The following is a 72089-nucleotide window of genomic DNA, read 5'->3' on the forward strand; positions in this document are numbered from 1 at the left end:
TCGTTTGCAAGTGCCCTCGAATGTTCTGACAAACACTCGGGCGAGATCTTCCCAAGTATAAATACTGCTAGGTGCCAACTAATTCAGCCATGCTCTAGCCGAGCCCTCCAACATCAGAGGAAGGTGTTTCATGGCTACTTCATCATTGCCGCCACCAATCTGGACAGCCACTCGGTAGTCTTCAAGCCAAGTGTCAGGCTTGGACTCACCAGTGAACTTACTGACTCCAGTCGCCAACCTGAAGTTGGGGGGAATCAATGCAGCCCTGATGGCTCTGCTGAAGCACTCTGGACCTGAGACATGCACCTTGCTGCTGGTTTGCGGATCCCTGTCATGGCTGTGACGCCCGGATAATTAAGCTACAATAAACCTCTGCTAATGATGCCATGTAACCTCGGTTACTGTTGATAAACTCATGTTAGTTCAAAATGATTCAAATCCAAATTTTAATTAAAGGCAAACAACAAAAGTTTTCGAACAGTAAAACTAAAATGGTCACCCTATTCTAAAGATTCCATTAATTATTGTTATGTTGAAAACCAACAATATTTGACTCACCTAGTAATACCTAGAGATTTATTAAGTGGTCCAGCATGCAAACTACTTAGCCTTTCAATTTTAAGAATATTTGAACAAGTCCCATTTGGGTCCAAACATTTTGTGTGGCTGTAGGATAGAACCTGTGAATTATGTGCCAAGTTTCAACTACAACTAAAATCTTTTGCTACTAAAAGAAAATACCAACCTGTAAATAAAATAAAAAGTAAAAAAATAAAAGAAAATAAAACGCAATGGGCATCTGGGCCTCAAGTATTCAGGGGGAGGCCCAGCCCACTAGTGGCGCCATCCCCTTCCTCCTGTTCACGGGAGGGGGATCGTGGCAGCAATCCGGCCACCATGGCCACTGGTGCCGACGTGCCGGGCATCCCACGGCGCCCTAGGTGGTTAAGACGGACGCCCCCGAACCCCGTTGCCAACCCTAGCTCCTCCTTTCCCTTGTTTGCCTCTCCCCCTCCCAGATTCACTCGTGCCCGAGCACTGCCGTCACCGCGTCATCGTCATCGCCGCGCACCAGAGCCTCCCTGAGCTTCACGGCAGTGTCCAGGAGCCCCGGCGGGTCCTACTTCGTCAACTACACCACCGGAGCGAGGATGGCGAGCCTCGACGCCGTCGCCCACATCGTCTTCATCTTCGGAACGCCGCCGTCGGTTGCTTTCGATCCACAACCACCGCTGCCTCCTCGCCTCCGTCGAGCTTGGCCACCGCATCGATGTGAGGCCCCTTTCCATTTTCCCCTCTCCCTCTTCTATTCCCCTGCCTTAGGACGCCCCCGAACCCCGTTGCCAACCCTAGCTCCTCCTTTCCCTTGTTTGCCTCTCCCCCTCCCAGATTCACTCGTGCCCGAGCACTGCCGTCACCGCGTCATCGTCATCGCCGCGCACTAGAGCCTCCCTGAGCTTCACGGCAGTGTCCAGGAGCCCCGGCGGGTCCTACTTCGTCAACTACACCACCGGAGCGAGGCTGGCGAGCCTCGACGCCGTCGCCCACATCGTCTTCATCTTCGGAACGCCGCCGTCGGTTGCTTTCGATCCACAACCACCGCTGCCTCCTCGCCTCCGTCGAGCTCGGCCACCGCATCGATGTGAGGCCCCTTTCCATTTTCCCCTCTCCCTCTTCTATTCCCCTGCCTTAGGACGCCGCCCCACCGCACCCGAACTCCCGCCGAGCTTGTGGTCGCACAGCCGTGAGCCCCTCCCGTGCATGCCCACCCACCCCCGCTGCCGCCCTGACTTGGCTCCGCCCCGCACCCCAGGTCGCAAGCCCCTGCCCACTGATACGTCTCCAACGTATCTATAATTATTGATTGCTCCATGCTATATTATCTACTATTTTGGGCATTATTGGGCTTTATTATCCACTTTTATATTACTTTTGGGACTAACCTATTAACCGGAGGCCCAGCCCAGATTTGCTGTTCTATGCCTATTTCAGTGTTTCAAAGAAAAGGAATATCAGACGGAGTCGAAACAGAACGAAATCAACTGGAGAAGTTATTTTTGGAAGGAAACACACCTGGTGCACTTGGACCCCACGTCAGGGGAGGCACGAGGTGCTCACGAGGGTGGGGGGCGCCCCCCCCTAGGGCGCGCCCCCCTGTCTTGTGGGGCCCCTGTGGCTCCTCCGACGTCCTCCCTGCACCCATATATATCCACGTACCCTAAAACTTCCAGAAAAGAACATAGATCGGGAGTTCCGCCGACAGAAGCCTCCGTAGCCACCAAAAACCAATCGGGACCCTGTTCCGTCACCCTGCCGGAGGGGGGAACCCTCACCGGTGGCCATCTTCATCATCCCGGCGCTCTCCATGACGAGGAGGGAGTAGTTCTCCCTCGGGGGTGAGGGTATGTACCAGTAGCTATGTGTTTGATCTCTCTCTCTCGTGTTCTTGAGATGATATGATCTTGATGTATTACAAGCTTTGCTATTATATTTGGATCCTATGATGTTTCTTCCCCCCTCTACTCTCTTGTAACGAATCAAGTTTCCCCATTGAAGTAATCTTATCGGATTGAGTCTTTAAAGACTTGAGAACACTTCATGTATGTCTTGTCGTGGATATCTGTGGTGACAATGGGATACCACGTGCCACTTGATGTATGTTAAGGTGACCAACTTGCGGGTTTCGTGACATTGGGAACCTATGCATTGGGGTTGGCACACGTTTTCGTCGTGATTCTCCGATAGAACTTTGGGGCACTCTTTGAGGTCCTTTGTGTTGGTTGAATAGATGAATTGAGATTGTGTGATGCATATCGTATAATCATACCCACGGATACTTGAGGTGACATTGGAGTATCTAGGTGACATTAGGGTTTTGGTTGATTAGTGTCTTAAGGTGTTATTCTAGTACGAACTCTAGGGCTGTTTGTGACACTTATAGGAATAGCCCAACGGATTGATTGGAAAGAATAACTTTGAGGTGGTTCCGTACCCTACCATAATCTCTTTGTCAGGGGTTGGGTGCGACATGTGCCAAAGGATGGCTTATCATGGTGGGAGCGAGTAGAACGTCGCCAGTGCCTGGAAACGGGATAAGTCGAAGGCATGCACGCCGGCGAATCTTACCCAGCTTCGGGGCTCTCCGTGGAGATAACACCCCTACTGCTACTCTGCAGGGTCTCCGCATGATCACTATGGCAAAGTGTGTACACGGTTGCTCCTTGAGCTATTTCCTGGAGGTAGGAGAAGGCAAGGCTAGCTCTCTCCTTCCTATATGATCTGGGCTAGTGCTAATGGATTCCAACCCTTTGCATGGGTGCCCTGGCGGGTTTATATAGGCCTACCCCTAGGGGTACAATGGTAATCCGGCTGGATGCGGGCCCAGCCGTCAATCTCTCTGGCCGCCTCTTATCCGCTGACTCCTGGGGCCCGCCGACTGGCTTGGTACGGAGCCAACAGGCCGCATCCGCTGCGGGCGGGTCTTGCCGGCTGCAGATTACTGTAGCCGTGCTTCTAATGACGCGGGCTTGGTCATGGGGTCGTGGCAACAGACCCGCCGTCTGGCGGGCGATCACTATTGCCACTCCATGTTGCATCTAGTTAATGGCGCATGGGGCCCGTGGGAGGGGCCGGCCGACTCCTCGGGGCCGACTCCCAACTGGGCCGACTGGTGGCGCACTCGCCGTCTTCCGTACGCCCGCCAACTGGTGGGACCCGTCGTCCCTGGGTTGTACCAGCAGGCCGTCGTGGGCACACGACTCCGCCCACTAGGGCTGATGTCAGGGTCGGCATGGCAACAATGTCGCGCCGGGCGGAGATCTCCGCGGGTACGGCGTACTGTGGCCACGCCTGCCCTTGATAAAGGGTGTGAGTGGACCTTACTGTGGCCACTCCCCGTCCCGTCCCTCTTTATGAGGGCATGGGGGTTGTTGGCGTCGCGGGTCGACTCCCCATGGCCGGCTTCTCTGGAAGTCGCCAGTCAGGAGTCGGCTCATCCTGAAGTCATCCTCGGGACTCGGCCATGAGTGGGCAGTCGGCTGCCTCGCAGCCGACTCTCAGAAGGCGGCTCTTCGTCCTGGGGTCTTGAGGGGTGCAGCCTGCCCCAATGTCTTGAAAGGTTCTGGGCCTGGGTTAGCCTACCCGTGGCCCATTACTCCGACAGTAGTCCCCGAAGCTGGTGAGGCACCGAGGGCGATATGTCGAGGAGCCTCAACAGTTTCTTCTTTCCGGTGGTTGGATCTGGGCCTCGCTAGCCGTCTTCTGTCAAGCCGACTAGTTGGAGCCGGACTTGCTTAAGGCCGACTTGCCCCTGAAAAAGTTTGAACGTCGCGGCGGAGTTCAGGCGGCGTGCTTGATAAGCCTCTAGGTTGCCGCCCATTGGGAACCGTCGCGAGGCGCCACGTGGTTGTGCCAGTCTGGCCACCCACGCGCGCGACGGGACAGGCCTACAGGTGGGGCCCGCCACTACCGCGCCTCGGCATGTGAACAGATCTGTTGTGGCCGTGCGGACGGTTGGGGTTTCCGCGCGGTTACCGCACGCAGTAACTTCGTGCGGTAAATCATGGGGGCCGTGGGGCCCTGGGCGCAGTTAATCCCACAACTACCCCATCGACTTCTCAGCCCACGAGCCTATTAGTAGGCGGGGGGAGGGGGGCGGCGAAGCACGCGCACCCATCCTCCCTTCTCCCTTTCGCTCCTTCTTGCTTCTTCTTCCTCTCGCCGTTGCAGCTCCGAACCACGCCACGCCCGCAGCGATGAGCTCTTCCTCCGCCGCCGCACCTCCTGCGGCTGTGCGCTCCGGAGTGTGGGACGGCTCCGAGGTCGATGACGACGACGTCGACATCCTCCGCAAGACACGGCGTCTGCCCGGCAGGGGCTTAGTGCGGGTCTGCCTCGCGCCGGAGGGGAAAATTCCGCCGGCGCCAGAGGAGGGCGAGCGGGTCATATTCCGCTCGCACCTTATGCACGGCCTGGGGCTGCCGGCAAGCGGCTTCTTCCGCTCCTTCTTAGAGTTCCATGGGCTCCAGCCGCACCACCTTACTCCGAACACGGTGGTGCTGATGGCTGCCTTCGCCACCCTGTGCGAAGGCTACCTCGGCGTTCTCCCCACCATCGAGATTTGGGGTGAGTTCTTCCAGTCCAAGCTTGGCACACACGTCGCCGGTGTGCCGGCCCAGTGCGGTGCGTTTATCGCGATGCAGAGATTAGTGGCCGACAATCCGTTTCCCACCATCGTGCTGATTAAGTCGGTGAAGATGTGGCAGCGGTCCTACTTTTATGTGAAGAACGTCGCCCCAGAAGACGACTGGGTCAACCTGTCGGCTTATGAAGCCGGCGCGCCGGCTGGAAGGCTCCCCAGCTGGTCACACCGAGCCAGGTCGTTGTCTCCTTCTGGTGCCGCCGCCGTTGCGCGACTCCGAGTGCTGACGCAGTCGGAGGGCTTGACCGGGGCCAACTTGCTGGCCGCCTTTGTGGCGCGCCGAGTCCTCCCACTCCAAGGCCGACCTCACCTGATCTGCCAGATGAGCGGTCATCGGGACCCGAGTCAGATGTGCTCCAAGGACATGCCTCACGCGGAGGTGGCGGACACGGTGAACTACATCGCGAACTGCAATCTCACGGTGGATTGGCGGTTCGGCAAGGAGCCGTACTCACGCGCCAACCCCCCGCCTATTGTAAGTCGTCTTCCTTCTTCTCCTGTTTCTTTCGTTGCCGAGTCCAACTTGTCCAGTCTAACCGTCTTTTTTGTTTTTGAATTAGAACCCTCTCGTCCATCCTTCGGTCGGCACCACGGGGCCGGCTCGTCAGTTTGTCCCCGATCGGGCGGAGAGCGACGTCGATGATCCTGACTTGGGGGCGGCGGCCATGGAGGCCGACGCCGAGGGAGGAGGAGGAGAAGCAGGCGGCTTTGGGCCAACGGCCACTTTCGCCGACTGGCTTGATGACGATGTTGAGGGGGAAGTCACCCCGCGTCACCAGCCAAAGGCCGGCCAGCCAAGCGCGAGTTCCTCCGCCATCTTGGACGCTCAAGGCGGCATGAAGAAGCGTCAGGCCGGGCCGAGTACACTTGGTGGCCGGTCGAAGAAGTTTAAGGGAGCGTCCACCGCGACCAAGTGGGAAGAGGCGGCCGCGAAAGCCAACCGCTTCCACAAGGAAGTGAAGAAGCCGCCGCTGGTCTCTGCATAAGCACCTCCGTCCCTTATCTTTATTTTCGCTTTGTTGATCTTGTCTGAGTCTTTCATATGCTTCCCTCGCTTCAGGGCTCCCCTCACTCTTGAGAGGGTTGTCGCCGCCTCCGTTATGGGGTCGGCGGAGACGTCTGCCACTACTCGGCGGATTGACCCTGCCGCCGACCTCCGGGAGGCGACAGAGCGGAACGCGCAGGAGAAGCGCGAGGAGGAAGAGGCCGCCCGCCTGAAGAAAGCGGAGGCCGAGAAGGCAGAGGCCTCTGCCCTGAAAAAGCTGGAGGAGGCCAAGGCCGCCGTCGCGGCAAGGCGGTAGGCTAAGGAAGTCGTGCACCGGCGGTCGGCGGTGTTCGTCACCCCTCTGAACTCTACGCCGCCGCCCTGGAGTTCACGGGGCAGTCAGGGGAAGCCAGCGGCGAGTTCCCGATCATGGAGAGGGGCGGCGGCGACGCCTCCATGCCGGACGCAGTCGTGCCGCCACCGCCGCCCCCATTGCTGTCTAGGAGCGCGCAAGGCAAACAGCCGGCAGACCCGCCCTTGCCGCCGACTGAAGACGAGGCCGTGGCGAAGCTACTCCTTCAAGTTGGCTCGCCAACGCGCCGCCGTCTTGAGAATGCAACTTCGGCGCCACGCCCCTTGGAGGCCGGCACCGCCAGCTCGACGATCCCAGATGCCGAAGCGACGAGCGCCTCGCCCATTGGGTGGGTGCGAGGAGGCGGCACGGGCCCACTGAACCAGGCACTTCTGGATGTCCAGACAAAGCTGCGAGCTGAGAGCGATGCTATCCAAAACTGCACCAAGGCGCACCTGGCGTCGCGGGCAGCCATCCGGGTATGCTTTCTCCTTTGTCTTTCTTTTCTTGTTCCTCTCTATGGGGGCGCGCCAGTGCACCCACTGGGTGTAGTCCCCGAGTTTCGGGCCGGCTGCTGAGTAGGCGACCCGGAACTCCAATTGGCGAGTTCCAGGGACTAACTTTTGTCTGAAATACTTGTCACAGGACTATCACAACCTCCGTGTCACCGCCTTCAACCGCAACGTTGAAGAGTTGGGCAAGCGGACCGCCGACTTGTCAGAGAGCCGGAGTGAGTCCTTTTTCTTCTTTGCAGGGGCGCGCTGGCGCACCCGCGGGCTGTAGTCCCCGAGATTCGGGACGACTGCTAAGCAGTCGGGCCGGATCTCCCCGGCGATCTTCTTTGTTGATGACTTAACGCCTTCTTTCTTCTTTCTCTTCAAAGGCAAACGCCACTCTTCAACAGCAGCTGAGCGAAGCCAACACCACGTTCCGCGCCAAGGGGGAGGAGTGCAGCAAGCTCGTCGCAGAGCGCGATCTGCTGGCCGCACAATTGGCAGAGCAGAAGGAGCTGCTTAAGAAGATGCAGAAGGAGGCGGAAGAAGAGGAGGCCGCCCTCCTGGCCGAGTTCGTGAGCGAGCGCTCCTCCTGGACTGACAAGGAGGCAATGCTGGCCTCCGGCTTCCACGAGATCGAGGACCTCGTCGACGGTGAGCTTCTTTGCTTTTCTTCTTCGAGCCGCCGACTATAGGTCGAGCCGACTCCTGGTTTTTTGACTTGTTCTTCATTCTTTTCGTCTTGGCAGACTTCTACCCCGGCCACTCACAGGCCGCCAATCAAGATATCAAGGCTGATCGCGAGGAGCGGAGGGCGGATGGCGCGGAGATCGCCGCCGATGCCCCCCGGACCCTTGACGAGCATATTCTGAGCATTGGGGCTCATCTGCGGCCGGCCCACCGAATGTTGCGCCGGCTTCAACGTGTCGGTGCCCAAACGATCGCTCCCTGTGGCCAGACATGCTGGCTCCGCGCACCCCCAGTCGGACTGCCGACTGGCTGGAGGTCGCGGTTGGCCGTCTTGAGGCCTGGAAGGGTTCCTCGGCCCGGGCTGGAGCGCGCCGAGCCTTGGAATTTGTCAAGGCGTGGTATCCGGGGATGGACCTAGACCGGCTAGCCACACTCCGGTCAGAGGCCCAGCCAGAGCTGGCAGCCGCGGAAGACGCCCTTGTCAAGCGCGTGGCGGCGATCGCCGAGTACACCGACACCAGCATCTTTGTCCCCGAGAGGGATGAAGACGGCGGGGAGGTACTGCCGGAGTGGTTTGGGATGAACCCAGACTATGGCAAGGACTCCGCGGAGTTGATCGGCTCCAGCATCGAGGAGGAAGACGAGGCGGAGGACGGAAGCGAGACGGAGGCGCCGGAAGACGGAGCGGACGACCAGCCTCAGCTCGACCGCGCCTCCAGCAACGAGTCGTGCCCGCCCGAGCCGACTGCCGCCGGAGGTGATCAAGCCGAGACCGCCCAGCCGGTCGCCCCAACATCGAACACAGCCGTCTCCTCCGATCCTCCGAACCCGTCTGCTGCCTCCTAGGCTGCCACCTTATCCTTGTTTTATCTATTTTAATAGTCTTTGAAGAACTTGTTAATTCGCACAATTCCACCCGCGGGGTGTATTTTGAACTTCTACTCGAAGATTCGGCCAAGGGCCTTTGTTATGTAAATATTCATCCGACTTCTATCTTTTCTTGCTCATTGCTCCTTTGGCTTTTTCCTTTGCCGCCTTCCCTCAGTTGTCGTCTTTGTCAGTCGGACAGCCGCTCTGCGGACTGCTGCTGGATCAAATTCTTGGTCACTTTGGGAAGGCAGGTACTTAGCCGTTTTAGAGTTGTTTATCAAGTCGGATAGAAGGCGGCAAGCCGACTGCTCAAGAGTCGGTTTGCGAAAAAAGGCTGGAAGCCGGCTTTAAGCTATGTTTATGCTTTGAGTCCTTAGCCATTTTTCACGTGGACGCCCATTCTTCCTTACTCCTGCCCACCAGACAGTCGTTCTGCGAGCTGCGACTTCTGACAGGAGATGGCTTAGGCGCTGCACACTACTTGTCCGACTGCAGGAAGCATTTCATAGCGCAAGGCGGCAAGTCCCCGGACCGACTAGTCGAACCCGGTGCCAAGCGGCGTAACAAAGAGTAACATACTCGAAGGCATAATTCTTATCATATAGATAAAGGAAGGCAGTCCCCGAGCTCTTCTCAAGGGGGCCTGAAGTCTTGGTACTTTCAATACAAAAGGTAGTGTGGTACATACTGCGTTTAACTATAAACTTTTCGGAGGAGATTTGCATTCCATGGCCGCTCTGTTTCTTTGCCGGAGTCGTCCCTCTTGCGTGCTCGGGGCTTCTGAGCGTCGATCAGGTAGTAGGAGTCGTTTCCCAGCACTTTGCTGATGATGAAGGGGCCTTCCCAAGGCGCCGATAGCTTGTGTTGGTCGGCTGTTTGCTGGATCAGTCGGAGCACAAGGTCGCCCTCTTGGAAAGATCTTGGCCTGACCTTCCTGTTGTAGTATCTGCGCAGGCTTTGCTGGTAGATGCTGGACCGGCTGAGTGCCAACAGCCGGCCCTCTTCCAGCAGATCGACGCCATCTTGACGTGCTTCTTCTGCTTCTTCCTCGGTATACATGGTAACTCGTGGGGAGTCGAACTCTGTGTGCGTTGGGATGACGGCTTTAGCACCGTAGACAAGGAAGAAAGGCGTGAAGCCGGTTGACTTGTTTGGAGTTGTGTGCAGACTCCAGAGGACGGCTGGCAACTCATCGAGCCAGCAGCCAGCCGAGCGCTCCAGAGGCTCGACCAGTCAGGGCTTGATGCCGGACAGGATGAGGCCGTTTGCTTGCTCCACCTGGCCGTTTGACTGTGGATGGGCGACGAACGCTAGGTCCAGTCAGATGCACTGTGTCGCGCAGAAACGGGCCAAGGCGCCTTTGGCAAACTTCGTGTCGTTGTTGGTGATGATGTTGTGTGGTACGCCGTCCCGAATTGTGATGTCGGAGATGAAAGTCACGGCAGTCAGACCATTCAGCTTCTTGATTGGCTTCGCTTCTATCCACTTGGTGAACTTGTCCACCGTGACAAATAAGTGAGTTAGGCCACCTCGTGTCGTCTTGAATGGTCCCATCATGTCTAGGCCCCAAACTGCGAAGGGCCAGGCAATGGGGATGGTCTTGAGTGCAGAAGCCGGCTGATGCGGCTTGGAGCGGAACTTCTGGCACCCTTTACATTTTTGGACCAATTCCTTGGCCTCTTCCAAGGCTGTTGGCCAGAAGAAACCGTGTCGGAAGGCTTTGGCGGCGAGTGCTCTTGAAGCCGCATGGTGGCCGCACTCGCCTTGATGGATGTCTTTGAGAATTGCTTGGCCTTGCTCTGGCTCTATGCAGCACTGGTAGACACCAATGACGCTGCGCCTGACCAGCTCTCTGTTGTCTATGGTGTAGGCTACTGCTCGGCGTTGTACTTGCCGAGCTAAGGTCTCATCAGTCGGCAGCTCCTTGCTCACCAGGAATTTGAGGATGGGCTGGGCCCATGAGGGTGCTGCTATTTCTTCGACTATCAAAACTGCGACCTAGACGAGGGCGGCTGGCTGGGAGGCGGCGGGTTGGAGTTAGCAACCGCTTGCTGGATTAATGAAGTCCCCGGGCCGACTGGTGCAGCCCTCGGGCCGAGTTCTGGAGTCTTCGGGCTGGCCGCCGCAGTCCCCGGGCCGGGTTCTGCAGTCCCTGGGCCGGCTTCGACTGTGGCGGCTTTGGAGCCATCTGCCAAAATCCTCGTACCATCTGCTGGAGCTCTGGAGTCGGATCCGACTTCTTCGGGGGGAGCCGACACAAAGATGGAGTCCGATTCTGGTGAAGGCTTGACAGACGGCTTGAGGAGGCGCTGAAGGGCGACGCCGGATGGTATTGCTTGGCGGTAGAGCCGATTCATGCCAGGGCGTCTGCTTGGTCGTTGTCGTATCTTGGCACATGGAGGAACTCGCACCCCTTGAAATATCCACTGAGTTGCTGCACGAGGAAACGGTAGCTCGCCATGTTTGCATCTTTGGCGTCCCAGTCGCCAGACGACTGCTGGACTACTAAGTCCGAGTCGCCATAATGCAGGATCCGGCGAATGCCAAGTTCTTTGGCAAGCCGGAGCCCGTGAATGAGCGCCTCGTATTCGGCGACGTTGTTGGAGGCGGCAAAGTGGATTTGCAGTGCGTATTTGAGCTTGTCGCCTTTAGGAGAAGTGAGGACAACGCCGGCTCCCAAGCCGGTGCGCATCTTGGAGCCGTCGAAATGCATCCGCCAATGGGTGGAGTCGGGCGCCGGTGGTAGGTACTGGGTCTTGGCCCAGTCGACGAGGAAGTCGGCCAGTGCTTGTGACTTGATGGCGGTGCGGGACTGGTAGTAGATGGTGTAGGGAGCCAGCTCTATGGCCCATTTGGCCACTCGGCCAGAAGCATCTCGGCTTCCGATGATCTCGGCAAGTGGGGCCGTGCAGACCACAGTGATTGGATGCTCTTGAAAGTAAGGCTTCAACTTCTTGGCGGCAAAGTGCATGCCATAGCACATCTTCTGGTAGTGGGGGTAGTTCTGCTTGGAGGTCGACAGTACTTCGCTCAGGTAATATACCGGTCTCTGGACAGGTAGTGCCTTTCCTTCCTCCTTGCGTTCCACTACAATGACTGTGCTGACTACCCGGCTGGTGGCGGCGATGTACAGGAGCATGGGCTCCTTAGGAGTCGGAGCCGCCAGAACGGGTGGAGTAGTCAACATCTTCTTCAACTGGAGAAAGGCTTCGTCCGCCTTGTGGTTCCACTCGAAAAAAGTGGTCTTCTTCATGAGCTGGTATAAGGGGAGAGCTTTCTCGCCCAGCCGACTGATGAATCGGTTAATGGACGCCAAGCAGACAGTGAACTTTTGCACGTCCAGCAGTCAACTGGGTACCTCCATCCACTTAATGGCCTTGATCTTTTCAGGGTTGCACTCTATGCCGCGTTCAGAGACCAGGAAGCCAAGGAGTTGGCCGGTTGGTACTCCGAAGACGCACTTCTTAGGGTTGAGCTTGATCTGGAATCAGCGCAGGTTCTCAAAGGTCTCCTTGAGGTCTTCCAGCAGCGTTCCATGCTTCTCCGTCTTCACCACCACATCGTCCACGTAAACGTGGGAGTTTCTACTGAGTTGCTTGAGGAGGCACTTCTGCATGCAACGATGAAAGGTGGCGCCGCCATTCCTCAAGCCGAACGTCATGGTCAGGTAGCAGAAGGCTCCAAACGGTGTGATGAAGGCGGTCTTCAGTCTGTAGCCGGATTCAGCTTGATTGGTGATATCCTGAATATGCATCTAAGAAGCTCAACAGCTCGCATCCGGCTGTGGAGTCTATCACCTGATCAATTCTTGGCAAAGCAAACGGGTCCTTGGGGCAAGCCTTGTTGAGGCTTCTGTAGTCAATACACATTCGCCACTGCTTGTTCTTCTTCAGTACCAGGACCAGGTTGGCCAGCCACTCTGGAAAGAATACTTCCATAATGAAGTCGGCTGCTAGGAGTCGGGCTATCTCTTCTCCGACAACTCTTCTCTTTTCTTCTGATAGGCGGCGCAAGGGCTGCCTGACTGGCTTCACATCAGATCAGACATGTAACTTGTGCTCGGCAAATTCCATCGGTACACCTGGCATGTCTTTGGGGGACCATGCGAAGATGTCCCGATTCTCACGGAGGAAATCGACGAGATCGCCTTCCTATTTGCTGTCGAGGTTTGCGCCTACGACATCGTACCTCTCTGGGTGCTCCGGATCCAAGGGTATCTTCTTTGTCTCTTTGGCCGGCTTGAACGAACCCTCAGCCTCCGACTCCTTGGGGTTAGGCGACACCTCTAGCTGCTTGCCGGCCATCGCCACAACCCGGTCAAGGAGCCGCTTCTCGGCCGCGATCACCAGGGACTCGGCCAACCGACTACTTTCAGCCGCATAGGTAGACGACTTCCGGTAGTCACCATCTACGGTCAGAATCCCCTTGGAACTAGGCATCTTCATCTTGAGGTAGGCGTAGTGGGGGACCGTCATAAACTTGGCCAGGGCGGGTCGGCCAAGTAATGCATGGTATGGGCTCTCGAGATCCACCACCTCAAACCAAACTGACTCTCGGCGAAAGTGATCTTTGTCTCCAAAGAGGATGTCCATCGGGATCTTGCTGATTGGTGAGCAGGAAAGGCCAGGAACAATGCCATGGAATACAGCCCGGCTGTTCTGAAGCTATCTTTGCTTGATTCCTAACTTCTCCATGGTGTCCTTGTACAGGATGTTGATGTTGCTGCCTCTGTCTATCAGAACTCGTGCGAAACGAGCAGCTCGTCTATCTGTGGCAAAGGTGGCATCCAAGACCAAGGCATAGGAGCCTGGACTCGGCATCACCTCTGGGTGATCAGCTCTGCTCCAACTAATAGGCTTCTCGGACCAGTGCATGAATTCTGGTGTCTCTGATGCTACTGCATTCACCTCTTGCTGCTACAGCCGCCTACTACGTCGATCCTCAGCCACGCTGGTAAATACCACGTAGGCTCCATGCTCTTCGGGGTACCATCTTGTACTGTGCCGACTGGCCTGACAGCCGGCTGCTGGGGCGGAGGCGGCTGCCCAGCAGGTGGGGGAGGCAGGAGGCCGTCTCCTTTGGCGATCCTGGTGAGCCAGTGGCACTTCCGGGTGGTGTGGTTCGACGGCTTCACGCCGCTATGGAACTTGCAAGGACCATCCAGAGTCTGCTCGTATGAGGAAGTCGGCAACCAGTTGGGCTTGCCGCCTTTCTGTCGCTTGGGTGGAGACTGCCCTTCCGGCTGCTGGTCTTCGACTGTCGCCACCTGCCGGCTGCTGGAAGCCGGCTGTGGGGCCTTGCGCTTGTGGTCGCTTTGCTGTTGTCGCTGACTGGCGTCTCCAGCCGGAGTTCTAGGAGCCTGAGGGGCCACTTTGCCAGTCGCACTAACTTGAATCTCCGCCTTCATGGAGGAGTCGGCCGTGGCATACTTGTCTGCTATGATCAGCAGCTCGTCGAGGGTTTCTGGCTCATCGCAGAGGAGCTTGTGCTTGAGGAGGGTGCCTTCTCTGCACCCGGCGGTGAAGTGCTCGATAGCCTGCACCTCGTGCACGCCCTCGCAGGAGTTCCGAAGCTCGGCCAACGTGTGAGGTAGTCGCAAGTCGACTCGTTGGGGCCTTGCACGCACAAGGAAAGCTGGCGAGGCTTGGGAGGACGCTTGTACGTGCTTGTGAAGTTGCGGACGAATACATCGGTGAAGTCGACCCAGCTATTGATGATGCGGGGCTTCAGGCTGTTCAGCCATGTCCGTGTCGTGCCCTGGAGCATGAGCGGAACGTATTTTACGGCAACACGCTTGTTGCCGTTCGCTATGTTGACGGCCGTGGAGTAGTCAACCAGCCAGTCCTCCGGCTTCACGAAGCCGGTGTACTTGGGCATGTCTCTTGGGAGCGTGAACCCTTTGGGAAAGGGCTCATCTCGAATGCGGGGCCCGAAACAAGGCGGACCCAACTCGTCTTCTTCTTCCAGCGCCAGGGATCGGTGAAGTCGGTCGATCCGGTGGCGGGCGTCGTTTTCTATGACTCCCTCTCGGCGGCCAAGGCGGTCGCCGAGAGTCGTATGGTCAACAGGTGGCGGGGAGACTCGCCTTTCCTTGCGAGGAGGAGGAGGCGGACAGTCGTCCCGTCGTTCCACTGCTCTTGGGCGGCCGTCTTGGTCGCGCTCTATGGTAACGCGAGTCCGACTGCGGCTGATAGCTGGATCCTTGTCTTTCCTTCCGCGGGCGCCGCCAGTCGGTATTCGAGACGTCGCGCCTTGGTCTCGGTGTGGAGGCGGGTCATCGTCTTGTCGTTGCGGCGCCTCTGTGCAGTAGCCGGCCTCGTTTTGCCCGGCAGCCGCGTCGAGGAGCCGCTGGACTCGCTCCATCATCAGGCGGCGCTCTTCACCCTCGAAGTTGTCTAGCTCGTCCGCCGCTGCCTGGGCGGCTCGAATGTTCTCTGCAGGCGTGGCGTATATAGGGCGATTTGCCCCGAATAGGTTGGCGATGGCCACGCCGCGCTACTGGACCGCGCCTAGGCGGCTGGGCCTAGTTGGGGCTGGCGAGCCACCTACAGCGCGATCCATCTCACGCTGGTAGGCTTCTGACAAGCATCTCATGCTAGCCAGCTTCTTCGCACCTTCGATGAGCTGAAGGCGGCGCGCCTCCAGTGTCTCCGTGTCAGCGTCTTCCGGAATGGGCGCGGTCAGGTCTTGCAGTGCCGCGCCAAGTGGGTCATGCGCTCCTCCGCCGAGATGCTCGTCATGACTGATGATGAGCACCTCTGTGATGGTGCTTCCATCGCTCTCCGCGCGAGGGAGTGGCTCGTCGTAGACCACCACGTCGGTGGGGAACGCGTCGAGCGATGCGGTGTCAGAGTCGACCAGCATCGGGTCGGTGGAGCCTACAGACTCCAAGTCCACGGCAGTCTCGTCGGCGACATGGAGTTGGTCAAGGAGGCCTGTGAGGAGGCTCTCGGGGACGCCCGTGCCTGCGTCGGATGCAGGCTCGTTGGAGAGGCAAACCTCGCCGACAAGATCGGCGAGGCAGCAGGCCGCGCAGGCGATCTTAGCACCGTGCAGCGCGTCGGCGCAAACTCCGTCTGGCGTGTCGGGCTGGCTGCGCATGCCAAGGAGGAAAAGCGTTCCCGTCCAGAACAGGTCTCCGGACGACGGTGCACCAGGCCCCACGGTGGGCGCCAAATGTCGGGGGTTGGGTGCGACATATGCCAAAGGATGCCTTATCATGGTGGGAGCGAGTAGAACGTCGCCGGTGCCTGGAAACGGAATAAGGCGAAGGCATGCACGCCGGCGAATCTTACCCAGCTTCGGGGCTCTCCGTGGAGATAACACCCCTACTGCTGCTCTGCGGGGTCTCGCATGATCACTATGGCAAAGTCTGTACACGGTTGCTCCTTGAGCTGTTTCCTGGAGGTAGGAGAAGGCAAGGCTAGCTCTCTCCTTCCTATATGATCTGGGCTAGTGCTAATGGATTCCAACCCTTTGCATGGGTGCCCTGGGGGGTTTATATAGGCCTACCCCCCAGGGGTACAATGGTAATATGGCTGGACGTGGGCCCAGCCGTCAGTCTCTCCGGCCGCAGTCTTATTCGCCGACTCCTGGGGCCCGCCGACTGGTGGGGCCCGCCGACTGGCTTGGTATGGAGCCGACAGGCCGCATCCGCCGCGGGCGGGTCTTGCCAGCTGCAGATTACTGTAGCCGTGCTTCTAATGACACGGGCTTGGTCATGGGGTCGTGGCAACAGCCCCGCCGTCGGGCGGGCGATCACTGTTGCCACTCCCTGTCGCGTCTGGTTAATGGTGCGTGGGGCCCGTGGGAGGGGCCGGCCGACTCCCAACTGGGCTGACTGGTGGCGCACTCGCCGTCTTCTGTACGCCCTCCGACTGGTAGGACCCGTCGTCCTTGGGTCGTACCGGCAGGCCGTCATGGGCACAGGACTCCGCCCACTGGGGCTGACGTCAGGGCCGGCATGGCAATAGTGTCGCGCCGGGCAGAGATCTCCGCGGGTACGGCGTACTGTGGCCACGCCTGCCCTTGGAAAAGGGTGGGAGTGGACCTTACTGTGGCCACTCCCCGCCCCGTCCCTCTTTGTGAGGGCATGGGGGTTGTTGGCGTCGCGGGCTGACTCCCCATGGCCGGCTTCTCTGGAAGTCGCCAGTCAGGAGTCGGCTCATCCTGAAGTCGTCCTCGGGACTCGGCCGCGAGTGGGCAGTCGACTGCCTCGCAGCCGACTCTCAGAAAGCGGCTCTTCATCCTGGGGTCTTGAGGGGTGCAGCCTGCCCCGATGTCTTGAAAGGTTTTGGGCCTGGGTTAGCCTGCCCGTGGCCCATTACTCTGACACTCTTCGTTCGTTCTCCACTATTAGTGACTTTGGAGTGACTCTTTGTTGCATGTTGAGGGATAGTTATGTGATCCAATTATGTTAGTATTGTTGAGGGAACTTACACTAGCGAAAGTATGAACCCTAGGCCTTGTTTCCACACATTGCAATACCGTTTAAGCTCACTTTTATCACTTGTTACCTTGCTGTTTTTATTATTTCAGATTACAAAAACTATTATCTACTATCCATATACCACTTGTATCACCATCTCTTCGCCGAACTAGTGCACCTATGTAATTTACCATTGTATTGGGTGTGTTGGGGACACAAGAGACTCTTCGTTATTTGGTTGCAGGGTTGCTTGAGAGAGACCATCTTCATCCTACGCCTCCTACGGATTGCTAAACCTTAGGTCATCCACTTGAGGGAAATTTGCTACTATCCTACAAACTTGTGCACTTGCAGGCCCAACAACGTCTACAAGAAGAAGGTTGTGTAGTAGACATCAAGCTCTTTCCTGGCGCCGTTGCCGGGGATGTGAGTGCTTGAAGGTATATCTTTAGATCTTGCAATCGAGTCTTTTAGTTTCTTGTTTGATCACTAGTTTAGTTTATAAAAGAAAATTACAAAAATATGGAATTGAGTTTGTCTCATATGCTTCATCTTTTTAATATCTTTCGTGAGTATGATGGAAAGGAAAATTGTGCTCAAGTGCTAGAAGAAGAAATCTATAAAATGTTTGGCACTAAATATTTGAATGATAAGCATGATTGCAATGTTGTTAGTACAAATTATTTGAATATCCATGATGCTAATGATGACTGCACTAGTTATGATGAAAATGTCTCCTATAAACATGTCAATTTTTGTGGAGTGCATTGGGTTTGTAAGTACACACCAAATAGGGAAGATAGATATTGCAAGAAGCATAAGTACTTAGAAACCAGATTGTTGCAAGAAGAGCTAGATGAATGTGCTGAAAACTTAAATTATCTTGGCCGTACTTGTGGACTTTGCAATGAAAGTGGTCATTTAGCTATCCGATGCAAATTGTTTCACGATCTAATCGTGTCCAAAAATTGTGATGACTTGATTTCCCTTGCACATTATAATGAACTTAGTTTGCTTATGGGTTATGAAGAAATGAAACGTTTAACTAATTATCTTCCAGAATTTGCCCATTACAAACTTGTTGGCTTTGATCTAGAAGAAATTTATATGTATTGTGCGGTGAATTGCATTGAAAATCCTTATATTGCCAATTACATATAAAGAAAAGAAAACAAATAGAAGACGAAGAGAATACTAATGAAAGGGAAGAGACTTCCCAATATCCTCCTATTATTTCTTATGATGAATCAGGTAACGAGGAGGAGCCTTCTACTCAACCAATCTCATTAATAAGGAGTTCCAAAAAGAGGATTGAACCCCCACATGATGTGGTGAAGAGGAAGAAAAGAAAAAGGAAGAGAGGTAAAAAGGTATCTCTCCCAAATAAAGTTGCTCCTATTATTGTTATGCCTCATGAAAATGAAGATGATACACTTGATGATGATCTTGTTATGCCTATTGCTTGTTGTGATGATTATGATTGGGAAGATAATGATACTTCTTATGATCTTGAAAATCTTTTTGGCACTTGCTTGGAAGAATATAATAATTGCTATACTATTGGTGCTATCTATACTATTAATGATGAGAGTGATTATGCTTATGATATGAAAAGGCCCAAGCTTGGGGAAGCTATGTTTGAGGAGGATGACATATTTGAGAATATATTTGCTTCAATTAATGTTTTTCTCAAGCTTGGGGATGCTATGCTTAATAATGATAATATTTTTAGTCTCCCAAGTTTTGATATGCAAGTTTATAATGATGATAGCATGCCTCCTACTTATGATGATTATTATGATGATACTTATGCTATAAAAAGTAGTGATTATTTTTATAAAACTTGTCATTATTATGATTACCCCTTCTCTGAACATTACTCTTTTAATGTGGAAACAATTTATAGTATTCAAGTCTCTTATGATACTCCCACTATTCCGACTGAGAAGAAATTTGCTTATGTGGAGAGTAATAAAATTTCTATGCTTGTAGATCATGAAAAGAATGCTTTAGGTGCTGGTTATATTGTTGAATTCATTCATGATGCTACTGAAAATTATTATGAGGGAGGAACATATGCTTGTAGGAATTGCAATAATACCAAGTTTCCTCTCTATGTGCTTAAAATCTTGAAGTTATGCTTGTTTTACTCTCCTATGCTAGTTGATTATTGTTCCCATAAGTTCTTTGCTCACAAAATCCCTATGCATAGGAAGCATGTTAGACTTAAATGTGCTAGTCATATTCTTCATGATTCTCTCTTTATGTTTCAATTCTTATCTTTTATGTGAGCATCATTGAAATCATCGTGCCTAGCTAGGGGCATTAAACGATAGCGCTTGTTGGGAGGCAACCCAATTTTATTTTTTTCCTTGCTTTTTGCTCCTGTTTAGCAATAAATAATTCATCTATCCTCTGTTTAGATGTGTTTCTATGCTTTTAATTAGTGTTTGTGCCAAGTAGAACCTTTGGGAAGACTTGGGGAAAGTCTTTGCGATCATGCTGTAAAAAAACAGAAACTTTAGCGCTCACGAGAATTGCTGCCATTTTTATTTGGAGAGTGATATTTAGTTAATTATTTTTGCAGATGTTTAATAGATAAATTCCTCAGGTCAAGCAATTTATTTGAGAATTTTATGAGTTCCAGAAGTATACGTTTGATCCAGATTACTACAGACCGTTCTGTTTTTGACAGATTCTGTTTTTCGTGTGTATTTTGATGAATCTATAGCTAGTAAAATAGTTTATAAACCATAGAGAAGTTGGAATACAGTAGGTTTAACACCAATATAAATAAACAATTAGTTCATTACAGTACCTTGAAGTAGTGTTTTGGTTTCTTTCGCTAACGGAGCTTACGAGTTTTCTGTTAAGTTTTGTGTTGTGAAGTTTTCATGTTTTGGGTAAAGATTCGATGGACTGTGGAATAAGGAGTGGCAAGAGCCTAAGCTTGGGGATGCCCAAGGCACCCCAAGGTAATATTCAAGGACAACCAAGATCGCGGGGCATCCCCTCTTTCGTCTTCGTTCATCGGTAACTTTACTTGGAGCTATATTTTTACTCGCCACATGATATGTGTTTTGCTTGGAGCGTCAATTTATTTTGTTAGGATTTGCTTGCTGTTATTTAGAACAATGTTTTGCATCTTTTATTTCAATAAAAGTGGCATTAATAGTCTTTAGTATGCCTATGTTACAAGTATACATGTTGCTGTTTGAAAACAGAAAGTTTACCGCTGTTGCAATAATTCCCTAGAAAAGTCAGAATGTGATACAATGTTGAAACCTTTTGCATATTAAGCTCTGATAAATTTACTACAGTGGGAATTTTCTTTTATAATTTTTGGATCTAGGGAAGTATGGATGTTGCAGCATTCTTTACAGACTATCCTGTTTAGGCAGATTGCTGTTATGTTTGCATTGTTTGCATATGTTTGCTTCTTTAATGATTCTATTTGAGGATAGGACTATTAAATATGCAGAGTCATTTAGTATGCAATGTTGAATAATAATTTTAGTGATTTGCTACAGTAGAGTATGATAAGGTTTTGGCAATGGTTTATACTAACTCATCTCACTAGTCCTTGTTGAGTTTTGTGTGGATGAAGCTTTTGAGATTTAGGGAGACCGTGATATGAGAGAAATTAAGGAGACACAAAAGCTCAAGCTTGGGGATGCCCCGGTTGGCATCCCACCTTTCTTCTTCAACAACTATCGGTTAGTATCGGTTGATCCTAAGTTTTTGCTTCTTCACATGATGTTTGCTATTCTTAGATGTCATTTTATTTTGCTTTGCTTGCTGTTTGAATAGAATACCAAGATCTGAAATTATTAAATGTTAGAGAGTCTTCACATAGTTGCATAATTATTCGACTACTCATTGATCTTCACTTATATCTTTCAGATTAGTTTGTCGTTTGCTCTAGTGCTTCACTTATACCTTTTAGAGCATGGTGGTAGTTTTGTTTTGAAGAAATAGATGAACTCTCATGCTTCACTTAGATTATTTTGAGAGTCTTAAATAGCATGGTAATTTGCTTAAAATCCTAATATGCTAGGTACTCAAGAATAATAAAATTCTCTTATGAGTGTGTTGAATACTAAGAGAAGTTTGATGCTTGACGATTGTTTTGAGATATGGAGATGGTGATATTAGAGTCATGCTAGTTGAGTAGTTGTGAATTTGAGAAATACTTGTGTTGAAGTTTGTGATTCCCGTAGCATGCACGTATGGTGAATCGTTATGTGATGAAGTCGGAGCATGATTTATTTATTGATTGCCTTCCTTCTGAGTGGCGGTCGAGGACGAGCGATGGTCTTTTCCTACCAATCTATCCCCCTAGGAGCATGCGCGTAGTGCCGAGGTTTTTGATGACTTGTAGATTTTTGCAATAAGTATGTGAGTTCTTTATGACTAATGTTGAGTCCATGGATTATACGCACTCTCATCCTTCCATCCTTGCTAGCCTCTTCGGCACCGTGCATTGCCCGTTCTCACATTGAGAGTTGGTGCAAACTTCACCGGTGCATCCAAACCCCGTGATATGATACGCTCTGTCACACATAAACCTCCTTATATCTTCCTCAAAACAGCCACCATACCTACCTATTAGGCATTTCCATAGCCATTCTGAGATATATTGCCATGCAACTTTCCACCGTTCCGTTTATTATGACATGCATCATCATTGTCATATTGCTTTGCATGATCATGTAGTTGACATAGTATTTGTGGCAAAGCCACCGTTCATAATTTTTTCATACATGTCACTCTTGATTCATTGCATATCCCGGTACACCGCCGGAGGCATTCATATAGAGTCATACTTTGTTCTAGTATCGAGTTGTAATCATTGAGTTGTAAATAAATAGAAGTGTGATAATCATCATTCAATAGAGCATTGTCCCAAAAAAAGGGGGGAGGCCAAATAAAAAAAGAAAGGCCAAATAAAAAATAAAAAAGGGACAATGCTACTATCCTTTTTCCACACTTGTGCTTCAAAGTAGCACCATGATCTTTATGATAGAGAGTCTCTTGTTTTGTCACTTTCATATACTAGTGGGAATTTTTCATTATAGAACTTGGCTTGTATATTCCAACAATGGGCCTCCTCAATTGCCCTAGGTCTTCATGAGCAAGCAAGTTGGATGCACACCCACTAGTTTCTTTTGTTGAGCTTTCATACATTTATAGCTCTAGTGCATCCGTTGCATGGCAATCCCTACTCCTTGCATTAACATCAATCGGTGGGCATCTCCATAGCCCATTGATTAGCCTCATTGATGTGAGACTTTATTCCTTTTTGTCTTCTCCACATAACCCCCCTCATTATATGCTATTCCACCCATAGTGTTATATCCATGGATCGCGCTCATGTATTGCGTGAAAGTTTATGAGTTTGAGATTACTAAAGTATGAAACAATTGCTTGGCTTGTCATCGGGGTTGTGCATGATTTAAATATTTTGTGTGGTGAACATGGAGCATAGCCAGACTATATGATTTTGTAGGGATAACTTTCTTTGGCCATGTTATTTTGAGAAGACATGATTGCTTTCTTAGTATGCTTGAAGTATTATTATTTTTATGTCAATATTAAACTTTTGTCTTAAATCTTATGGATCTGAATATTCATGCCACAATTAAGAAGAATTACATTGAAATTATGCCAACTAGCATTCCACATCAAAAATTATCTTTTTATCATTTACCTACTCGAGGACGAGCAGGAATTAAGCTTGGGGATGCTTGATACGTCTCCAACGTATCTATAATTTTTGATTGCTCCATGCTATATTATCTACTTTTTTGGGCATTATTGGGCTTTTTTATCCACTTTTATATTACTTTTGGGACTAACCTATTAACCGGAGGCCCAGCCCAGATTTGTTGTTTTATGCCTATTTCAGTGTTCCGAAGAAAAGGAATATCAGACGGAGTCGAAACGGAACGAAATCAACTGGAGAAGTTATTTTTGGAAGGAAACACACCTGATGGACTTGGACCCCACGTCAGGGGAGGCACGAGGTGCTCGCGAGGGTGGGGGCGCCCCCCCTAGGGCGCGCCCCCTGTCTTGTGGGGCCCCGTGGCTCCTCCGACGTCCTCCCTGCACCCATATATATCCACGTACCCTAAAACTTCCAGAACAGAACATAGATCGGGAGTTCCGCCGCCAGAAGTCTCCGTAGCCACCAAAAACCAATCGGGACCCTGTTCCGTCACCCTGCCGGAGGGGGGAACCCTCACCGGTGGCCATCTTCATCATCCCGGCGCTCTCCATGACGAGGAGGGAGTAGTTCTCCCTCGGGGGTGAGGGTATGTACCAGTAGCTATGTGTTTGATCTCTCTCTCTCTCTCTCGTGTTCTTGAGATGATACGATCTTGATGTATCGCGAGCTTTGCTATTATATTTGGATCCTATGATGTTTCTTCCCCCCTCTACTCTCTTGTAACGAATCGAGTTTCCCCTTTGAAGTAATCTTATCGGATTGAGTCTTTAAAGACTTGAGAACACTTGATGTATGTCTTGCCGTGGATATCTGTGGTGACAATGGGATACCACATGCCACTTGATGTATGTTAAGGTGACCAACTTGCGGGTTTTGTGACATTGGGAACCTATGCAGGGGTTGGCACACGTTTTCATCGTGATTCTCCGGTAGAACTTTGGGGCACTCTTTGAGGTCCTTTGTGTTGGTTGAATAGATGAATTGAGATTGTGTGATGCATATCGTATAATCATACCCATGGATACTTGAGGTGACATTGGAGTATCTAGGTGACATTAGGGTTTTGGTTGATTTGTGTCTTAAGGTGTTATTCTAGTACGAACTCTAGGGCTGTTTGTGACACTTATAGGAATAGCCCAATGGATTGATTGGAAAGAATAACTTTGAGGTGGTTTCATACCCTACCATAATCTCTTCGTTCTTCTCCACTATTAGTGACTTTGGAGTGACTCTTTGTTGCATGTTGAGGGATAGTTATGTGATCCAATTATGATAGTATTGTTGAGGGAACTTACACTAGCGAAAGTATGAACCCTAGGCCTTGTTTCCACACATTGCAATACCGTTTAAGCTCACTTTTATCACTTGTTACCTTGCTGTTTTTATATTTTCAGATTACAAAAACCTTTATCTACCATCCATATACCACTTGTATCACCATCTCTTCGCCGAACTAGTGCACCTATACAATTTACCATTGTATTGGGTGTGTTGGGGACACAAGAGACTCTTTGTTATTTGGTTGCAGGGTTGCTTGAGAGAGACCATCTTCATCCTACGCCTCCTACGGATTGATAAACCTTAGGTCATCCACTTGACGGAAATTTGCTACTGTCCTACAAACATGTGCACTTGCAGGCCCAACAACGTCTACAAGAAGAAGGTTGTGTAGTAGACATCACCCACCATGGATTTTCCTCCGCCTCGCCACGTCCTTCTTCACCCGCAGCCGTCCCCGGCGCGACCGCCGCCCCGCACCGGCCGCAGCCTGCTGTTGCCGCCGTGGCCTCCGCCCCGTTCGCCGTAGCGGCTGTGCCCCGCCGCTGGTCGGGCCCCCCTGCATGCGCCCCATTCCCCACTGCTCCGCCCGCACCGGCCGCGGCAGCCCACACCCACAAACACAGCGCCCGCTCCGCCCATCTCCGCCGCCTGCCGCTCGCTCGTCAGCGGCGACCCGCGCCCCACCTCGCCTCCACGCGGCCTGCCCCCTGCCCGCCGCCGGCCGCCACTCCTCGCGCGGCCTGCTGCCGCCCCCTGCTAGCTGCTTTTGGGCTGCTATTGCTGCTGCATACAGGCCGGGTGCCCCTATTAGATTACGTGCTAATGCCCCCTAATCCTAACACTAAGTAAGCATTGATAGTAGGCCCCACTACTTAATTAGATTAACTAAAACCATTTAAAACTCTGTTTAACAAAATTGTCCCACTGACATGCGGGTCCCACTGCTAAATAAATCTAGTTAGTTAAATAGTTTAACTAGTAGTCTATGACATGTGGCCCCCACATGTCAGTTGGAGCAGTCAAACCAGTCAACAGGTTGACTGTTGACTGCTGACTAGGCGGTCAACAGGACCCACCTGTCAGTCAAATAGTCATATCTCTGGGTACACTTTGGTGTACCTATAGCATTTAGTATTTAATATATTTTCGAATTAAATCAACTCCAGAATTTTAGAAAATCATTTAAAAACTTTAAAATTTAATATAAAATAAATCGTAACTCGGATGAAAAAAACTTTGTACATGAAAGTTGCTCAGAACAACGAGATGAATTCGGATACGCAGCCCGTTCGTCCGCCACACAACCCTAGCATACCGAACATGCAACCATCCCTCTTCGTTTCATCTGTCCGAAAATGGCAAACACCGGGAAGACTTTCCCGATTGTTTCCCCCCTTCGCCGGTAGCACCTAGTACTGCGTTAGGTCATCCCTAGCACCGTGTATTGCTATGTTATGCCTTGTGTTGCTTTGATTGCTTTGTTATTTAGTGTGGTCCCCCTCCGTTACTTCTTTCCGGTAGACCCCGAAACTGCCGGCGACCCCCAGTTTGACTACGGTGTTGACGACCCCTCTCCCTTGCCAGAGCAACCAGTCAAGCCCCCCCTGATCACCAGATATCGCATACTCTCCTCTATACTGCTTGCATTAGAGTAGTGTAGCATGTTACTGCTTTCCGTTAATCCTATTCTGATGCATAGCCTATCATTGTTGCTACAACTGTTGATACCTTACCTGCAATCCTAAATGCTTAGTATAGGATGCTAGATTATCATCAGTGGCCCTACACTCTTGTCCGTCTGCCATGCTATACTACTGGGCCATGATCACTTCGATAGGTGATCACGGGCATATACTATATACTTTACACTGTTACATTATCGGTGATACTGTTTGGAGATGGGGGCTGAAGGGGCGGGTGGCTCCATCCAGGTAGTGGTGGGCCTGAGTTCCCGACGGCCCCTGACTGTTACTTTGAGGCAGAGCGACAGGGCAGGTTGAGACCACCTAGGGGAGAGGTGGGCCTGGCCCTGGTCGGCGTTCGCGGATACTTAAACACGCTTAACGAGATCTTGGTATTTAATCTGAGTCTGGCCACTGGCTTATACGCACTAACCATCTACGCGGGGACAGTTATGGGCACTCGACGTCGTGGTATCAGCCGAAGCCTTCGTGACGTCAGCGACTCAGCGGCACGCGCCGGGTTGGACCGCGTAACGCAACTTCCTTTGTAATGGAGGTTGCTAGGTCTGCTCACTGGCCGCCCTCGCAATGTGCAGGTGTGCAATGGGTGATGAGCCCAGACCCCTGCGCCATAGGATTTAGACCGGCGTGCTGACCTCTCTGTTATGCCTAGGTAGGGCTGCGACGTGTTGATCTTCCGAGGCCGGGCATGACCCAGGAAAGTGTGTCCGGCCAAATGGGATCGAGCGTGTTGGGTTATGTGGTGCACCCCTGCAGGGAAGTTGATCTATTCAAATAGCCGTGTCCCTTGGTAAAAGGACGACCCAGAGTTTTACCTTGACCTTATGACAACTAGAACCGGATACTTAATAAAACACACCCTTCCAAGTGCCAGATACAACCGGTGATCGCTCTCTCACAGGGCGACGAAGGGAGGATCATCGGTTAGGATTATGCTATGCAATGATTCTGGGTGAACTTACCATCTACTCTCTTCTCCTGCTGCAAGATGGAGGTGGCCAGAAGCGTAGTCTTCGACAGGACTAGTTATCCCCCTCTTATCCTGGCATTCTGCAGTTCAGTCCACATATGTTACCCCTTTTCCATTTGATATGAATGCATACATATGTAGTGTAGTTCCTTGCTTGCGAGTACTTTGGATGAGTACTCACGGTTGCTTTTCTCCCCCTTTTCCCCCTTTACTATACCCGATTGCTGCGACCAGACGTTGGAGCCAAGGAGCCAGACGCCACCGTCGACGACAACTACTACTACACTGGAGGTGCCTACTACTATGTGCAGCCCGCTGACGACGACCAAGAGTAGTTTAGGAGGATCCCAGGCAGGAGGCCTGCGCCTCTTTCGATCTGTATCCCAATTTGTGCTAGCCTTCTTAAGGCAAACTTGTTTAACTTATGTCTGTACTCAGATATTGTTGCTTCCGCTGACTCGTCTATGGTTGAGCTCTTGTATTCGAGCCCTCGAGGCCCCTGGCTTGTAATATGATGCTTGTATGACTATTTTATTTGTAGAGTTGTGTTGTGATATCTTCCCGAGAGTCCCTGATCTTGATCGTACACGTTTGCGTGTATGATTAGTGTACGATTGAATCGGGGGCGTCACAAGTTGGTATCAGAGCCGACTGCTTGTAGGAATCCCCCTTCCACACTCCTTGGCCGAAGTCGAGTCTAGACATTACAAAACTTTTTACTAACATGGTTGTGTGTCTTACAGGCCCACGTCGCCATTTGGGTGGTATTAGAATCTTTTACTCCTTGATCTTTACTCTAGGACTCTAATCTCTCCCCTATTCGGGTTAAATGATTTTGCTAAAAAGACTAACTTTTGGTTCTCGAAAGACTTTCTCCCGGAGACCCCCTCACTCCAGATGATCGTCTGCTGCACCAGAAGAATCCGAAGATACTCTCCGATGTTCTCTTGAGACTTTAAGGCGTCGCTTTTGCAATTCCCTTCCATCGATAAACCCCTATGGATAACCACGTATACTCGCCATTCATACAATGTTTCCCAGTTGATCTTGTTATTACAAGATACCCCGAAATTCTCTCTGTTGTTCCGAGAATTCTTTGAGCTTACTGCCTTGTTGTTCTCTGTCACCTGAATACACCTACGGATAATTCTCGCACTTACCGAGTATCCGCTCATCCCCAGTTGATTCAAGTATTTCACAAAAGTGTTCAAAATACCATTCGATCTTTCAAAAATCCTCAGGAGCCTTTTGGCTCTTGAAATTCTTGCTTACTTGCATTATGATTAATTTTAAGTCTGGTAATCTTATTGGCTTCCTTTGTTATTATCATTTTGATTTCCTTGATTCAATATGTTGCGAATGCTCGCGATCATCAGTAGAATACTAGAATTCTTCCTTTTGGCTCAGACGTCATTCCAGGTCTGAGCTGGTTCTCGCCAATCATATTGTCGTCAAATTGTGCCCCTAAGACTATTCAACCTATCCATCCTTGATCAGAGCGTCTACTTCTGATCCTTCGATTTGGATTCATAATTCCTTTGCATTTATGCTTCGAATTATTCAGATGATTCTATAACCTGATGCATTTGCATTCTTTCCTTTTCTGGTTGAGTACCGATACTCACGTCAGATTCTTTGTGGACCGTCAAGTCCTTTGTTGGATTCTGAAAGTGTCGTTCATATTCAAATAACCTTGTGAGCCTTTCCACGGATATATAAAGCCTTTGGTAAATTGTATCCTCTGTTTTCTCAACCATGCTTTGTTTTTGAGCTGGTGGTATTTACTATTTAAGCTTGTGGTATATGTTTCCACGATACCCTGATGGGTTGAACCTATGCCTTCCTTAATATGTGTGAACTCGAAAGTTTTTACGAGTCATACACTTCTGGTATTTTGCCAGATAAAATTTCAACACTACAACTTCCTCGAAGGTGAGAAGTGAATGAAAGGTTGTGCATTGGAGAAGTGGGAGTCGACCTTGAACTTTGTGTTCATGCCCATGGACCCGATGTGAAACTTATCATCGAAGCTTCTTGTAAATGATATTAATCCCCTTGTTATAAGTCCGTCCTGTATCTATGTTTGGTCCTTTGCAATCAGGGTTCCGACCATATTTTCTCATTAATACCATTTATTAGACAAGTTGAGTACTTGTCTTGTGCAGATCATTGCACTTGTCCAACCTCTATTATGATCTACCTTTGAGTATTACCCTTGGTATCTCGAGGATATCATGCCATTGCACTACATCTTATGAACTTTTGATGGAGTACTACCTTACCCTCTCTTTGTCACTTCATGGGTTCTGGGTTGTTTGTCAACCGAGAACACCGATAAGTGAATCGATTCCGCACTCTGACTCAATAACTCTAAGTAATTTTCATTGCTTGCGAGTTTAATAATCCTTCAAGTCATTCCTAGCATGATCGGCTATATCATTATCGTGCCAAATTTTACCTGTGCTACTTGGTTCTTCTTCCCGAAGCACAAATTTCAACGATGAGCTAAGCTTACGTCGATCTTCCTTGTCAAATCACTTCGCCTTGAACAACAAGCTTGATTTCAAGTTTGTGTCGTACCCATGATTCCAATAACCTTTCGCTTCATCATTCCTTTTGCTTGATGTCGTTGCTGCTCGATGGCATCTTCATAGGGCCTCTCGACAAAATTTGTTGTCATCACCATCAATATACTGCCTTGTTCTACGACATCAATCGAATTCTTGAGGAGAAATACCATCCTTGCCCGTCGATGATTCGTGTTGACTTCAACACCATCCTTGACTTCCGGCCAATACAGACTTGGACATGTTTTGGTTATATCTTACATTCCTTGACATTCTTGGAATTGTTCATTTGTACTTCTTGAGACCTTCAGATTCAATCTTGCTTGAAACACCATGTCCATGCTATCCCGAAGCATGATTGTGGTACTCCGAACATCATTAAGAACATTGGAGGTGCAATACTAACTGTTTCTTGATCACTTATTCAAACACCATTGTTTGGGTAACATCATGAAATTCCTCTCCCCTTGCCTAAATGGTTTTCTACTTACTACCCTGTCATGGATATCTTGCTTTGCTTGTCCTTGGTAAGGATAAACCCCTGAAATGTGTGTTTAAACACCTTTTCCTTTCCGTTGCTCTGTTTAATCTGATGATCACATTTTCCTTTCCATTGTTTGGATTAATGTTTCTTGTAATCTGACTTAGCTGAGCGGTGATAATTCACTGCTTAGGGAAGCACCTCGTTGTACCACTCTGTCTGTAAGACCCTGTTACTATTGTTGATGACATTCCGGTAACCCCCGATGGACGAGAACTTTGCCTATTGGTTCGCCTCGTTTCAACAAGCAGGAAAATGGTTCTCTTCGTCCCTCCCCCTTGGTACCAATGTTGTTGCCGACATAACTGATAGGCTACTCTCTGACCTGTCTTGCTATCATGACCGTACAAGATGTCACCGCTCCTCCTACTTTTAACCCACATGGTGGGCCCATAACCCACAGTTCCACAGGATCGAAACCTGACTCTCCTGTACAATCCTGTTTCTAATGGTTATTCCCCACGCTTGGCCTCGTATTTAATTCACGGGCCACCTTCCTAGTGCTCTATTCTAGTACCAAACGCAATACTTACTCTCGCTGCTCTGAACCCCTTTCTCACTCTGGTTTCGAGCAACTATCTATCTGCTTGGAACCTCTTATTGTACCTTCATACCTTACTCTTGATGTATTTTATATGTTCAACTCAAGAGATAATCTTATGCTCATTCATGGGTTAACCCCAGATTGTTTCCCTCATAAGCACTCTGTCGTAGCCGAGCTGCCCCTTACCTATTCGTGAGTACGGTGAAGGTTCGGAAGGAAGGACGACCACTTCATCATGATGACCCGAAGCAGAGAAATGAAGACATCAATGTAATGGATCGACCTCTTCGAGAAGAGCAACTAAGACCGAGAAGAATCATTAGAATTTAGTAACCAGATCTTTCCCCTTACTCCGCCTCTTAAAATCTCGGGACGAGATTTATTGTAGTGGAGGAGAATTGTGACGCCCAGATAATTAAGCTACAATAAACCTCTGCTAATGATGCCATGTCACCTTGGTTACTGTTGATAAACTCGCGTTAGTTCAAAACCATTCAAATCCAAATTTTAATTAAAGGCAAACAACAAAAGTTTTTGAACAGTAAAACTAAAATGTTCACCCTATTCTAAAGATTCCATTAATCACTGTTACGTTGAAAACCAACCATATTTGACTCACCTAGTAATACCTAGAGATTTATTAAGTGGTCCAGCATGCAAACTACTTGGCCTTTCAATTTTAAGAATATTTGAACAAGTCTCATTTGGGTCCAAACTTTTTGTGTGGCTGTAGGATAGAACCTAGGAATTATGTGCCAAGTTTCAACTACAACTAAAATCTTTTGCTACTAAAAGAAAATACCAACCTGTAAATAAAATAGAAAGTAAAAAAATAAAAGAAAATAAAACACAATGGGCACCTGGGCCTCAAGTATTCAGGGGGAGGCCCAGCCCACTAGTGGCGCCATCCCCTTCCTCCTGTTCACGGGAGGGGGGTCGTGGCAGCAATCCGGCCACCATGGCCACTGGTGCCGACGTGCCGGGCATCCCACGGCCCCCCTAGGTGGTTAAGACGGACGCCCCCGAACCCCCCTGCCAACCCTAGCTCCTCCTTTCCCTTGTTTGCCTCTCCCCTTCCCAGATTCGCTCGTGCCCGAGCACTGCCGTCACCGCGCCATCGTTGTCGCCGCGCACCAGAGCCTCCCCGAGCTTCACGGCAGTGTCCAGGAGCCCCGACGGGTCCTACTTCGTCAACTACACCACCGGAGCGAGGCTGGAGAGCCTCTACGCCGTCGCCCACATCGTCTTCGTCTTCGGAACACCGCCGTCGGTCGCTTTCGATCCACAACCACCGCTGCCTCCTCGCCTCCGTCGAGCTCGGCCACCGCATCGATGTGAGGCCCCTTTCCGTTTTCCCCTCTCCCTCTTCTATTCCCCTGCCTTAGGACGCCGCCCCACCGCGCCCGAACTCCCGGCGAGCTCGTGGTCGCCGTGCTCGTGGCCGCACAGCCGCGAGCCCCTCCCATGCGCGCTCACCCACCCCTGCTGCCGCCCTGACCTGGCTCCGCCCTGCGCCCGAGGTCGCAAGCCCCTGCCCACCATGGATTTTCCTCTGCCTCGCCACGTCCTTCTTCACCCGCAGCCGTCCCCGGTGCGACCGCAGCCCCGCACTGGCCGCTGCCTGTTGTTGCCGCCGTGGCCTCCGCCCCGTTCGCCGCAGCGGCTGTGCCCCGCCGCTGCTCGGGCCCCCCTGCGTGCGCCCCATTCCCCACTGCTTCGCCCGCACCCGCCGCGGCAGCCCACACCCGCAACCACAGCGCCCGCTCCGCCCATCTCCGTCGCCTGCCGCTCGCTCGTCGGCGGCAACCCGCGCCCCGCCTCGCCTCCACGCGGCCTGCATCGCGCCCACCGCCAGCCGCCACTCCTCGCGCGGCCTATTGCCGCCCCCTGCTAGCTACTTTTGGGTTGCTACTACTGCTGCATACAGGTCGGGTGCCCCTGTTAGATTATGTGCTAATGCCCCCTAATCCTAACACTAAGTAAGCATTGATAGTAGGCCCACTACTTAATTAGATTAACTAAAACCATTTAAAACTCTATTTAACAAAATTGTCCCACTGACATGCGAGTCCCACTGCTAAATAAATCTAGTTAGTTAAACTAAATAAATCTAGTTAGTTAAATAGTTTAACTAGTAGTCTATGACATGTGGCCCCACATGTCAGTTGGAGCAGTCAAACCAGTCAACAGGTTGACTGTTGACTGCTGACTAGGCGGTCAACAGGACCCACCTGTCAGTCAAATAGTCATATCTCTGGGTACACTTCGGTGCACCTGTAGCATTTAGTATTTAATATATTTTCGAATTAAATCAACTCCAGAATTTTAGAAATCATTTAAAAACTTTAAAATTTAATATAAAATAAACCGTAACTCGGATGAAAAAAACTTTGTACATGAAAGTTGCTCAGAACGACGAGACGAATTCGGATACGCAGCCCGTTCGTCCGACACACCCCCCTAGCATAGAGAACATGCAACCATCCCTCTCCGTTTCATCTGTCCAAAAATGGCAAACACCGGGAATACTCTCCCGGTTGTTTCCCCCCTTCGCCGGTAGCACCTAGTACTGCGTTAGGTCATCCCTAGCACCGCGTATTGCTATGTTATGCCTTGTGTTGCTTTGATTGCTTTGTTATTTATTGTGTTCCCCCTCCGTTACTTCTTTCCGGTAGACCCCGAGACTGCCGGCGACCCCCAGTTCGACTACGGTGTTGACGACCCCTCTCTCTTGCCAGAGCAACCAGGCAACCCCCCCCCCTTGATCACCAGATATCGCCTACTCTCCTCTATACTGCTTGCATTAGAGTAGTGTAGCATGTTACTGCTTTCCGTTAATCCTATTCTGATGCATAGCCTGTCATTTTTGCTACAACTGTTGATACCTTACCTGCAATCCTAAATGCTTAGTATAGGATGCTAGATTATCATCAGTGGCCTACACTCTTGTCTGTCTGCCATGCTATACCACTGGGCCGTGATCACTTCGGGAGGTGATCACAGGCATATACTATATACTTTACACTGTTACATTACTGGTGATACTGTTTGGAGATGGGGGCTGAAGGGACAGGTGGCTCCATCCAGGTAGTGGTGGGCCTGAGTTCCCGACGGCCCCCGACTGTTACTTTGAGGCGGAGCGACAGGGAAGGTTGAGACCACCTAGGAGAGAGGTGGGCCTGGCCCTGGTCGGCGTTCGCGGATACTTAAACACGCTTAACGAGATCTTGGTATTTGATCTGAGTCTGGCCACTGGCTTATACGCACTAACCATCTACGCGAGGACAGTTATGGGCACTCGACGTCGTGGTATCAGCCGAAGCCTTCGTGACGTCAGTGACTGAGCGGCGTGCATCGGGTTGGACCGCGTAACACAACTTCCTTTGTACTGGAGGTTGCTAGGTCTGCTCACCGGCCGCCCTCGCAACATGTAGGTGTGCAATGGGCGATGGGCCCAGACCCCTGCGCCATAGGATTTAGACCGGCGTGCTGACCTCTCTGTTATGCCTAGGTAGGGCTGCGACGTGTTGATCTTCCGAGGCCGGGCATGACCCAGGAAAGTGTGTCCGGCCAAATGGGATCGAGCGTGTTGGGTTATGTGGTGCACCCCTGCAGGGAAGTTGATCTATTCAAATAGTCGTGTCCCTTGGTAAAAGGACGACCCAGAGTTTTACCTTGACCTTATGACAACTAGAACCGGATACTTAATAAAACACACCCTTCCAAGTGCCAGATACAACCGGTGATCGCTTTCTCACAGGGCGACGAAGGGAGGATCATCGGTTAGGATTATGCTATGCAATGATTCTGGGTGAACTTACCATCTACTCTCTTCTCCTGCTGCAAGATGGAGGTGGCCAGAAGCGTAGTCTTCGACAGGACTAGTTATCCCCCTCTTATCCTGGCATTCTGCAGTTCAGTCCACATATGTTACCCCTTTTCCATTTGATACAAATGCATACATATGTAGTGTAGTTCCTTGCTTGCGAGTACTTTGGATGAGTACTCACGGTTGCTTTGCTCCCCCTTTTCCCCCTTTCCTATACCCGATTGCTGCGACCAGACATTGGAGCCCAGGAGCCATACGCCACCGTCGACGACGACGACTACTAGACTGGAGGTGCCTACTACTACGTGCAGCCCGCTGATGACGACCGAGAGTAGTTTAGGAGGATCCCAGGCAGGAGTTCTGCGCCTCTTTCGATCTGTATCCCAGTTTGTGCTAGCCTTCTTAAGACAAACTTGTTTAACTTATGTATGTACTCAGATATTGTTGCTTCCACTGACTCGTCTATGGTCGAGCTCTTGTATTCGAGCCCTCGAGGCCCCTGGCTTGTAATATGATGCTTGTATGACTATTTTATTTGTAGAGTTGTGTTGTGATATCTTCCTCTGAGTCCCTGATCTTGATCGTACACGTTTGCGTGTATGATTAGTGTACGATTGAATCGGGGGCGTCACAATGGCCCTCTCGGTGAGCTCTGTTTCTGTCGACCAAACCCTGAACGAGAATAGATCTCGCATGAAAGCCTGGCTCCCTGGGGTCGATTGGAATCCCTCGCCCAACACTGTGAGGGCGCCTGTCATCATGTTGCCGAGGCACATACGACCCACTCCTTGGGGGAGGCGTGGGCACTCGACGACGATCATCGCGATCGACTCGGTGATCATACTGCTCACGGTTTCTGTACTGATCTTGTCGATCTCCATGTCCCTCACGCCTCGGGGGCGGTCTTGGGCTGTGAGCCGACTGAACTGTGTCTGCAACCACGGATCTGCTATGGATCCTATTCCGCGACTGAGATATGGTTGTATTCTGTTCTCCCGTCGCCCGGAGCAAAGCTCGGATCTGCACCAGACCTCGGCCAGCTTCTTTCTGGGAAGGTTGGATTGACTCCGCTATCCGGGCAGCAGCTGCGAGATTCTGGATCGGAGTCCGGTATACCTGAGTCGGAGGCGGAAAAAGTTGGCGTCGACTGGATTCGGGAGCACGCTGCTCAGCGCGATCTTCGAGTGCGCGCTGGAGGTTCTCCAGTCGAGTGCGCTCAGCCAAGTTTTCCAGGCGCGCCTGCTCCAAGGCATGGGCCTCAGGGGTTTCTCCAACTATAGGAGTATGCAGTGCATCCATGTTCTGGCGGCGAAGTTCCTCCCTCCGCTGCAAAGAGAGGGGTTCGGGGCGGTACTCTTCATGAACGCGCGACTGATCGCCGTCCCCATCGCCTCTGTCTTCACGGGTGAAGCCAGGAGGACTGCGTGGTCCATTGACCATCAAAACATCTGCCGCTGGGTCGCTGCTGTCGCACTCGGATGCAGTCTCTACGGAGCCAGTCGATAGATCGAACAGGTCGTAGAGAGTTTCGTCGGGCTCGATTGCCGCGACTTGAGGGGTGGCCGACTAGCGAGCAACCGCATGCCTCACCCACCGCTGAAGCCTTGACCGACCGGATCGTTTGCTCCGGCGGGTCGCAAGGAGGGGGAAAGCTGCTGGAGCCGACTGATACTGGGTCGACGGCTGCCGCAGGAGGACGCCGCGGACACACACGTGAAAGTGCGTCGCCCCGCGGGCGGGGAGTGCGTCGATGTCGAGTGAAGCCTCCTGAAGCCAAGCGGAGTCGTCGGGGACAAACACAAGCGCGCCGAGATGGATCTCGCGGCCCTCGGCCAAACCTCTGCCTGAAACCATGATGAAGGGGATCGGAAAAATTGCAACTTCTCCAACAAGTCGCTAAGACACCTGCCCCACGGTGGGCGCCAACTACCGTGGTTCTAAGTCTTACAGTAGAATTGGGGGGTAGGTATGTAGAGGCAAGATCCTAGCTATGGAGGAGTTGTACACGCGAGTTTTACGAGTTCAGGCCCTTCTCGAAGGAAGTAACAGCCCTATGTCTCAGAGCCCGGAGGCGGTCGACTGGATATATGCGTGTGAATTACAAAGGGTGCGAACCCCTGTCCCAGAGGAGGGGGTGGCTTATATAGAGTGCGCCAGGACCCCAGCTCCCCTCCATTACAGAGGGTTCAATGTTCATAAAGGAGGAGCATTACTGGTAACGTCCGAAGTAAAGTGCCATAAATGATTATTAAAGCTATGACTTAAACCCTGACCGTTGCAGAGTGAGCGGCTTCTTATCTTCTGGTGGTCGAGTGGTTGTTCGCATGGTCGAGTGTCTTCAAGGCTGTCTAGTGGAACATACCTTCATGGTCGAGTGGATGATGATCTCTCTTCGATTGCTTCTGGTTCTTTTAGAGATGTCCTTGGGGAGGGTATCTTGGACAGATACATGACCCTACCCTAGGTACATAGCTTCGTCACCCACCCCCCTGGGCGCGCCATCCACCCTCGTGGGCCCCTCGTGGCTCCCCTGACGTACTTCTTCCTCCTATATATACCCATATACCCTAAAACGATCGGGGAGCACAATAGATCGGGAGTCCCGCCGCCAGAAGCCTCCGTAGCCATCGAAAGCCAATCTAGACCCGTTCCGACGCCCTGCCGGAGGGGGAATCCCTCTCCGGTGGCCATCTTCATCATCCCGGTGCTCTCCATGATGAGGAGGGAGTAGTTCTCCCTCAGGGCTGAGGGTATGTACCAGTAGCTATGTGTTTGATCTCTCTCTCTCTCGTGTTCTTGAGGTGATACGATCTTGATGTATCGTGAGCTTTGCTATTATAGTTGGATCTTATGATGTTTCTCCCCCTCTACTCTCTTGTAATGGATTGAGTTTTCCCTTTGAAGTTATCTTATCGGATTGAGTCTTCAAAGATTTGAGAACACTTGATGTATGTCTTGTCGTGCGTATCTGTGGTGACAATGGGATATCACGTGATTCACTTGATGTATGTTTTGGTGATCAACTTGCGGGTTCCGCCCATGAACCTATGCATAGGGCTTGGCACACATTTACGTCGTGATTCTCCAGTAGGAACTTTGGGGCACTCTTTGAGGTTCTATGTGTTGGTTGAATAGATGAATCTGAGATTGTGTGATGCATATCGTATAATCATACCCACGGATACTTGAGGTGACATTGGAGTATCTAGGTGACATTAGGGTTTTGGTTGATTTGTGTCTTAAGGTGTTATTCTAGTACGAACTCTAGGGCTGTTTGTGACACTTATAGGAATAGCCCAACGGATTGATTGGAAAGAATAACTTTGAGGTGGTTTCGTACCCTACCATAATCTCTTTGTTTGTTCTCCGCTATTAGTGACTTTGGAGTGACTCTTTGTTGCATGTTGAGGGATAGTTATGTGATCCAATTATGTTATTATTGTTGAGGGAACTTGCACTAGCGAAAGTATGAACCCTAGGCCTTGTTTCAACGCATTGCAATACCATTTGTGCTCACTTTTATCATTAGTTACATTTCTGTTTTTATATTTTCAGATTACAAAAACCTTTATCTACCATACATATACCACTTGTATCACCATCTCTTCGCCGAACTAGTGCACCTATACAATTTACCATTGTATTGGGTGTGTTGGGGACACAAGAGACTCTTTGTTATTTGGTTGCAGGGTTGCTTGAGAGAGACCATCTTCGTCCTACGCCTCCTACGGATTGATAAACCTTAGGTCATCCACTTGAGGGGAATTTGCTACTGTCCTACAAACCTCTGCACTTGGAGGCCGAACAACATCTACAAGAATAAGGTTGTGTAGTAGACATCAAGCTCTTTTCTGGCGCCATTGCCGGGGAGGTTAGCACTTGAAGGTATATCTTTAGATCTTGCAATCGAGTCTTTTAGTTTCTTGTTTTTATCACTAGTTTCGTTTATAAAAGAAAACTATAAAAATGGAATTGAGTTTGTATCATACGCTTCACCTTTTTAATATCTTTCATGAGTATGATGGAAAGGAAAATTGTGCTCAAGTGCTAGAAGAAGAAATCCATAAAATGTTTGGCACTAAATATTTGAATGATGAGCATGATTGCAGTGTTGTTAGTACGAATTCTTTGAATATCCATGATACTAATGATGATTGCACTAGTTATGATGTCTCCTATAAACATGTCAATTTTTGTGGAGAACATTGGGTTTGTAAGTACACACCAAATAGGGAAGATAGATATTGCAAGAGGCATAAGTACTTAGAAACTAAATTGTTGCAAGAAGAGATAGATGAATGTGCTGAAAATTTAAATTATCTTGGCCATACTTGTGAGCTTCGCAATGAACATGATCATTTCAATACCCAATGCAAATTGTTTCATGATCGTATCGTGTCCAAAAATTGTGATGACTTGATTTCCCTTGCACATTATAATGAACTTAGTTTGCTCTTGGGTTATGAAGAAATGAAATGTATAACTAAGGATATTCCAAAATTTTCCCTTGATAGAGTTCTTCATTTTGATCTAGAGGCAATTTATATGTATTATGCGGTGAATTGTATTGAAAATCCTTATATTGCCAATTACATAAAGAAAAGAAAAGAAATAGAAGATGAAGAGAATACTAATGAAAGGGAAGAGACTTCCCAATACCCTCCTATTATTTCTTATGATGAATCAGGTAACGAGGAGGAGCCTCCTATTCAACCAATCTCATTAATAAGGAGCTCCAAAAAGAGGATTGAACCCACACATGATGTGGTGAAGAATAAGAAAAGAAAAAGGAAGAGAGGTAAGAAGATATCTCTCCCAAATAATGCAGCTCCTATTACTATTGTGCCTCATGAAAATATAATTGTGAAAGATAATGATATTTATTATGATCTTGAAAATATTTTTGGCACTTGCTTGGAAGAATATGATAATTGCTATACTATTGGTGCTATCTATACTATTAATGATGAGAGTGATTATGCTTATGATATGAAAAGGCCCAAGCTTGGGGATGCTATGTTTGATGAAGATGATGTTTTTGAGAATATATTTGCTGCAATTAATGTTTGTCCCAAGCTTGGGGATGCTACGCTTAATGAAGATGATATTTTTAATCTCCCAAGTTTTGATATGCAAATTTATAATGATGATAGCATGCCTCCTACTTATGATAATTATTGTGATGATACATATGCTATAAAAAGTAGTGATGATTATACTTATAAAACGTGTCATGATTATGATTATCCTTTTTCTGAACATTACTCTTTTAATGTGGAAACAATTTATAGTATTCAAGTCTCTTATGACACTCCCACTATTCCGAATGAGAAGAATTTTTCTTATGTGGAGAGTAATAAAAATTCTATGCTTGTAGATCATGAAAAGAATGCTTTAGGTGCTGGTTATATTTTTGAATTCATTCATGATGCTACTGAAAATTATTATGAGGGAGGAATATATTCTTGTAGGAATTGCAATAATATCAAGTTTTCTCTCTATGTGCTTAAAGTTTTGAAGTTATGCTTGTTTTGCCCTCCTATCCTAGTTGATTATTGTTCTCATAAGCTGTTTGCTCACAAAATCCCTATGCATAGGAAGAGGGTTAGAATTAAATGTGCTAGTCATATTCTTCATGATGCTCTCTTTATATTACAATTCTTATCCTTTATGTGAGCATCATTGAAATCATCATGCCTAGCTAGGGGCGTTAAACGATAGCGCTTATTGGAAGGCAACCCAATTTTATTTTAGCAACATGTTTTTTGTACCTGTTTAGTAATAAATAATTCATCTAGCATCTGTTTAGATGTGGTTTTATGCTTTTAATTAGTGCTTTTGCCAAGTAGAACATTTGGGAAGACTTGGGGAAAGTCTTGTTGATCATGCTGTAAAAAACAGAAACTTTAGCGCTCACGAGAATTGCAGCCATTTTTATTTGGATAGTGCTATTTAGTTAATTATTTTTGCATATGATTAATAGATAAATTCCTCAGGTCCAGAAATTTATTTGAGAATTTTATGAGTTCCATAAGTATACGTTTGATCCAGATTACTACAGACTGTTCTGTTTTTGATAGATTCTGTTTTTCATGTGTTGTTTACTTATTTTGATGAATCTATGGCTAGTAAAAGAGTTTATAAACCATAGATAAGTTGTAATATAGTAGGTTTAACACCAATATAAATAAATAATGAGTTCATTACAGTACCTTGAAGTGGTGATTTACTTTCTTATACTAACGGAGCTTACGAGTTTTCTGTTAAGTTTTGTGTTGTGAAGTTTTCAAGTTTTGGGTAAGGATTCGATGGACTATGGAATAAGGAGTGGCAAGAGCCTAAACTTGGGGATTCCCAAGTCACCCCAAGGTAATATTTAAGGATAGCCAAGAGCCTAAGATTGGGGATTCCCCGGAAGGCATCCCCTCTTTCGTCTTTGTTCATCGGTAACTTTACTTGGAGCTATATTTTTATTCACCGCATGATATGTGTTTTGCTTGGAGCGTCAATTTATTTTGTTAGGATTTGCTTGCTGCTTGAATAAAATACCAAGATCTGAAATTATTAAATGTTAGAGAGTCTTCACATAGTTGCATAATTATTCGACTACTCATTGATCTTCACTTATATCTTTAGGAGTAGTTTGTCATTTGCTCTAGTGCTTCACTTATATCTTTTAGAGCACGGTGGTGGATTTGTTTTATAGAAACTAATGAACTCTCATGCTTCACTTATTTTATTTTGATAGTCTTAAATAGCATGGTAATTTGCTTAAAATCCTAATATGCTAGGTATACAAGATTAATAACAAAATTCTCTTATGAGTGTTTTGAATACTATGAGAAGTTTGATGCTTGATGATTGTTTTGAGATATGGAGGTAATAATATCAAAGTCATGCTAATTGAGTAGTTGTGAAATTGAGAAATTCTTGTGTTGAAGTTTGCAAGTCCCGTAGCATGCACATATGGTAAACGTTATGTAACAAATTTGAAACGTGAGGTGTTATTTGATTGTCTTCCTTATTTGTGGCGGTCGGGGACGAGCGATGGTCTTTTCCTACCAATATATCCCCCTAGGAGCATGCGTGTAGTACCGAGGTTTTTGATGACTTGTAGATTTTTGCAATAAGTATGTGAGTTCTTTATGACTAATGTTGAGTCCATGGATTATACGCACTCTCACCCTTCCATCCTTGCTAGCCTCTTCGGTATCGTGCATTGCCCTTTCTCACATTGAGAGTTGGCGCAAACTTCGCCGGTGCATCCAAACCCCGTGATATGATACGCTCTTTCACACATAAACCTCCTTATATCTTCCTCAAAACAGCCACCATACCTACCTATTATCGCATTTCCATAGCCATTCCAAGATATATTGCCATGCAACTTTCCACCATTACGTTTATCATGACACATTCATCATTGTCATATTGCTTAGCATGATCATGTAGTTGACATAGTATTTGTGGCAAAGCCACCGTTCATAATTTTCATACATGTCACTCTTGTTTCATTGCATATCCCGGTACACCGTCGGAGGCATTCATATATAGTCATACTTTGTTCTAGTATCGAGTTGTATCATTGAGTTGTAAATAAATAGAAGTGTGATGATCATCATTTTCTAGAGCATTGTCCCAAGTGAGGAAAAAAGAGAAAGGCCATAAAAAAGAGAAGGCCCAAAAAAATGAAAAAGAAAAAATGAAAATGAGAGAAAAAGAGAGAAGGGACAATGCTACTATCCTTTGACACACTTGTGCTTCAAAGTAGCACCATAATCTTCATGATAGAGAGTCTCTTGTTTTGTCACTTTCATATACTAGTGGGAATTTTTCATTATAGAACTTGGCTTGTATATTCCAACAATGGGCCTCCTCAAGTGCCCTAGGTCTTCGTGAGCAAGCAAGTTGGATGCACACCCACTTAGTTTCTTTTGTTGAGCTTTCATACATTTATAGCTCTAGTGCATCCATTGCATGGCAATCCCTACTCCTTGCATTGACATCAATTGATGGGCATCGCCCTAGCCCATTGATTTGCCGCGTCGATGTGAGACTTTCTCCTTTTTGTCTTCTCCACATAACCCCCTCATCATATTCAATTCCACCCATAGTGCTATATCCATGGCTCGCGCTCATGTATTGCGTGAAGGTTTATGAGTTTGAGATTACTAAAGTATGAAACAATTTCTTGGCTTGTCATCGGGGTTGTGCATGATGAGAGCATTCTTGTGTGACGAAAATGGAGCATGACTAAAATATATGATTTTGTACGGATGAACTTTCTTTGGCCATGTTATTTTGAGAAGGCATAATTGCTTAGTTAGTATGCTTGAAGTATTATTATTTTTATGTCAATATGAACTTTTGTCTTGAATCTTTCGGATCTGAACATTCATACCACAATTAAGAAGAATTACATTGAAATTATGCCAAGTGGCACTCCGCATCAAAAATTTGGTTTTTATCATTTACCTACTCGAGGATGAGCATGAATTAAGCTTAGGGATGCTGATACGTCTCCAACGTATCTATAATTTTTGATGGCTCCATGCTATATTATCTACTGTTTTGGATGTTTATGGGCTTTATTATACACTTTTATATCATTATTGGGACTAACCTATTAACCCAGAGCCCAGTGCCAGTTTCTGTTTTTTCTTTGTTTTAGAGTATCACAGAAAAGGAGAATCAAACGGAGTCCAATTGACCTGAAACTTCACGGAACTTATTTTTGGAAGGAAAGCAACCCGGGAGACTTGGAGTCCTCGTAAGGGAACCCACGAGGTAGGGGGCGCGCCCACCCCCTCTGGGCGCGCCCTCCACCCTCATGGTCCCCTCATGGCTCCCCTGACGTACTTCTTCCTCCTATATATACCCATATACCCTAAAACGGTCGGGGAGCACAATAGATCGGGAGTCCCGCTGCCAGAAGCCTCCGTAGCCACCGAAAGCCAATCTAGACCCGTTCTGGCGCCCTGTCGGAGGGGGAATCCCTCTCCGGTGGCCATCTTCATCATCCCGGTGCTCTCCATGACGAGGAGGGAGTAGTTCTCCCTCGGGGCTGAGGGTATGTACCAGTAGCTATGTGTTTGATCTCTCTCTCTCTCTCTCTCGTGTTCTTTAGGTGATACGATCTTGATGTATCATGAGCTTTGCTATTATAGTTGGATCTTATGATGTTTCTCCCCCTCTACTCTCTTGTAATGGATTGAGTTTTCCCTTTGAAGTTATCTTATCGGATTGAGTCTTTAAAGATTTGAGAACACTTGATGTATGTCTTGCCGTGCGTATCTGTGGTGACAATGGGATATCACGTCATTCACTTGATGTATGTTTTGGTGATCAACTTGCGGGTTCCGCCCACGAACCTATGCATATGGGTTGGCACACGTTTTCGTCGTGATTCTCCGGTAGGAACTTTGGGGCACTCTTTGAGGTTCTATGTGTTGGTTGAATAGATGAATCTGAGATTGTGTGATGCATATCGTATAATCATACCCATGGATACTTGAGGTGACATTGCAGTATCTAGGTGACATTAGGGTTTTGGTTGATTTGTGTCTTAAGGTGTTATTCTAGTATGAACTCTAGGGCTGTTTGTGACACTTATAGGAATAGCCCAACGGATTGATTGGAAAGAATAACTTTGAGGTGGTTTCGTACCCTACCATAATCTCTTTGTTTGTTCTCCGCTATTAGTGACTTTGGAGTGACTCTTTGTTGCATGTTGAGGGATAGTTATGTGATCCAATTATGTTATTATTGTTGAGGGAACTTGCACTAGCGAAAGTATGAACCCTAGGCCTTGTTTCAACGCATTGCAATACCGTTTGTGCTCACTTTTATCATTAGTTACATTGCTGTTTTTATATTTTCAGATTACAAAAACTTTTATCTACCATCCATATACCACTTGTATCATCATCTCTTCGCCGAACTAGTGCACCTATACAATTTACCATTGTATTGGGTGTGTTGGGGACACAAGAGACTCTTTGTTATTTGGTTGCAGGGTTGCTTGAGAGAGACCATCTTCATCCTACGCCTCCTACGGATTGATAAACCTTAGGTCATCCACTTGAGGGAAATTTGCTACTGTCCTACAAACCTCTGCACTTGGAGGCCCAACAACGTCTACAAGAAGAAGGTTGTGTAGCATACATCATACGTCTTCACGATCCAACCGATCCAAGTACCGAATGCACAGCACCTTCGAGTTCAGCACACGTTCAGCTCGATGATGTCCCACCAACTCCGATCTAGTAGAGCTTCGAGGAAGAGTTCCGTTAGCACGATGGCGTGATGATGGTGATGATGATGCTACCGACGTAGGGCTTCGCCTAAGCACCGCTACGATATGACTGAGGTGGATTATGGTGGAGGGGGCACCGTACACGGCTAAAAGATCAATGATCAACTATTGTCTCTCCAAGGGGTGCCCCCTCCCCGTATATAAAGGAGTGGAGGAGGGGAAGGGCCGGCCCTCTTTATGGAGAGCCCTAGGAGAGTCCTACTCCCACTGGGAGTAGGATTCCCCCTTTCCTAGTAGAACTAGGAGCCCTTCCAAGTAGTAGGAGTAGGAGAGAAGGAAAGGGAAAAGAGAAGAGAAGGAAGGAGGGGGCGCCGCCCCTCCCCCTAGTCCAATTCGTACTAAGCATTGGGGGGCGCGCAGCCTCTCCTCTCTCTTTCCCCTAAAGCCCAATAAGGCCCATATACTCCCCGGTGAATTCCCGTAACTCTCCGGTACTCCGAAAAATACCCGAGTCACTCGGAACCTTTCCGATGTCCGAATATAGTCGTCCAATATATCGATCTTTACATCTCGACCATTTTGAGACTCCTTGTCATGTCCCCGATCTGATCCGGGACTCCGAACTACCTTCGGTACATCAAAACACATATACTCATAATACAAATCGTCACCGAACGTTAAGCGTGCGGACCCTACGGGTTCGAGAACTATGTGGACATGACCGAGACACGTCTCCGGTCAATAACCAATAGCGGAACCTGGATGCTCATATTGTCTCCTACATATTCTACGAAGATCTTTATCGGTCAAACTGCATAACAACATATGTTGTTTCCTTTGTCATCGGTATGTTACTTGCCCGAGATTCGATCGTTTGTATCTCAATACCTAGTTCAATCTCATTACCGGCAAGTCTCTTTACTCGTTCCGTAAAACATCACCCCACAACTAAATCCTTAGTTACAATGCTTGCAAGGCTTATAGTGATGTGTATTACCGAGTGGGCCCAGAGATACCTCTGCGACGATCGGAGTGACAAATCCTAATCTCAAAATACGCCAACTCAACAAGTACCTTCGGAGACACTTGTAGAGCACCTTTATAATCACCCAGTTACGTTGTGACATTTGGTAGAACACAAAGTGTTCCTCCGGTAAATGGGAGTTGCATAATCTCATAGTCATAGGAACATGTATAAATGTAAGTGCATCTAGTGCCACCCCTAGTTGGTTTTGGAGTATTAACGACAAACCAAGTTGAGGGACTAATGTGTTTGTGAGAATTGCAGGATAACACAGGTAGAAGTCCCTCATTGATTCGGTTTTCCTACTAGAGATGACCCCTAAAAATGTATGAAGACATTGAAGTCAAAGGTGGTATGTGAAGACATTCACATTGAAGACTATGACAAGAGAATACATCGCATGAAGACTATGGAGCGCGAAGACTTAGATCTTTCGTAGTTCTTTTTCTTCTTTGTTGAGTCATAGGAACCACCGTACTGTTAAGTGGGGTCCAAGAGAACCAGTCAGAATGACTCAAGTGATGCTTAACCAAAATCCTATGTCTTCGAGTGAAGACTATGATGGCGAATCTTGTCCAGAGTTGGACAAGTCAGCTTTGCTTGTAGCCCAAGTAAAGTTGTCGTGTGTGTTTGAAATCTGACCATTGGAACACGTGTCAGTTCCTTAGTGACCCAGGGTCATTTCGGACAAATCAGGTTGGGTTGCCTAGTGGCTATAAATAGCCCACCCCCTACAACCATAAACGGTTGGCTGCTCAGAGTTAAAGTACGGCTGTTGTCGTTTGAGAGCAACCCACCTCGAAGCCTTTGAGAGAGAATTCCTTGCGAGGATAAAGTCCTAACCACCCAGAGCCAAAGAGTGTTAGGCATCACTTAAGTCGTCCTGTCTGTGTGATCTGAAGACTTATTACACTTGAGGACTATGAATCCTCCTGTCGGTTAGGCGTCGCGTTCTGAGCATCCAAGAGTCCTTGTGGATCACCGGTGAACAAAGTCTGTGAAGGTTTGGGAGTCTACCTTGAAGACTTACCAGAGTGATTGGGCGAGGTCTGCGTGACCTTAGCTCAAGGGGAATACGGTGAGGACTAAGGGTTCTGAGCTGCGTGTTCAGGACTGGGTGTCCGGGACTGTGTGTCCTCGGGTTTAAATACCTAGCCGCCCTAACCAGATGTATAGTTGTCACAGCAACTGGAACTGGTCCAACAAATCATTATCTTCAATGAGTCACTGGTTTCATCCTTCCCTTCCCTTTACTTACTGTTGGTCCTTGTGAAGTCATTGCATGATTGCATTATCTTTTGTCCTCACTGAGTGACTGCTTGTTCTGATTGGCTTCACAATATCTTCCTACCTGATCCTTACTGCCTAGCTGCTATTAGTCATTGTGCTTTCACTTCTTTGGTTACTTGACTAAGGTTGCCTAGTGTAGTCTACCTTCCGCTGTGTGGTAATAGGTTTACTTCTATCGTTTGTCTTTGAAACTTCCATGTTTTGAAGACTTTCTTAAAAATCGCCTATTCACCCCCCCCCCTCTAGTCGATCACTAGCACTTTCAATTGGTATCAGAGCAAGGTACTCCCTTGTTCTATGTGATTCGGTTTAACCACCTGGAGTTTTAGCTATGTCAACTGCAGGGATAATTAAAGTCTCCGCTGCGTGCCCCGTCTTCGATGGAACTGAATATCCCTACTGGAAGAATAAGATGCGCATGCATCTTGAAGCCATTGACGTCGACCTATGGTATGCCGTCAAGAATGGCGTTCCCAAGGCTGGAGAAGGTGTCACTGCTGTTGATGTCAAGAAGTTCGTTCAACTGGACTCTACTACCAAGAATATCATCTGTGGTCATTTGACCAAAGGACAGTATGGCCGTGTGAGTGCGTTGGAGACTTCCAAACTAGTCTGGGACTGGCTCTCCAAGGTCAACGAAGGCGTCTCCACCCAGAGAGATCAAAGAATCAGTGTCCTTCGCAACCTCTTCAACCGCTTCAAGAGAAATGACAATGAGAATGTCCAGCTCACATTTGATCGACTCACTGACATCACAAATGAGCTTCAAGCCCTTAGCGCCACTGAGATCACCAAGCATGAAGTCGTCAAGACACTCCTGAGATCACTTGACAGTTCGTTTGACACTCTAGCCCTAATGATTCAAGAACGCCCTGATTTCAAGACACTCGATCCGTCTGACATACTTGAGAGGCTCAACACACACGAGTTTCAGCTTTTTGAGAAAAGAGACATCTACGGTCCCAGCTATGGGCGAACTCGTGCCTTGAAGGCAAAAGATGTCTCCTCATCTGAAGAAGAATCTGACAGCAGTTCTGATGATCCTGAAGACATTGGAAAGGAGCTTGCTATGCTTGTGAAGAAGTTCCAAAAATTCACCAAGAAGAAAGGGTTCAGAAAGTCTTCACGATCAAGCTCAAGAAATGATAAAGCTTCTGCTCATGACTACAAGAAGAGAACATGTCACAAGTGCAAGAAACCTAGCCACTACATCTATGAGTGTCCACAGTGGGACAATGAGAACAAGAAAAAGAAGAAGAGCAAGGAGTACGACTCTGACGACAAGAAGAAGAAGAAATACTCAAAGTCTTCTTCCAAGTCTTCCTCAAAGTCTTCATCACACAAGAAGAACTCATCTGGCAAGGCACGTGCATTTGTTGGCAAGGAAATGGATTCTGAGGAGGAGTCTGCTTCTGAGGAGGCGGAGGTGGAGTCTGAGGAGGAGTCCGATTCTGGCATTGTGAGTCTGGCTACAGCATACGTTGCCAAGTCCATCTTCAACACTGAAGACAATGACTTCATCACCGACACCGATGCGAATGACAAGGACTACTCCGCTCCTTCCTACTGCTTCATGGCACGCGGTGCCAAGGTAAACACACGCACTACTCACTATCAAACATCCAGTGACGATCAATCTGATTGTGATTCCAAACCTAGCTACAAAACACTTGCTAAAATTGCAACTGAACAACAGAAAGCTATGGAACACATTCAAAAACTGTTAGACAAAAGCGATGATCTGTTAGATGCTGAAATGACTCGATCTCAGTCCTTAATTGAAGACATAAAAAATCTTCATGTTAAGTATGAGGAACTTGAAAGTCGTCATGAAACGCTCTCAACAACTCATGGAAGGCTTTCCTATGATTATCTTCAAAGGAAGCAAGACCTTGAGAAATTGAGAGCGGCTCATGAAGATCTTCAAAAGGAAAACGAGTCACTTCGCGCCAAACAGATTAGTTCAGCTCAGGAAGGATTTGAACCACCATGTCTTAAATGCATTGAGCGTGATAACGCTACTTCTGTTGCTGAATGTTCTACTGCTGCTACTGTTGCAATATCTTCACCTGTTGATGTGGTAACTAACCCCTCTGCTGAGGATACCACTACTATTGCTGATGAGAATGCTAGGTTGAAGACACTGCTTGAAACAGGGATGTACAAAAGTCTCAAAGGGCATCAGACACTATGTGATGTCCTCAAAAGGCAGATCCTGAACCGAAACCCTAGGAAAGAGGGTGTTGGGTTCGAAAGGAAAATGAATGCCGATGGCTCTTACTGGAAACCTGAGCAGTACCCCAAAACCACATGGGTTGCTGCAAAGGAACCTTCAGTGGATCCATCCACCCTATCTGGCTTCACTTGTGCTAATCCCATTGTTATGGATGAATCCTTTGATGCAAACTACAAATTGTTTAAGAATCAGAATGGTGAAGTGTTTGCCAGGTATATTGGTACTAACTGCAGGAATGGACCGCCTATGAAGAAGATCTGGGTGCCGAAAAGGTGTTTGGAGAATATTCCTGTGAATGTCATCATGACACCACAGGTGAAGAAGACAAACCCCAGACCACAGGCTTCATATGGTCCAAAGGCTTCATACAAACAGAGGACTCACCGGAGTCGCACTAACGCAAATGTTTTGCAGGGAAGCCATACTCAGGCCTATGAGTATGAGTGCGGTTCATCAAACCGCCATGTTCATAAGACCAAGAACTATTCTACTTATTCTTATGAGTACTATTGTCCACCTGCAAGACTTTTTGCTAGGGCCCCAAAGCCAAAGTTCTCAGATGCTGCACTTAGACTCATTGCTTCAAAGCCACCCTTGAAGATGTGGGTGGCTAAGAAAGCTTAACTCTCTTTTGCACGGAAAGGTCTCCAGCAGAAAACCAAAATCGTCTGACGCTATTGCTGGGGACCTTAAACATCTTGTAGGGCGCAAGATCAAATTCCCAAATGGTCTTATTATGTACTTTGTTCCTGAATCGCTTGCTACTCGCCCTATCAGTCCAAATCTCGATCTAAGCTTTCATAACCCACTGGTTCGTCAAATGTTTTTGCTTCACAGTTCTCTTCGTGAAGCCTATCCCCCTAACTGCACTGTAGGATACGACACCGGCTGCTTCAAAATGGATTATTGATAGTGGGTGTACCAATCACATGACTGGCAAGCGAAGCCTTCTTATGGACTCAACCTTACGTCCATCCGACAAAAGTCACATCACATTTGCTGACACTGGTAAAAGTAAGGTATTGGGTCTAGGTAGAGTTGCAATCTCAAAGGATCAACACATGGATAAAGTCATGTGTAACACCTCGGATATAACTTTCCCAATTTGTACTCCAACTCTTGTCGTTTCCGGCGTTAAGTTATATTTATTTCTCGGGTTCGGGTCTTTGTCTCCATGTGTTGTTTTCGTTTTCATGCATCTCATATCATGTCATCATGTGCATTGCATTTGCATACGTGTTCGTCTCATGCATTCGAGCATTTTCCCCGTTGTTCGTTTTGCACTCCGGCGCTTCGTTCTCCTCCGGTGGTCATTTCTAGCTTTCTTTCGTGTTTGGGGATTAAACATTTCCGGATTGGACCGAGACTTGCCAAGCGGCCTTGGTTTACTACCGGTAGACCGCCTGTCAATTTTCGTACCATTTGGACTTCGTTTGGTACTCCAACGGTTAACCGAGGGACCGAAAAGGCCTCGTGTGTGTTGCAGCCCAACACCCCTCCAATTTGGCCCAAAACCCACCAAACTCTGCTCCATGTCCTAGAGCGTTCGATCACGATCGCGTGGCCGAAAACCGCACCTCATTTGGACTCTCCTAGCTCCCTCTAGGCCTATATATACACCCCCCCCCCCCCCGTTTTTCGGATCGTCTCCTCCCCCGAAACCCTAAAAAAAATCCCTTCCGCCGCCGCCGGACGTGTCTGGGCGAGCCGGACAACGTCCGATCCGCCGCCGCCAGTCAACCATCACCACCTGTTGCCTCCCGCGCCGGCCCCCGCCGCCACACCCCGGGCCGCGCCCCGCGCCTCCATCCGCCGCCGCTTCTCCCATCTCCGGTGCGCGCCGCCGCCACGGGCCACCCCGCCGCCGACCGGAGCTCGCTGCAACACCGCCGCCCCGCGCCGCCGCCTCACGTCGCCGCCGCCCTCACCCCTCGCCGTCGTCGCCTCCCCGCGGCCCGAGGCCGGATCCGGCGCCCCGGCCTCCTCCTCGGCTTCCACTCCGGAGAGCTCTCCGGCCGGTCATCCTCGATGCCCGCGCCCTGCTACAGTGCACGCTGGATCTGAGATCCAATCTCGTCTCGGTTGACTTTTTCTCCTCCGAACCCTAATTTTCGAACAAACTTTGACCTGCCGTAACTTTGCATCTGTAGCTCCGATTTGGAAATATAGTATATCAAAATGTTCATCTCGACGAGTACATCATTTCATTCCATTGCATCATTTTCATTTGAGTTCATCTTGATGCCCGAAATGCTGTTAGAAGGAGGCTTCGTGAGTTATTTGTCAGATCTGCTAGTTCATTTTAGACTTTTGTCATTTTTGCCATGATTATTGTGTGCATGATATGCCTGTGAGTCCTTCATATGTTTTGTTAAGAATTTTGTTATCTTTCCATAGGTGCAGTCCATGCATTTTTAGGATGTGTGTGGTGACTTGTGCAAGCTTGCAAAGTGAGGCACCCGGTAAATCTGTTTTCAGGGACTTAGTAGTTTTCACTAAGTCTGGGATTATTTAGTTCATGATGCCATATGTTCAGCTTGATTCCTAGTGATTCGTGCCTCTTTTGAGAATGATCAGTAAAGGATTTTTGTTAATCATATTATGATCTATCCATCCATGTCTTTACTTGCAATTATGGAGCACCCTAGCTTGAGTCAATCAAGCTATACTTTTGCTTCGTTGTGAATCTGGGCAGATCGTCAACTCGTTTGCGATTTTGCCGATGCTATTGTAGTTGATCCGTGCATGCTATGCCATTGTTCTTGCCATGTATAGATAGCATTTTGTGCCTTATTAATGGGTGTATGGTTGCCCTGCCATGACTTGCACCATAGTGAGTGCATCATGCTCGTTTACATGCCTTCGTGAGTTATATTTCAGCATGTCTCAGTTTTCACCAAGTCTGAAAACTGATTGTGTTTTAGCTATGTTCGTGTGCCCGTTAGTATATTTTGTGAACCCTTTTGGCCCCAGGTCACTTTGGGTATTTTGTTAAGCTTGTTGAGTAGCTCCATGCCATGTTCTTAATTGTCTTAATAAGTTAATGTATCATGTTGTTTTGCTGCTCCGAAGAGGGCTTCGTGATCTGAAATTTCAGACAAGTGTTAATTTCACTAAGTCTGAGATCTGTTTTGCATTTGCGTTTTTGCCATGCTTGTTTGAACCTCATAATGGATGAATTGGCCATAGCTCAGTGCTAGTCTTTTGTTAAGCATCTTGTGTGCATCCCTGCCATGTATTTTGTTGTCATGTTTGGTGGCTGTAGCATGTTCATCTCATTGCATTTAGATGCCTACTTGCTGTAAATCTCAGACCGGTGTCATTCTTAAATCGCTTGCCATTTCCAAACCGTAACTCCGATTCCGATGATCTTTATATCGTTTTCAAGCGATTTCATCCCATCTTTCCAGTGGCACACTTGGTTTTCCAAGTTGAGGCCAGGTTCATGCATTTCCTGTCATATCTTGCATTTTGCATCCCGCATCGCATCCCGCATAGCATGTCATCATTGCATCTTTTTGTTTGAGTTTGCACGTGGTTGATTGAATCCTTGTTGCTTGTTTGTCTTGTTTGGGTAGAGCCGGGAGACGAGTTCGCTACCGAGGAGCCCGTTGAGTTTGCTTGTGAGGATCCAGTCAACTCTGATAACTGTGCAGGCAAGATGATCATACCCTCGAAATCACTACTATCTTTGCTATGCTAGTTTGCTCGCTCTTTGCTATGCCAATGCTACAATGCCAACCATTTGCTTGTCAGCCTCCCAATTTCCATGTCAAACCTCTAACCCACCATGTCCTAGCAAACCATTGATTGGCTATGTTACCGCTTTGCTCAGCCCCTCTTATAGCGTTGCTAGTTGCAGGTGAAGATTGGAGGCCGTTCCTTGTTGGAACATTTATTTACTTGTTGGGATATCATTATATTGCTATGTTATCTTAATGCATCTATATACTTGGTAAAGGGTGGAAGGCCCGGCCTCTCGCCTAGTGTTTTGTTCCACTCTTGCCGCCCTAGTTTCCGTCATATCGGTGTTATGTTCCCGGATTTTGCGTTCCTTACGCGGTTGGGTTATAATGGGAACCCCTTGATATTTCACCTTGATTAAAGCTTTTCCAGCAATGCCCAATATTGGTTTTACCATTCGCCACCTAGCCTTTTCTTTCCCTTGGGTTCTGCAGACTCAAGGGTCATCTTATTTTAACCCCCCCCCCCCCCCGGGCCAGTGCTCCTCTGAGTGTTGGTCCAAACTAGAGCCCCTTGCAGCGCCACCTTGGGGAAACTCGAGGGCTGGTTTTTAGTTGTACGGATTGCTTATCTGAGTGTGCCCTGAGAAAGAGATATATGCAGCTCCTATCGGGATTTGTCGGCACATTCGGGCGGTGTTGCTGGTTTAGTTTTGACCTGTCGAAATGTCTTGTTGTACCGGGATACCGAGTCTGATCGGTGTGTCTTGGGTGGAGGTCTATTCCTTCGTTGACCGTGAGAGCTTGTCATGGGCTAAGTTGGAACTCCCCTGCAGGGATTGAACTTTCGAAAGCCGTGCCCGCGGTTATGGGCAGTTGGGAATTTGTTAATGTCCGGTTGTAGATAACTTGAACTAAACTTAATTAAAATGAATCAACTGAGTGTGTTACCGTGATGGCCCCTTCTCGGCGGAGTCCGGGAAGTGGACACGGTGTTGGAGTAATGCTTGCCGCGGGATTATCTCTTTAGTTATGCGTTCGCGCTTCGCCTTCTCTTCTCGCTCCCTTTTGCGAATAAGTTAGCCACCATATATGCTAGTCGCTTGCTGCAGCTCCACTTATATCTGTCTTTCCTTTCCTATAAGATTAAATAGTCTTGATCGCGAGGGTGCGAGATTGCTGAGTCCCTGTGGCTCACAGATTACTATTACACCAGATGCAGGGCCTGATGATTCCGCTCCAGGAGACACGTATGAGCTCAAGTGGGAGTTCGACGAAGACTCTCAGCGATACTATGTTTATTTTCCCGATGATCAGTAGTGGTGCCCAGTTGGGGGTGATTGGGACCGTGTCGCATGTTGGGTTCTCTTCTATTTTGGCGTCGTAGTCGGGCCTTGAGTGTATGGATGATGTAATGTTATTTCTGTACTTGATTGACGTGGCGAGTGTAAGCCAACTATGTTCTCCCCTTTATTATTTACATTACATGGGATGTTGTGAAGATTTCCTAACTTGCGACATATGCCTTCAATGCGATTATGTCTCTAAGTCGTGCCTCGACACGTGGGAGCTATAGTCGCATCGAGGGTGTTACAAGTTGGTATCAGAGCCTTCCCCGACCTTAGGAGCCCCATTGCTTGATCGTTTTTAGTGGCCGAGTTGTGTCTAGAAAAATGTTTTGAGTCATTTAGGAATTATATATCGGAGAGTTTAGGAATTCTTTTTACTTCCCAGTCTCCTCATCGCTCTGGTAAGGCATCCTGACGTAGCATTTTGACTCTTCTCTTCTCAAATTTCACTAAAAAAATTTAGGATCACGCGAGTATCTTGGAATCGTTCCGATGGCCTTATGATGAGAATACTGTCTTGGTGCCTCCTGTCAGGGGTTTAGTGGAAGTGTCCCGGGGAGTTGAGCTCTGAGGTGTTGTCATCATAATTTTATCGTTGCAATTCTGGAATACTTGAGATATTTTCGCCGACATCGAAAATCTCTTTTATGCAGTTCGTTGGTGAGATAACCTCGACGCCACCCAGTACTGGGGCGGGAATTCGGGAGTATCGCCATAACTTGTATAACGGATGCTTTTTGAAGGTTGAGGTAGATGGTTTCAGAAGGTTTCTTGGTTATGTGTTGAAGGATGGATACAGCTGGATGTAGGATTTGCTAGTTTGGGTGAGATATTATGCTTCCCATGTATCCCCAACACCTGATTGCATAATCGAAAAGGTTCAGGAGTTTCATAGGTGGGAATTCTAGTGGCTCTAGTTCTTCTTCCACGGATATTGGTTTGAGATTGGGATTTCTTACTGATTATTCGTTCTTGATCCGTACCTTGTTGATTTATTTCTCTACCTTAATTCTACGTGGCTTCTCAATTTATGGATATGTGACCATTTCAAGAGGAATGCATTCGTTCATTTTGTTCGGATGTGAAGACTATATGTTGCAATTTTCATTCCGTTGGATTCAGCTTCAATATTTTTCTGTCAATGTGCTAATGGTGGTCAACCTCTTCAGGATGGCTCCTCCAACGCGCACGACTCCGAATCCTGATCCGCCACCACCTCCACCTCCTCCAGAGGCATGGCAAGCTGTGATGGCCGCAACCAATGCAAACACACAGCTGATCATGCAAATTCTTCAAGAGCGCAATCAAGGCAGTCAAGGGAATCAAGGCAGCAATCAGAGTCACTTTGCTACACTCAACCAGTTCCTTGCTAACGGGCCAAAGACTTTCAGCAATTGTGTTGAGGCAACCGATGCTGACGATTGGCTTGTGGATCTGTGTAAGCATTTCGAGTGCAGTAACGTCAGGCCTGAGGACTTTGTTACGTTCGCTTCCTTCCAACTCAAAGATCAAGCTGCAGAATGGTTCCAGCAGTACAAGGACTCCAGAGGTGGACGTGTTATCACTTGGGATGATTTCCGTCGAGATTTCCGAGCTCATCATATTCCGCAGAGCGTGGTTGAAAGCAAGCGTGAGGAATTCCGCAATCTGAAGCAAGGCTCTTTGTCTGTCTATGACTACAACAAGTTGTTCCAGAAGCTTGCCCGCTTTGCCAAGCAGGACGTGCCTGATGAGAAGAGCATGATATACCAGTTTAGGGGTGGTCTCAGAGAAGAAATTCAGCTCGCTCTTGTCCTCTTTGATCCCTTGAGATACGATAAGTTCTACAACATGGCACTGAAGCAAGAGGCTGCTCAGTTGAGGTGTGATGCTTCCAAGAAGCGAGTCAGAGATGTTACTCCTTCTTCCTCTACTCAAGTGGCCAAGCAGCAGAAGTTTTGGCTTCCTCCTCCTCCGTTCCGTCAGCCGTATCAGCAGAAGAGCAAAGGTGGCAGTGGTTCTTCCCACCCACCCAACCCTGGCTTTCAGAACAAGACTTCGTCTCAAGCTCCAAGATCGAGTGCTCCGTATCACCGTCCGCTTTCAGAGGTCACGTGCAACAAGTGCCAACAGAAGGGTCACTATGCCAACAAGTGTTTCAACCAGAGGCGTCTTCCTCCTCCTCCTCCTGTCAGATCGGCAAGTACAACTGTGGTCAAGCATAACCCCAAGCATGCCAAGGTCAATTTGATGAATGCAGCTCAGGCAGAGGACTCATCAGATGTGATCATGGGTAACCTTCCTGTTAATGATATTCCTGCAAAGTTCTTTTTGACACTGGTGCATCGCATTGTTTCATCTCGAGACCTTTTGCATCTAAGCATGATTTTGTTACTCAAGTGTTGCCGAAGCCGTTGGCTATCGTCTCTCCGGCCCGTCAAATGACATCTCGAGTATGCGTTCCGGATGTTACTATCACTTTGGGTGACTATAAGTTCTTGTCCTCTCCAAATGTTCTTGGTGACTCGGATATTGATCTTATTCTTGGGATGGATTGGCTTTCTAAGCACAAGGCTCAGCTTGATTGTGCAGCCAGGCAGATTCAATTGACTCATTCGTCTGAGGATGTTATTGTCTTTGCCGCTCGGGATAATACTATCCGTCTGTTTTCTCTCAATGAGAAGGGTGAATTGGATGCCATCTCTCAAATTCCAGTCGTTTGCGAATATCAAGACGTCTTTCCAGAAGAGCTTCCAGGAATGCCTCCGCACCGGCCAGTTGAATTCGTTATTGAACTTGAGCCTGGAACGGAACCTGTGTGCAAGCGTCCTTACAAGCTCGGACCTGAAGAGTTGAAGGAGCTGAAGAAGCAACTCGATGAGCAAGAAAGAATGGGTCTCATCCGGCCTAGTTCTTCTCCGTGGGGTTGTGGTGTTCTTTTTGTGAAGAAGAAGGATGGAACGGACCGACTTTGTGTTGATTACCGTCCAGTGAATAAGAAGACCATCAAGAACAAATACCCACTTCCCAACATCAATGAGCTGTTCGAACAACTCAAAGGTGCCCAAGTATTCTCCAAGCTTGATGTCCGTATGGGTTATCACCAGATTTGCATTCGTGAGGAAGATATTCCCAAGACAGCATTTAGAACAAGCTTTGGTTCATATGAATACACTGTCATGTCTTTTGGCCTCGCCAACGCTCCTTCGATGTTCTCCCGCATGATGAACTTCATCTTCAACGCCTACACCAATGACTTCGTTTTGGTCTATCTCGATGACATTCTGGTTTTCTCCAAGAACAAGGAAGATCATGCCAAGCACTTGCATTTGGTTATTGATAAGCTCAGAGAACATCAGTTCTACGCCAAGTTCTCCAAGTGTGAATTTTGGCTCGATGAGGTTCTTTATCTTGGTCATATCATCTCTGCCAAGGGCATTGCCGTGAATCCTGAGAAGGTGTCCGCAATTGTGAATTGGGAACCTCCTCAGAACGTGAAGCAACTCCGCAATTTTCTCGGTCTCGCAAGCTATTGCCGAAGATTCGTTGAAAACTTTTCCAAGATTGCGAAGCCTCTCTCTAATCTTCTTCAGAAGCACGTCAAGTACGTTTGGTCTCCGAAGTGTGATATCGCTTTCAACACTTTGAAAGAGAAGTTGATCACTGCTCCAGTTCTGACTCCACCTGATGAATCAAAGTTGTACGAGGTCTTTTGTGATGCCTCTCTCCAAGGTCTTGGCGCAGTATTGATGCAAGAGAAGAAAGTTGTTGCTTATACATCTTGCCAGTTGAAGCCTAATGAGAAGAACTACCCCACTCATGATCTCGAGTTGGCGGCAGTTGTGCATGCTCTTTTGACTTGGAGACATCTTCTATTGGGAAGAAAAGTGGGCATTTTCACTGATCACAAGAGTCTCAAGTACATCTTCACTCAGCCTAATCTCAACCTCAGGAAAACTCGATGGGTCGAAATGATTCAAGAGTATAATCCGAGTATTGAGTACACTCCAGGCAAGGCTAATGTGATTGCTGACGCTTTGAGCAGGAAGGCTTACTGCAACAGCCTGATTCTTAAGCCTTATCAACCCGAGCTTTGTGAAGCTTTCCACAAACTTAATCTGCAAGTTGTTCCTCAAGGTTTCCTCGTCAACCTTCAAGTCTCTCCTACCTTAGAAGACCAGATTCGCCAAGCCCAGCTTCTTGATGCTATGGTGAAAAAGGTGAAGATTGGGATTGCCAAGAGTCAGTCCAAGTACAAGTGCTACCGCCTTGATGACAAGGACACTCTCTTCTTCGAGGATCGTATTGTTGTGCCCAAAGGTGACCTCCGTAAAGTGATCATGAACGAGGCTCACAATTCTCTCCTCTCTATCCACCCTGGGAGCACGAAGATGTATCAGGACCTTAAGCAAGCTTATTGGTGGACTCGAATGAAGCGCGAGATTGCTCAATTCGTGAATGAATGTGATGTCTGCAGAAGAGTGAAGGCAGAACACCAAAGGCCAGCAGGTCTCCTCCAACCTCTTGCCATTCCAGAATGGAAGTTTGACCACATTGAGATGGACTTCGTGACTGGGTTTCCAAAGTCCAAGCGTGGCAATGATGCTATATTTGTTGTCATCGACAAACTCACCAAAGTGGCTCACTTTCTGCCTATCAAAGAGTCGATCACTGCAGCTCAATTGGCGGAACTCTATACCTCTCGCATTGTCTCTCTGCACGGTATTCCTCAAGTGATCTCTTCAGACCGTGGCAGTATCTTTACCTCGAAGTTTTGGAATTCTTTCCAGAAGGCCATGGGCACGAACATCCGCTTCAGCACAGCTTTCCATCCTCAAACAAGCGGTCAAGTCGAGCGTGTCAACCAGATTCTTGAAGATATGCTCAGGGCTTGTGTGATCTCCTTCGGCATGAAGTGGGAGGATTGTCTTCCTTATGCTGAATTCTCCTACAACAACAGTTTTCAAGCAAGTTCGGGCAAGGCCCCTTTTGAAATTCTGTATGGCAGGAAGTGTCGTACCCCTCTCAACTGGTCTGAAACCGGTGAACGTCAGCTGCTGGGTAATGACTTAATCACAGAAGCAGAAGAAATGTGCAAAGTCATTCATGATAACCTCAAAGCAGCCCAATCCCGCCAGAAGAGTTACTATGATAGTAAGCAGCGTGATTTGGCTTTCGAGATCGGAGATCATGTTTACCTCCGTGTCTCTCCTATGAAAGGCACTCGTCGCTTCGGTATCAAAGGGAAGCTTGCCTCTAGATACGTGGGACCTTTCAAGATTGTCAGCAAGAGAGGCGACCTCGCCTATCAACTCGAGCTTCCTTCAAACTTTGCAAATGTTCATGACGTGTTCCATGTCTCTCAGCTTCGAAAGTGCTTCAAGACTCCTGGCCGCACCGTCAACTTCGAGGACATTGAGCTCCAGGAAGATCTCTCTTATCGTGAGCACCCAGTTGCTATTCATGAAGAGACTGAACGCAAGACTCGCAACAAGTCAATCAAATTTCTCAAAGTCAAGTGGTCACACCATTCCGACCGTGAAGCTACCTGGGAACGCGAGGATCACCTCCGTTCTGAGTACCCGGAGTTCTTTCAGTTCTAGATCTCGGGACAAGATCCTTTCGTAGTGGTGGAGTGTTGTAACACCCCGGATATAACTTTCCTAATTTGTACTCCAACTCTTGCCGTTTCCGGCGTTAAGTTATATTTATTTCTCGGGTTCGGGTCTTTGTCTCCGTGTGATGCTATATTTGTACTCCTTTCGCTTTCTTTCATGTTTGGGGATTAAACATTTCCGGATTGGACCGAGACTTGCCAAGCGGCCTTGGTTTACTACCGGTAGACCGCCTGTCAATTTTCGTACCATTTGGACTTTGTTTGGTACTCCAACGGTTAACCGAGGGACCGAAAAGGCCTCGTGTGTGTTGCAGCCCAACACCCCTCCAATTTGGCCCAAAACCCACCAAACTCTGCTCCATGTCCTAGAGCGTTCGATCACGATCGCGTGGCCGAAAACCGCACCTCATTTGGACTCTCCTAGCTCCCTCTAGGCCTATATATACACCCCCCGTTTTTCGGATCGTCTCCTCCCCCGAAACCCTAAAAAAATCCCTTCCGCCGCCGCCGGACGTGTCCGGGCGAGCCGGACAACGTCCGATCCGCCGCCGCCAGTCAACCGTCGCCACCTGTCGCCTCCCGCGCTGGCCCGCGAGGGCCCGAGGCCGGCCCCCGCCGCCGCACACCCGGGCCGCGCCCCGCGCCTCCATCCGTCGCTGCCTCTCCCATCTCCGGTGCGCGCCGCCGCCACGGGCCACCCCGCCGCCGACCGGAGCTTGCCGCGCCACCGCCGCCGCCTCACGTCGCCGCCGCCCTCACCCCTCGCCGCCGTCGCCTCCCTGCGGCCCGAGGCCAGATCCGGCGCCCCGGCCTCCTCCTCGGCTTCCACTCCGGCGAGCTCTCCGGCCGGTCATCCTCGATCCCCGCGCCCTGCTACAGTGCACACCGGATCTGAGATCCAAATCTCGTCTGGGTTGACTTTTTCTCCTCCGAGGCCTAATTTTCGAACAAACTTTGACCTGCCATAACTTTGCATCCGTAGCTCCGATTTGGACATATAGTATATCAAAATGTTCGCTTCGACAAGTACATCATTTCATTCCATTGCGTCATTTTCATTAGAGTTCATCTTGATGCCCGAAATGCTGTTAGAAGGAGGCTTCGTGAGTTATTTGTCAGATCTGCTAGTTCATCTTAGACTTTTGTCATTTTTGCCATGATTATTGTGTGCATGATATGCCTGTGAGTCCTTCATATGTTTTGTTAAGAATTTTGTTATCTTTCCAGAGGTGCAATCCATGCATTTTTTAGGATGTGTGTGGTGACTTGTGCAAGCTTGCAAAGTGAGGCACCCGGTAAATCTGTTTTCAGGGACTTAGTAGTTTTCACTAAGTCTGGGATTATTTAGTTCATGATGCCATATGTTCAGCTTGATTCCTAGTGATCCGTGCCTCTTTTGAGGATGATCAGTAAAGGAGTTTTGTTAATCATGTTATGCTCTATCCATCCATGTCTTTACTTGCAATTATGGAGCACCCTAGCTTGAGTCAATCGAGCTCTACTTTTGCTTCGTTGTGAATCTGGGAATATCGTCAACTCGTTTGCGATTTTGCCGATGATATTGTAGTTGATCCGTGCATGCTATGCCATTGTTCTTGCCATGTCTAGCTAGAATTTTGTGCCTTATTAATGGATGTATGCTTGCCCTGCCATGACTTGCACCGTAGTGAGTGCATCGAGCTCGTTTACATGCCTTCGTGAGTTATATTTCAGCATGTCTCAGTTTTCACCAAGTCTGAAAACTGATTGTGTTTTAGCTATGTTCGTGTGCCCGTTAGTATATTTTGTGAACCCTTTTGGCCCCAGGTCACTTTGGGTCTTTTGTTAAGCTTGTTGAGTAGCTCCATGCCATGTTCTTACTTGTCTTAATCAGGTCATGTATCATGTTGTTTTGCTGCTCCGAAGAGAGCTTCGTGATCTGAAATTTCAGACAAGTGTTAATTTCACTAAGTCTGAGATCTGTTTTGCATTTGCATTTTTGCCATGCTTGTTTGAACCTCATAATGGATGAATTGGCCGTAGCTCAGTGCTAGTCTTTTGTTAAGCATCTTATGTGCATCCCAGCCATGTATTTTGTTGTCATGTTTGGTGGCTGTAGCATGTTCATCTCATTGTATTTAGATGCCTACTTGCTGTAAATCTCAGACCGGTGTCATTCTTAAATCGCTTGCCATTTCCAAACCGTAACTCCGATTCCGATGATCTTTATATCGTTTTTAAGTGATTTCATCCCATCTTTCCAGTGGCACACTTGGTTTTCCAAGTTGAGGCCAGGTTCATGCATTTCCTGTCATATCTTGCATTTTGCATCCCGCATCGCATCCCGCATAGCATGTCATTATTGCATCTTTTTGTTTGAGTTTGCACGTGGTTGATTGAATCCTTGTTGCTTGTTTGTCTTGTTTGGGTAGAGCCGGAAGATGAGTTCGCTACCGAGGAGCCCGTTGAGTTTGCTTGTGAGGACCCAGTCAACTCTGACAACTGTGCAGGCAAGATGATCATACCCTCGAAATCACTACTATCTTTGCTATGCTAGTTTGCTCGCTCTTTGCTATGCCAATGCTATGATGCCTACCATTTGCTTGTCAGCCTCCCAATTGCCATGTCAAACCTCTAACCCACCATGTCCTAGCAAACTGTTGATTGGCTATGTTACCACTTTACTCAGCCCCTCTTATAGCGTTGCTAGTTGCAGGTGAAGATTGGAGGTCGTTCCTTGTTGGAACATTTATTTACTTGTTGGGATATCATTATATTGCTATGTTATCTTAATGCATCTACATACTTGGTAAAGGGTGGAAGACCCGGCCTCTCGCCTAGTGTTTTGTTCCACTCTTGCCGCCCTAGTTTCCGTCATATCGGTGTTATGTTCCCGGATTTTGCGTTCCTTACGCGGTTGGGTTATAATGGGAACCCCTTGATATTTCGCCTTGATTAAAGATTTTCCAGCAATGCCCAACATTGGTTTTACCATTCGCCACCTAGCCTTTTCTTTCCCTTGGGTTCTGCAGACTCAAGGGTCATCTTATTTTAACCCCTCCCCCCCCCCCGGGCCAGTGCTCCTCTGAGTGTTGGTCCAAACTAAAGCCCCTTGCAGCGCCACCTCGGGGAAACTCGAGGGCTGGTTTTCAGTTGTACGGATTGCTTATCTGAGTGTGCCCTGAGAAAGAGATATGTGCAGCTCCTATCGGGATTTGTCGGCACATTCGGGCGGTGTTGCTGGTTTAGTTTTGACCTGTCGAAATGTCTTGTTGTACCGGGATACCGAGTCTGATCGGTGTGTCTTGGGTGGAGGTCTATTCCTTCGTTGACCGTGAGAGCTTGTCATGGGCTAAGTTGGGACTCCCCTGCAGGGATTGAACTTCTGAAAGCCGTGCCCGCGGTTATGGGCAGTTGGGAATTTGTTAATGTCCGGTTGTAGATAACTTGAACTAAACTTAATTAAAATGAATCAACTGAGTGTGTTACCATGATGGCCCCTTCTCGGCGGAGTCCGGGAAGTGGACACGGTGTTGGAGTAATGCTTGCCGCAGGTTGCTCTCTAGTTTCTCGCTCGTGCTTTGCCTCCTCTTCTCGCTCCCTTTTGCGAATAAGTTAGCCACCATATATGCTAGTCGCTTGCTGCAGCTCCACTCATATTTACCTTTGCCTTCCTATAAGCTTAAATAGTCTTGATCGCGAGGGTGCAAGATTGCTGAGTCCCTGTGGCTCACAGATTACTATTACACCAGATGCAGGGTCTGATGATTCCGCTCCAGGAGACGCGTATGAGCTCAAGTGGGAGTTCGACGAAGACTCTCAGCGATACTATGTTTCTTTCCCCGACGATCAGTAGTGGTGCCTAGTTGGGGGTGATTGGGACTGTGTCGCATGTTGGGTTCTCTTTTATTTTGGCGCCGTAGTCGGGCCTTGAGTGTATGGATGATGTAATGTTATTTCTGTACTTGATTGACGTGGCGAGTGTAAGCCAACTATGTTCTCCCCTTTATTATTTACATTACATGGGATGTTGTGAAGATTTCCTAACTTGCGACATATGCCTTCAATGCGATTATGTCTCTAAGTCGTGCCTCGACACGTGGGAGCTATAGTCGCATCGAGGGTGTTACATCATGCTTGTTGAATCCCTTGGTTTCAACTTAATGTCTGTCTCAATGCTTTGCGATTTAAACATGATTGTGATGTTTGGAAAATATCGTTGCCTTGTTCTAATGGAATCTGACAAGTCTCTAGTGTTTGAAGGGTATCGAAAAGATGATTTGTACGTGGTAGATTTCTCAGCAGGACCACAGCTTGCCGTATGTCTTCTAGCAAAAGCTTCAGAATGCTGGCTCTGGCATCGGAGGCTAGGGCATGCTGACATGAGGAACCTGCACACCCTTGCAAAGAAGAAGCATGTCATAAGGCATCGAGGGCGTCAAGTTCAAGAAAGATCACTTATGCGGTGCCTGTGAAGCAAGAAAGATGACGAGGGCCAAGCATCCCTCGAAGACAATCATGACAACGACTCGACCCTTCGAACTTCTCCACATGGATCTTTTCGGTCCCACTCATTACTCAACTCTTACTACTACCGCGTGTCTCTATGGCTTTGTCATTGTTGATGATTATTCTAGATATACTTGGGTGCATATAATCCTCTACAAGACTGAAGTGCAGGATGTCTTCAGACGCTTCGCCAATCGAGCAATGAACAACTATGGCGCCAAGATAAAACACATCAGAAGTGACAATGGCACTGAATTCAAGAACACTGGCCTGGATACATATCTTGATACTTTGGGCATCACACATGAATTCTCAGCTCCATACACCCCACAGCAGAATGGCGTCGTCGAACGCAAGAACAGAACACTCATTGAGATGGCCTGAACGATGCTTGATGAATACAAGACTCCAAGAAAGTTCTGGCCTGAAGCCATTGATACTGCATGCCATACAATGAACCGTGTTTATCTTCATAAGCTTATGAACAAGACATCCTATGAGCTCCTTACTGGCAAGAAGCCAAATGTCACTTACTTCAGAGTATTTGGCGCCAGGTGCTGGATCAAGGATCCACATCACACTTCAAAATTTGCACCAAAAGCACATGAGGGTTTTATGCTTGGATATGGAAAGGATTCGCACTCCTACAGAGTCTTCAATCTCTTTCATTATAAAGTGGTTGAAACAGTGGATGTGCGGTTGGATGAGACTAATGGCTTACAAAGAGAGCACCTGCCAAATGTGCTAGATGAAGTTCCATCCAGTGAATCAATCAAACTTATGGTAACTGGAGAAATCATACCTTCTCAAGCTCAACCTGAAGAGGAACTTATCATCTCTGCACCTGATCAACCTGAAGACAATGCTCAGCCTGAAGACAATCCCTCTAACAATGACAATGATCAGCAAGAGCAAAATCTTCGTCCTGTACATCCTCGTGTTGCAAATGAAGTGTAGATTGAGAGAATAATTGATAGCATCAATGCACCAGGTCCACTCACTCGCTCAAGGGCAACACAGCTAGCCAATTTCTGTGGGCACTTTGCATTCATCTCAATAACAGAACCCAAGAAAGTTGAAGAAGCCTTCATGGAACCTGAATGGATTCAAACTATGCAAGAAGAGCTTCAACAATTTGAGCCGAACAATGTACGGGAACTGGTTAAGCGTCCTGATCCTCGGAAGCACAATATAATAGGCACCAAATGGATATATCGCAAAAAGCAAGATGAGCATGGTCAAGTTGTCAGAAACAAAGCTCGTCTCGTTGCTCAAGGATACACTCAAATTGAAGGGATTGACTTCGATGAAACATTTGCTCCTGTGGCTAGACTTGAAGCTATCCGCATACTGCTGGCCTATGCAAATCATCATAACATTCTTTTGTATCAAATGGATGTGAAGAGTGCCTTTCTCAATGGCAAGATTGAAGAAGAGGTGTATGTAGCGCAACCGCCTGGTTTTGAAGATCCAAAACATCCTGACATGGTGTACAAGCTCAACAAGGCACTATATGGCCTCAAACAAGCCCCTCGGGCTTGGTATGACACACTCAAATACTTCCTGAAGAGCAAAGGCTTCACACCTGGTTCCCTCGACTCCACTCTCTTCACGAAGACATATGATGGTGAACTGTTTGTGTGCCAAATATATGTGGATGACATTATCTTCAGCTGCACCAATCAGAAATACAGTGAAGAGTTTGGATAAATGATGCAAGAGCAATATCAGATGTCCATGATGGGTGAGCTAAAGTTCTTCCTTGGTCTTCAGATACGTCAGCAACGCAACGACATCTTTATATCTCAAGAGAAGTATCTCAAAGATTGCCTGTGAAGTTTGGTATGCAAGACTGCAAAGGCTTCACGACGCCAATGCCAGCCAAACATCATCTGGGTCCCGACAACAATGGTAAAGGGTTCGATCAAAAGGTATACCGCTCCATGTTTGGTTCTTTACTTTATCTATGTGCATCTAGGCCAGATATTATGCTTAGTGTTTGCATGTGTGCTCGATTCCAAGCGGCACCAAAGGAATCGCATCACTTAGCTGTGAAGCGAATTCTTTGATATTTGGCTTACACCCCAACTCTAGGATTATGGTATCCAAAGGGCTCAGAGTTTGATCGGGTTGGATTCTCGGATGCTGATTATGCTGGTGACAAGGTGGATCGCAAGTCTACATCAGGCACATGTCATTTTCTGGGACGATCACTTGTATGTTGGTCTTCAAAGAAGCAGAATTGTGTATCTCTCTCCACTGCTGAATCTGAATACATTGCTGCTGGATCTTGCTGCGCTCAGCTTCTGTGGATGACGCAAACACTCAAAGACTATGGCATTCATCTGAAGCAAGTGCCACTCTACTGCGACAACGAAAGCGCCATCAAGATTGCCAACAACCCAGTTCAGCACTCGAAGACAAAGCACATTGAAATTCGTCATCACTTTCTCAGAGATCATGTTGTGAAGGAAGATATTGATATCATACACGTCAACACTGAAGAGCAATTGGCAGATATCTTCACCAAGCCCTTGGATGAGAAGAGATTTTGCAAGTTACGGTGTGAGCTAAATATCTTGGAATCCTCAAATGTCCTGTGATCAGGCACACATCCTAACACTTATGCATATTGATGACTTTGGTTTGCAACACGCGAAGTAAAGTATATCTTCAATCAATGAAGACACACGTTCTAAGTGTGAATACATTAACGTGGAATTTGACTTCGGAGCACCACGATAATTGTGCGCCGTGTCTGGGTCTAATACTTCCTATACGGTGGGTAACGCCACCACCAAATTCTTCTGTTTGAAGTGTTTTACTCATGGCGTTACATTTGCTATGTCTTCACATTTGGTTTGGCTTCAATCTCAACATGTCTTCATGATTATCTTCACTATGTTGATTATATATATATATATATACTAGTGTTCTGTCCTCTACAGCATTCACTTATAGCTATGTCTTCTTGTTGAATCTTCTGAACTAAGTGAATGTGATCGGACCCTAACCTATCTATGCTTTCTATCTCAAACTCTATCTCTCCAAATCATATGCATTCTCTTGAAACTGTCAAATGTCTTCTCTACGTCCTTGTCAGCAGAAGATACAGAGATAAACATTAAGTACGCTTTCAATGCTAATTCCTTCACCTAAAACCCAGAGAAGTGGGAACGACCACCCAACAATCCAGGCGTGCATGGGACGTGGAACAACCTCCGATATGTCGCATGATGACCACGTGTTCCTCAGATGTGAATCGCCAGGGGCACCTGTGTAATAACACTGAGCCGCCCCTGTCCCTATAAATACACGCCTCACCGCAGTCATTATCTCTTCTTCCACTCTCGCACGAACCCTAGCACCACCGCTAGCCCTCGACGACGCCGGCGACGAAGCGCTTAGCTGCCACAACCTCCCCGACGCCGTCTTCACGCCGATCGCGGACATCGTCTTCTCCGCCATCGCCGTAGGTGTCCTCCGTCGCCAAGTTAGGGCATGGACGATCGAACTGCTCGGCCTCCTCTTCCACTCCGTCTAGCAGTTCTTCGTGTGGTAAATAAAACTTCCTTTTTACGGCCCCTTTGATCCTATAGATTCGTCACTTTCTACCACAAGCAGTTTCCATTCACACAAGTTGGATCTATTTCATACTGCATCTCGTAATATGCCTAGTATATTCACTTATGCTTCACAAAGTAGTTAGATTCCTCACTTGTACTGATTCGTGGATTCGTACAAATCTGGAACCAACTCCTTATCTATGAGTGAATGTCTTCGCACGATGAGGTCTATGTCTTCTAAACTGATTTATCTTCAAAATCTTCTGAGAATGCATATGACCTCTTCCCCTTCCCTCGCACCTTAATGCTGTCACAGGTACATGTCCATGGGAGAATCCCTTGGTTCTCATAGTCTGCATTCATTTGCAGAATTCTTACAGCATCATATAAATTCTCCCGAAGCCAGTTCCTGTTTGTCCAGCAAGCGAAAGCCTTTGAACGTATTGAAGCCATTCAGCTTAAAGTTCATGGCTGCAGAGAAATCAGCAAGGAAGGGTGGCAGAAAGCGTCGAGGTCAAACATCAAGAGATCTGCCCGATGACCTCTCAGAGCTGTACAAGACAAATCCAGAAGAGGATTACAATCAGTGCAAGACACGAATCCTATGGATTCGACGATATTGGGCAGAACAGTGGTTCAAGTACAGGTTTGTGACAAAGGAATATGCTGAGAAGAATGCCATCAAGCGACCATGGGGAGACATCCTATACAGAAATCTTCAACCCAGGTCCAGAGATGAAGCCATTGAACAAGGCTTCTATCCCTGCATGGTCCGTGGACCACAGCCTGCGGATGCTGACCCATCGTCACTGCTATGGTGTCGTGACGACAATCTGTTCAAGCGCTACTTCCAGTTTGCCCAGAATTCGGCGAAGCAGAACAAGAAGTCATTGGGACTAGACTTCAACCCTGGTCCCTCTGCTCCCCGTGTCAATGGCACCCGCGAAGCTGAACCCAATCTTGTTGGTCCCTTCTAGAACCTGGAAGGTCTAATCACTCATATCATGGTTCAAGGGACAGCCGTGGATGAGCCTGCAGATGATGCTGAATCTGATGAAGAGCCTGTAGCACCGAAGCTAAAGAAACTGAAGCAGCCTAAAGCTTCAAAGCCTGCCTCAGCACCAAAAATCTCACAGGCGAAGCCACTAGCTACTGCACCTCCTGAAGAAAGTGTGCAGTCTGAAGATTTGTCACGCATCTCCAAACCCTCGAGAGTCAAGATGCCTCTGCAACACACCAGCCAAGAACTAACTGCTGCTGCCATTCTGCGCAACGATGCTATTGATCTGTCCAGCGATGAAGATCTTGCAGATGACGCTCTTGAGCAACTGATCAAGAGCAAAGAAGAAGCAGAAATCTTCAATGATCTGCCTCTCTTTGATGTGGCAATAATCCACAACTTCATTGATGAGTGGTTTGACACGCCCAACCTCAGCTTTGAAGATCTGCAACTTCCAATTGGCCTCAGTGTCGCCTTCCATGGCGCCATTGCTTCAGAGCTAGCTCTAGCTCAGCGCATCGTCGAACTGAAGCAAAAGATTGACTTTGAGAAAACTCAGTTCAAGAAGCACATGGCCAAGCTCAGCGTGCAAGAGGTGAAAAACTTCAAGATTATGCTGCACGAGCTCAAAGAAGCCTTTCTCAAGAAACATGCAGAAGCTCAAGGTTCTCATGAGCGCATGAAGATCCTGGCTGACAAGAGTGTGCAAGCCTACAATGAGGCTGAGAAGCGCAAGGCCCTTGGTCGTCCTGGCATCGACCCCAGGATGGCTGCAAAGCAGAAGAAGAAGCCAGCTGTGGCCACACCCGACGCACCAAGGCAGGAAGCACATCCCATTGTCTTCCCAGCCAGCATGGCTGGCTCGAAACCAAAGGCCAGGTTAACCACTTCAAAACTGAAGAAGACGAGGACTGCTGAGGCTGAAGCCAGAAAGAGGAAACATTCTGAAGCCTCTGATGCTGCTCCCTCCAAGAAGAAGCGGAAGACCAAGAAGGAACGGGCTGCTCCCACAGAGCCCTTAATTGTTGAACCATCTCCATGGTTCGCCCTGCGCTGAACATCAAGAGCGCCAACTGACTGTCCATGAGCCTGCTTTCACAGAGGCTCATGAAGCTGAAGACTTTCCAGCAGCTGATCCCACGCTGCTGAAGACATTGGTCACCATGACCATGTTGAAGATGATGCAGTTCTTCCTCAGATCGAGCACCAACAGGTATCATCGCCTGTGCTTACGCACAGCGAACTCATCAGCATTGGTCGTCCTCTGACGCCAATTGCTCAGGATGCATCATGGGCTGATCACCCACAACACAAGAAGAAGATGACTTTGAGGCCCAGCCAACTCCATCTCCAAAGGCGTCGCCAGCGTTACGCAGGCTTCGCAAAGGACCAAGGCCTCCAGTCTCCGAGTCTGAAGCTAAAGCTGCTGAAGACATTCCGGCTGCATCAGCCGATGACACCCAAGAAGAAGAACGTGTCCCCACTCCCCCAACTACTGAAGAAGCTGTTCTCGAGGAGAACGTGTCTGTGCCCGACCCTCCAGCTCATCAAGTGGAGGAAGAAAATCTTGAGGCTGCCACCACCAACATGAATGAAGCCACTGACGCTGTCATGGCTGAAGCAAATGTGGAGCCTACACCAACCCATGAACCAGATGTCAGCGAAGCCAATGATGCTACTGCTCCTGTTCCTGCGCCTACTGCTGGTCCTCAGTTTGACTATCATATTGAGCATAGGCCTCAGGTACAGAAGCCAATGCCAAGGTTGCCCAGGTTTCCAGGTCCTGCATCAGCACCTGGATCCTTCAATGTCAACGGCTTCAAAGCAGACAACACCTTCTTCAATAGCTCCAAGAACCCCTACTCAAGGGAACGAATATCTTCAGATCGGTTCTGGAGCTATCCGCAGCGAAGCTATTACTCATGCATTCTGTACAATCAAGGTCGCATCTTCCCACATATGCGTCTTGACACCGAAGCAATAGCTGGTCTGCCCTGCTTGGAAGAAGCTCTGGACTGCTTCAAAGAGGTTGGATTGCTGTCGTTCATCACTGACCAAGAGCATTGGAATGAAGAGTTGCTGCTCCAATTCTATGCCACACTTCACATCCGCGGGTATAACAGAGATCCGAAGACTTGGGTCCTGGAGTGGATGATAGTAAACGTTCATCATGAAGCCAAAGCCTTTGGCATCATTGAGCTCACTGGTCTACCCACTCCCGGCGATCTCTACGAATCTGGCTGTCAACTTCACAGTGAAGCTGTGGAGAGCATCTTTTAGAAGCCTGAACCTAACATGAGTCAGATGCTCAGTATGATGAAGCCATTACCCCAAGATGCTGCATATCCCAAAGAGTTCTTTGTTGAAGACCTAGAGTATCTACCAAGGACTATTTATCACATCATAAGGCGAACTCTCTGGCCATCAAAGGGCACTCTCCACATGCCAAGCTAGAAGGTGCAATGAAGACTTTGGTCTTCTATATTCTTCATGGAAAATGCTTTAATGCACAGGACTTCTTCATTCGCCAACTTGCTGCATCAGGCTCTGATCTGTTTGGCTTGAAGTTCTACGCCCCATGGGTAATGCGGCTGATCAAACTTCACTCCGCTATCTCATATCAGCCATCTGCTCGCAATCATCGGATTTTTCTGCCTGATGTGGATATGTCTATTGAAGCCATCTATCCTGAGCCTGCCAAGGAACCTCTAAGTCTTCAGAATGCAGAGCATCAAAGTTTTTCTCAGAACATTGAAGGAGTTGAAGCAGGCACTTGTGTGTATCCTTTGGATGGCACTACACGTGCACCGCATCCTGCTCTCACTGAAGCCACTGACAGTACAACTGCCCCACGACCCAAGAAGCGCACTCGTGTTCTCAATGACCGAGAGCTTCTTGTGGCTCTTCATCAGAAACAGGATAGGCATCATGACTGGCTGAAGCGTCAAATGCAAAGCCTCTTGGTGGATGTTAATCGCATTCGCAATCTTGCCACCAAGAATGCCTTTGTTGCTCATGAAACCTCTCGACGCACATGGAAAGGGCTGACGCTTATGTGCTCTGAGGATGATCTTCAAGAGGATGGCTTCTCTGAACATTTCAAGTTTGACTCCACACCTCCCCGAAGGGCTGTGCTGGGACGAACTCCCTCTCTTGAAGACTCTGAGTTCTCTTCCTCTGCGGCAACTGTGAATGCCAGAGTGATCGAGGACGAAGACGATGCTACTTCACCGCCCCCTCCTTCAGCACGCATCGACACTGCCCCGAGCTCGTCTGCACCGCCTAACAACACCGACGACCTTGCTACTTCACCTACTCCTCATGGGAACGAGTAGATGCTCTATGTCTTCAAACCTTTTTGGTCCTTACTGACAAAAGGGGGAGAAGCATATGAGTTTGATAGTCTTCAAGCGGGTCCAT

This window comes from Triticum aestivum, chromosome 5A, assembly GCF_018294505.1.
Source record: "Triticum aestivum cultivar Chinese Spring chromosome 5A, IWGSC CS RefSeq v2.1, whole genome shotgun sequence".
Classification (NCBI taxonomy): domain Eukaryota; kingdom Viridiplantae; phylum Streptophyta; class Magnoliopsida; order Poales; family Poaceae; genus Triticum; species Triticum aestivum.